Genomic DNA, 72,089 nt, shown 5'->3' with positions numbered 1-72,089 from the left:
AGGGTATCATTGTAAGATAGTCAAAGAGAAAGTCTTGTGTGTGTGCAAAAGTGACCTAAGCTAACAAGTGGATAATAGGCTTACAGAGCATGTCTCCCTAGGGTAGTGCCATGATGCCCCATTCTTACAATATGATTGTAAGTTACAAATAAAAAATCCAAGTTAGGGCAAAATGTAAAGAGGTTAGGGCAATGTCTCCAAGCAAGGGTCTTAAATGAAATCCTCTAAGTCCAAAATTTGGTTACAAATAAATGCATCTTTTTGGTCTTATAATTTTATCATGTTTTTATTGTTTTGATTATGACAATGATAGGTAAAATAACAATGATAAATATGCATGAGAATATATATACAATGATGATATGAGTACTTGAAATTAAATTACAATGCAATAAAGTTGACATAAAAGTAAATCGCAATATGATAAACAAGATCAACAATAACAATGGTTAGTAACGAATAGTTAGTGGTTAGTAGGCGAATGTGCAAGGTAACCATCTAGGGATTATCTATCCATAAGTCAAAGGACTCAAAATATGGTGCATTAAGGGATAACTTATCATTGATGCAAAGTATTGAAGATGATCCATGATCATCTAGAAATAGATTTGAATCAAAGAAAGTTATACAACCCCAAGTCCATCTATCAATGATTTGACAAATGGAAGATTATATCACCCAAATAATTACAAGTTCACAAGTTAAATGATGTACAAATTAAGCATTTACACATAAGTGTTAGAGGGTTAGTGGTCAATGGAAGCAAACACAATCAAAGGATCAACAAGATAGGATCACAAGCAGGGTTTCATCTATGCATTAAATGGTTTAGATATGGTTTAATAAGGACAATCTATCAATATCTCAAAGTATCATGAATGATTAATTGATCATTCATTAATAGGTTTGAAGTATTGAAGATTTTATCCACCCTAAACACCAATGACTTTGATCAATAAATTTCATGAACCAATCAACAACAAAGGTATACAAAAGTCAATAAAAATAGTCAAGATAAAATAAATAATGGGTGAATAAAATATATGGGTGAAAAATATTCAAGGTTTTCACAAAAATATTGGATTAAAAAAAAAGTGAAATAAAATATGAAATGAAAATGAAAAGAAAATAAAAATGAAGAAAATATGAAAATAAAAGGAAAAAAGAAAGAAAAGAAAAACATATGGGGGTGCTGGGGGTTGAACCCCTGACCATGGGGTCATGGGTCAACCCCTATTTCACTGGGCCAAGCACCTCTTGGGGAAAGTCAATGCACTTCAGAGAAATAAATAAAATAAATCAATCAATAATAACACACGCGCAAAAGCCCATCCATTAGATCAATTCATTTAATGAAAGTATGCAGGATTGATGGTCAAATTAAAAGGGAACACCAAAGCGCACGTTGACCAAAAAGAATCCAAACACTCAGATGCCATATCACATGCACCCACCAATCAGAACATGAGAACCACATTTTTTGAATTAAAACAAAATTAAAACGTGCGAAGCAACTGAAACATGGTCGTCTTCAACCTTGGAAACTCGAGCTTTTTGAAGGAATCAACCATAGATTCTTCTTCCATTCATGTCATCCTTGCCTTCTTCATACTCATGAGTCATTGATTGTCTCTGAGTGTGGGGTATCTCACATGAACTCACATGACAACAAAACCCTAAAAATAAAATTAAATGCTGGATATTGAGCAATCGAGGCTTAAACCATAAGGCTTAGCATCAGAGAGTGAAACTGAGTAAGTTGGTAACTTGTTTGAATAAAAATGATGAAGCTAACTACCTTATCAAAATCGGTTTCTGATGAAGATTTTGACGGGTTCAGGTAGCTCAGGTGAGGTGTTTTCAAGTGGTTTTCAAGTTTTAGAAAGTTTGAAGGATGTTATATGAAGTTTTTTGGATGCTTAAGTGGTTTTTGGAAATGCTTAGAACTCAAAAACTAAAACTCTATTTTGGAGGGTGAAAGTTGAGTTTGAAGCAGGTGTTCTTTGGCTCCTTTAGCTTGGTGAACAAGTGGAACACTATCCCATATTTATAGGGAAGGTGATGGAATGGTTAGGAGGGAGAAATGAGGGGGTTTCATCAAAAACGGGTGAGGCTCGAAAAATGACAAAACTGAAGCTTGTTTAACAAGTGTGGTTGAGATTTTTCCTGAAAATCCTCTCCATTCAGTTTGTTTTGCAACTTGCATCCATTTGGTGAGACCAAGGTGGTCTCAAAACATGTTGATGTGGTTTTGGTTTTTATCCATTTTGGGAATTTTGCACCTTTTGACTTTAGCTCGGTTTGGATTCATGTGACCTCTTTTCCATCTCAATTGGCTTGAATTTTGTGTCTTGTAATGTTTGTAACATGTTTGGGATCATAAGGAATCAAAATAAAAGGGTTTTAAGACTTAATGCATGAATATGCAAAATCTGACTAAGACTGATCTGATATGTGCAGCATGGTGAATCACCAAGTTTGAACTTAGGCCAGATAAAATCGGCTCATGCATTTTACATGAAACTTAGGCCATTTGATCCTTGCCATACTCTTAAAAATTTGCAAAAAGAACCAGATCAAAAGGATTTTTGGTGTGAAAATGAAATTGAGGTAAAGTGGAGGTCATGGACATTTTTATAGGCATGACTAGGCATCTTGACCAGTTAGGCCAATCCAAAATTTGTGGTCCTTACTCAATGAATCAGGTCTCGGGCCTTGAAACAAAGTTGAATAGGGATTCAGTTAGGACATTTGTATCAAGGAAGATCTTCAAAAGGTTGAAACGTGAAAAAGTTATGGGGTTTGGACCAAATGATAGGCCAAACTTGCCAAAACAAGACAAACCATTATTCTCTAAAAATGCCATTTTGAGTTTCCTTGCATTCCAAGGCACCATAATGCATGCTTGAAGCTCAAATGATCATATCTTGATGGGAAACAAGGTTTGATGCTTGGTGGGATGATTATAGGTCAAGTTTATGGGTGAAACTAATGCATTGAAGTTGATGATTCAAAGCCAAACCAAGACTTGTACCATGGATGAAATGTATGTTTGCTTGATGGATGATGGTTGAAAATGGATTTAACTTAAGGTGAATGGGTTGATGAACGATAAGGTGATCAAGTGAGGTAAGGCATAGAAGCAAATGAGTGTACCAATTAGGGTTTCTTGGCTCACGAGTTTCATCAAAGACCATAGTCAGATAAATTAGGGTTTGGGGTACAAAAGGTGTCTTGAAGGGATTCACAAGACTGAGGAATGAATAAAGTTTGGATATTAGGGTTCCTCAAAGTTAAGGCCAAGGCACAAAGTGGATCATGACTTGTACAAGCCACTAAAGATCAATAACTAAGGTTAAGGTCCATGGATGACCAAAATAAATATTTAAAGTCTTCAATGAGGGCTCACCGTCCAATTAGGGTTTTGGAGAGTGAGTGGGATGACTTGTGTAGTCCTCCAAGGTCAAAGGATGATTGAGGATGAAAATTAGGGTTTAGGGTGGCCTGGGCACGCCCCAACATGATCAAAGGATCTTGATGCTTCTCAGATGAACCCCATGCCTTGAGTTTGAGTACCATGTTCTCTTGTTATGGAGGTAAAATGCACATGAATGATAGAATGATGAAGATATGCTTATGCATTATGATTATGAAGGTGATATGAAGGTATGATAGTTTCAACCCAATCTGAGTTAATAGTGAGAAGGTGTCAGGCTCTCATGGAAATCTTGCATGATGAACCTATTAATGTGGGGATGTTAATTTCTAGGAACATCAAATTTATGGTTGATTCCCCTCAAATAACTAGGGGGAGATTTTGTGTTATTAACAAATTGTGCAAGTTGGCGGGTGCTAGACACACTCATAAGATGTGATGATCAACCTTATTCTTCCAATCACAAAAAGTTCCATTTGTAACGGCTTCCATCCACCTCATCCATTCAGAGGCCAATAGGAGTAGAGAGATGATGATGTCTATCGTCTTGAGATACAACAACCACTTGAAGGAGTCCAACATTATCAACAACAGCCTAAGCAAATGCAACAGGGGAAAGAGTTTGCCTTGGGCATGATTGTAACACATTAAACCCCAACTCTTAATTTAAAAGAATAAATCAACAATTTAGGATGCTACTCAAATATAACATGAAAACTTTACAAATCTTTTCAAAACTCACAGCGGAACTCAAAATGATTATCATAAACTTCTAATATATCTTCAATGAAGTACTTAAAGAAATTAACAAAATTCAAACATTAACTCAAACCAATAAAACACCTCATTCTCGATGTTACAAATCAGAGCATTAAACCAACTAAATAGCAACAAAAGATAAAATAAACAAAGGAATCTCCAAGGTCATCTTCCAACTCACAACAACATTTACTCCTTCTAAGTATATGTACGATAATGTATAGAGCAACATAAAACAAACAAGAAATGAGTGAGAATACACTCAAATATATTAATGGTGTAAGAGAATGCAAGGGTAGCTTGAATCACACAATCAACAATCCACATTCAATTACACAACAACACAAAAATTCAATTCACAAAACTTTTATGTTTGCAATGCACTACTTGACTCTACTCCAATGCATGTGGTACCAAGTTTGGAAGTTCAAAGTTATGTTACTGAGGTCATCCACTCATCATGTTACATCTCTAAACCTGATTTCACGTCCATATCACAACACTAGGTTAGACATGTCATGATCACAACACTAGATCACGACTCACATATCTCCAATATACATGATGCATGCAATGCAATAACACAGATGCAAAGGTATCACCACCACCCTCAACTTCACAACTCATAACTAGTTACAACACTAAACCAATTACTCGAAATCGGTTAGCAAATCAAACCAAAAAGATAAATATAGTTATTTCCAATATAAGTCCATCACAAATTATAGGTTCCCTGTTTGAACCAACACCATCAATTAAACAACTACATAATAATGCCAATCATACGGATATATCAGTTACAATTTCAAATTAAACACGCAAACATATCAATCATTAGTACACAATCATAATAATTGATCTCTTTATAAATCATCATTAATAATACACACATGAATAAACTCTTAGGGCATCACCAAAGGATATCACTATGTGTTAGCTTTCTAACTTCACACACTCAACACATGGCAACCATTATTTCACGATTACATGATTATTCGATAATCGTCTCGTAAGATTTATCATAAGTAAACATACTCTTAATATTTTCATGCACACATTACATCTCTAATTAACCATAATAATTCGGTATTTCACGTCAGCTACCCAACGCTTCGAATCGCGCCTCAAACGGAGTCACGAAAGTCAAGTTATAACGAAAACAATATTTTGAGCATAATTTGCATTCATGATTCGAATCATGTGTAGTCTGTGATTCGAATCAAATAAGGCAGAGGCCGCCAGGAGGCTATGATTCAAACCAAATTTCACGGTGTAACCCCATGATTCAAATCAAATCAGTTTGCAGCATTTTTCTGCTAATTTTTCACCATTGAAGCTCATTACAAGCTCTATTTTTTACTCTTAACCACCCAAATTGACCATAAATCAATAGTCATATATTGTACAATCATTAAACAACACATATGTATCAATTAACACTCAAAATCATCACTTTTTCATGGATTCGAGGTTATGTTCAAAACACAACAGTGACAACACCAATATCTAGAATTCAAATCAACAAAACATAGCATAAGTTTGTATGTTAAACATGGCAATTAACATGAATTTCACACAATCATAACCAAAAACACATAATACGCAACAAAGGAGAAAACAATCTAGAGGAGGGTGAGGATCCCTCTCTACCCTTCATGTAATAACACATATATTAGAGTATTTTCCCCTTTATATGAATTTCCAGCAATTACTGAAGTTCTAGCTATGGTGATCTTTTTCTTAAATCCCTTATTATTCCTTTTCTCACTTTGCCTCTTGCCTTTTTTTCTCAATGCGACTTCTACGTATAAGTAAGCCCCTTCAACCTCACACTTTTCTTTTTAAATTAAAACATAATTTCACTATTTTGGTTATTCCACTTTTACCCTTCTCATATCCAATTTCCCTTATTTTTCTAAAAACTATATTTTCCATCCAAATATCATTATTTATATTATTTTATTTATTATTCTATATTTTAACTCATTTTAAAATGAATTAAAAATTATAACACCATTCTTCCTAACTCCCACCAACATGCCCACCAATGTCACATACCACATATTCACCAAATAACAATAAAAGTGTATTAATCACTCAAATAATAAAATAAAGTGCAGTTAAATCCAATTAAATAATTGAATTGAATTTTGGGTGGTATAATTCCCCCCCTTTTACAAAAAAATTGCCCTTGAAAATTACCTAAAGAAAAAAATTACGAATAAGACTCTCTCACCTAACTCTCGACCCCCTGCGTCGCACTCCCACAACAGGTCCTTCCCACACGACCTTCACTGAAGCAATCTCATTTCCTATCAAGTGATTCACTTCACAATCCTCAATCCGCGAAGGAATGCCTTAATAGTCAAGTTCTCTCTAACTTGCACATCATCCATCTGGATCACGTGAGACAAATCAAGAATGTACTTCTAAAGTTGCGACACGTGAAAGACATTATGAATATTCGAAAGAGATAGTGGTAATATAACTTTGTAGGCCATTTCTCCTACTTTCTTTAAAATTTGATAAGGACCAATGAAACGCGACTTGAGCTTTCGAGATTTCAAAGCACGACCAACACCTGTCACAAGAGTGACCCTTAAGAACACATGATCTCCCCATCGAAGCTTAAGTGTTTTGTTCCTCTTATCATGATAACTTTTCTATCTTCTATGTGATGCTTTCATCTTTTCCTGAATCATCTCAATCTTCTCAGTAGTCTGCTGAATAATCTTTGGCCCAAGTACAACACTTTCACCAAAATCATACCAACATAAAGGTGTCATACACCTTATTCCATATAAAAACTCACATGGTGTCATTCCAATACTCGAATGAAAACTTTTATTCTGGGTAAACTCAACCAAAGGCCAGTAAGTATCCCAAATACCTCATTCCTCCAACACTCGAGCTCTTAGCAAATACTATATAAATTGGATGGTCTTTTCTATATGACCTTCCGTTTGCGGATGGTAGGCAAAACTCAACCCAACTTAGTTCCCAAAGCTTTCTGCAAACTCTTCCAAAACCTTAATGTGAACCTCAAAACTTTACCTGATATAATGCTTGAATGAATACCATGCAGTTTCACAATCTTACTGATGTAAACCTCTGCTATCTTTTGCAATGCATAATTGAAATTTATCAAAATCAAATGAGTCGATTTAGTCAGTCTATCAACAATAACCCATATTGAATCACTTAACTTCATCATATTCGGTAGACCTATCATAAATTCCATATAAATGTAATCTCATTTCCACTTATGAATACTTAACGGTTGCATCAATCCCGACGACTTCTAATGCTTTATCTTCGAATTCTAATAAGTCAAATAAAAATAAACAAACTCAGCAACATCCTTATTCATACATGACCACCAAAACATCTTCTTTAAATCTTGATACATCTTGGTAGCATCGAGATGAATACTCAAACCACTCCTATGACCTTCCTTAAGAATTCTCGTCTTAAGTTCAAGCAAATCTGTAACACGGACCATGTCTCTTAATATCATAACATCATTACGATCAATTCTGAAATTTACCTCCCTACCTTGATTGATCAACACCAACTGGTCAATCAATCCCAAGTGGAATTTCTGACCCTCTCTGATTTCTTTAACAATACCACTGATCAACTTTAGCATACCCAACTTCACATTGTTATGATTCATCTCACATACAAAACTAAGATCTCAGAATTGTTCAATCAAATCCAATTCTTGAACCATAAGCGTCGACATATGCAAAGACTTCCTATTCAAAGCATATGTTACCATATTAGCTTTACCATGGTGGTAACTCAAATCAAAATCACAATCCTTCAGGAATTCAAGCCACCTCATCTGCCTCATATTCAATTTCTTCTGGTCGAACATATACTTCAAAATCTTGTGATCACTGAACACTTCAAATCTACAACCATACATATAATATCTATGCACTTTGAGAACAAACACCATATTTGCTAACTCCAAATCATGGGTAGGATAATTCCTCTCATGAACCTTCAGTTGTCTCAAAGCATCACCCACAACCTAGCCATTCTTCATAAGCACACCACCTATACATCACAATAAACCACAAATGATTCAATTGGGCCTGGAAAAATCAAAATTGGCATTGACATTAATTTCCTCTTGAGTTCTTGAAAAATCTCTTCACATTGAACATTCTACACATACGATTGACCCTTCCGAGTTAACTGAGTCAAAGGTAAAGCCAACATCGAAAAGCCCTCAATAAACCTTTTTATAATAACCAGCCAAACCTAGATAACTTCTGATCTCTGTAACAGAATTAGGAGTCTCCCGTTGCAACACGAAATCAACCTTCGACATATCAACTGATATACCACCACTAGAAATTATATGACCAAGGAAACTCACTTCACGTAACCAAAACTCACTCATGTACAACTTCATATATATCTTTTTCTCTTGCAAAGTGTGTAACACAACTCTCAGATGTCCCCCATGCTCTTCATATAACTTAGAATACACCAAAATATCATCGATGAACACAACCATAAACTAACCCAACTAAGGACAAAATATTTTATTAATATACTCTTTGAATAATCCTAGCGCTTTAGACACACCAAACCACATTACTGAATACTCGTAGTGACCATACCGAGTTCTAAACACTGACATGAATCTTGAATTCGTACTCTCTTCGGGTTCGAGAAACAACACAACCTTAACAACACCTGGACTCTGAAATCAACAACATGCTAACCTAAGACTCCATACTTAAAATATCTAAGGGAAGCATAAGCTTCTCCCATAATTGTTTCAATCATGCTCCCACTGGCAAGCTATTAGAAAAATAAAGAGGCACCGACAGTGTTTCACACACATGTCACATACCAGGGAATAAACAAAATTACATAACCTGGCTAGATGAATTGACCAACTCTGATACCACTATATAACACGTTAAACCCCAACTCTTAATTTAAAAGAATAAAATTAAAACTTTAGGATGCTACTTAAACATAACATGCACACTTTACAAATATTTTCAAGACACACAGCGTAATTTAAAATAATTATCATAAACTTCTAATGAAGTACTTAAAGAAAATAAAAAAATTCAAACATTAACTCAAAACCAACAAGATGCCTCATTCCCGATGTTACGTATCAGAGCATTAAATAACCTAAATAGTGATAAATGATAAAATAAACGAAGAAAAGCTCCAAGGCCATCTTCCAACTCACAAAAGCACTTACCTCATGAGTATTTGTACGACAATGTACAAAGCAACACAAAACAAACAAGAAAGGGGTGAGAATACACTCAAATATATTAATAGTGTAAGAGAATGCAAGGGTAACTAGAATCGTATAATCAACAACACATGTTCAATTACACAACAACTCAATTGACATATCCTTTATATATGAAATACATTACTCGATTATACTCCAATGCATGTGGTACTAAGTTTTGCGAGTTCAAAGTTATGCTATTGATGTCATCCACTTATTAGGTTACGTCTCTAAACTTGACTACACGTCCATACCACAACACTAGATAAGATACATCATGATTGCAACACTAGCTCATGACTCACATATCTCTAATATACATGATGCATGCAATGCAACAACATACAGATTCACGAAGGTATCACCACCACCCAAACTTCACAACTCATAACTAGTTACAATAATAAACAAGTTACTCGAAATTGGTTACAACACTAAACCAATAACATCAACATCATTATTTCCAATATAAGGCCATCATAAATTATAGGTTCCCTATCTGAACCAACATCATCAATTAAACAACAACATAATAGTTCCACCATAAGGATACATCGATTACAATTTTAAATCGAATACGCGAACATATCAATCATTAGAACACAATCATAATAATTGATCTCTTTTTAAACCATCATTAATCATACACACACGACTAAAATCTTAGGGCATCACCAATGGATAGTATAATTCATCAACTTTCCAACTTCATAAACTTAACACATGGCAAACATAAATTCACAATTACATGATTATTCGATAATCATCTTGTAAGACTTATCACAAGTAAACATACTTTTCATATTTTCATGCACACATTACACTTAGTCTGCAACGTTTTTCTACTAATTTTTCACCATTAGAGCTCATTCCAAGCTCTGATAATAAGGTAGTATTTCACGTCATCTATCCAACGCTTCGAACCACACGTCAAACGGAGTCACGAAACTCAAGTTATGACAAAAATAATATTTTGAACAAAATTCGCCTTCGTGATTTAAATCATGTGTAATATGTGATTCAATTCAAATAAGGCAGAGTCCACCATAAGGTTATGATTTGAATCAAATTTCACAGTGTAACCCCATGATTCAAATCAAATCAGTCTACAACATTTTTCTGCTAATTTTTCACCATTAGAGCTCACTCAAAACTCTGATTTTGACTCCCAACCACCCAAATCGACCAAAAATCAATAGACACATATTATGCAATCATTAAACAACACATACATAGCAATTACACTCAAAATCACCACTTTTTCACCGAGTTGCTATTGAATTTTATTTATTCTAAGAGAAATAGAAAATATCAATAAAACCCAGAGGGAAGAGAAAAAAGGCAAGGACGCTGGTTATACAAGAGAAATGTATTAGCACCACTCACATCTGTTGTACTTAATAGGAACCGTTTTGATTATTCTTTGCACATATGAGTATTATTATCTAAAGGTTACCTGCGATTGATTTTAATTAAGGGAAAATAAGTTTATAATTAATGTGCTCGCCAAGATTTAGAAACCCTGTGCCTACATATTCTCATGGTGCAATGACAAAATAAGAGCTCCGTAGTTCATGGGTAAAAAATGAGTATTTCTTGGTTGACTTTAGAGAACAGTGTTATAATCGTATCCTAGAAGTGTTTTGATGTTAGTTGTTTGATCCTGGTTCAGATGCTTTAAGATGTTAGTCTAACTGCTAAAGAATTAATTATAACAGTTCTTTTATGAAAAGAAATTGTTGTTTGGACAAAGAATTATAAAGGTCGGTGTATAAACCAAGAACATAAATGTAAAAGGTGGTGTCTTAACCAATGACAGAAATTTAAAGTTGTGTCTGAACCAATAATAGGAAAATAAAAATGGTTTCATAACCAAGAACAGAAAAATAAAAGTGGTGTCATAACCAATAATACGAAAGTAAATGTGGTGTCATAAACAAGAATAGGAGAGTAAAGATGGTGTCATAACCAAGAATAGAAGTAAGTGGTGTCATAAGCAATGACATAAATAAAATGGTGTCATAACCAAGAGCAGGAAATAAAAATGGTGTCATGACCAAGAACAAGAAATAGAAGTGGTGTTTAAACCAAAGAGAAAATAAAGATGGTGTTTAAACCAAAGAAGAAATAAATATGATGTTTAAACCAAAGAGAAAATAAATATGATGTTTAAACCAAAGAATACATAAATGTGGTGTTTAAACCAAAGAGAAAATAAATGTGGTGTTTAAATCAAAGAAGAAATAAATGTGGTGTTTAAACCAAAGAGGAAATAAAAATCGTGTTTAAACCAAAGGGGAAATAAAAGTGGTGTTTAAACCAAAGAGAAAATAAATGTGATTTTTAAATTAAAGAGGAAATAAATGTGATGTTTAAACCAAAGCGAAAATAAAGGTGGTGCTTAAACCAAAGAGAAAATAAATGTGGTGTTTAAATCAGAGAGAAAATAAATATGGTGTTTAAACCAAATAGGAAATAAAGACAATGTTTAAACCAAAGAGAAAATAAAAGTGGTGTTTAAACCAAAGAGATGAGTGTTTTAGCCAAGATGATGATAAACCCAAAGAAAAGGGTGTTTTGACCACAAGATGATGACTAATCCAAAGAGATTGAGAGAGGAAGGATATTTAAAAGTCTTTGGTGTTGGTTGTGATTGATTTTAGTACGAAGACGAATATTGCCAATTGTCTTAATTTGAATTACACTAAAGTCTATGAACGGATGTGAATATTTTGAACAACTAGGTCATGCGTCCTATATCCAACGATATACAAAATAATGATAGGAGTTCTCCCTCTTATTCCTTCTCCATTTCTTAAGGCTCATGGCACACAATTCACATCATATTTGTTAAGTGTTTTATGGTTTATACTTGACGTTGAATAAAGTTTATTTGTAAAAATGGTTTTGGTCTTGAATATACAAAGGGGGAAAATATGATTGAAAGAATGAGATACTATACCAAAGATGGGGAATGAAGCTTGATGTTGTCATATATTTAATCAATTAATCAATCAAAAGAATTAATTAATTGACTAAACAAAAATGGGGGAAATAAATCACATAGCAATTGGATTATCTCAAGTTAAAAACTAAAATTAAACTAATTAAAATTAGTTGCCAAAATTAATCGCTTGAAAGTTATCATCTTGATTAGAAAAGTTAATCACATAATATTGCTAATAAAAAAATGATTAAAATGATAAAACTGTTGGAAATCCCCAAAACCTATGGAGAATTTCAACCAATCTTGATGAACAAGATTGTTATTACCCATACAATAGCAATGAAAAGAAAAGAACAATAGAGAAAGAAAGAGTGTAAAGAACGATGAAGGAGAAGAGTAATAGAATTCTGCAGAGTTTCTCTCTGTCCACAAACAGTGGAAAACTTCTTATTCACTTTGCAACTGCAAAATACTGTGAATTACAGGTGTTATGAATACTCTATTCACCTCATTACACTTCATTACAAGAATAAAGGGTTACTCCCTCTATTTATATATTTAGGTAAACTTGGACCTTAAGCCAAAGCCCAAAACTATAAAAGTCCAAAATAGCTAACACTATTAAAATAGGCATAAGTCGAAATCTTGTGTGAAGTAACATGCTTCGACACTTCGACACTAACACAACTCAACACACTAGATGGTTTGACACTTCCTTGCTCTATTGAGAAACCTACTTCGACATAATGAATTACAATTCAACACACTACCTAATTCATTGTGTATAAGCTATCTACATTCATCATGGCTCTTAGTCTTCTGAACACTTCGACATGCACTCCCTTCGCCATGATGTCTGCAATCTAATACTCAATTCTGCAGTGTTCCACATTCATCTTCCCATCTGCTACCTGCTCTAGATGTGATACATTTGGCTTCTGCATGAACCTACTCACCATACCTACACTTTATGCTAAGTCAGACCTTGTGTGACAAAGGTATCGAAGTGACCCAATAAGTCTTTTGTATTGGGTTGGGTCGACATCATCTTCATTTAAATCTTTCAACAGTTGTAATCTGGGCTCAACTGGAGTCGAAGTTGGGTTACAATCTTGCATCTCAAATCTTTTGAGAATTTCGCATGTATACCTTCTTTGATGCATCATCAAACCTCTACCACTCTTGTAGAATTCGATGCCAAGGAAATATGAAATGTCACCCAGATCTGACATTTTGAATTCCTTGTTGAGATCGCCTTTGAAGTCTTCGATCTCCTTCTTGCAACTACGTGTTATCAACAGGTCATCGACATAGAGGCATAGTATAAGCAATTCATTCTTGCTTCTTCTTACATATACTCTATTTTCAGATTTTCACTTCACAAATTCCTTCTCCCTTAGAAAGCCACCTATCTTATTGTTCCAAGCTCTTGGAGCTTGTTTAAGTCTGTACAGGGTTTTATGTAGCTTGTACACCTTTCTTTCTTCGCCTTGTTTCATAAACCCAACTGGTTGTGCAACATAAACTTCTTCTTCTAAGGGGCCATTATGGAATGCACATTTCACATCCATCTGACCCACATCTGCCAGTTGTTCATGTTTGCTAGACCAACAACCAACCTGATTTTTTTGATCCTAGCAACAGGTGCAAAAACTTCATAGAAGTTGATTCCTTCTTTTTGAAGAAATCCTTTCGCCACAAGTCTTGCCTTGTGTCGTGTCAATTCTCCTTTTGGATTCATTTTCACCTTGTATACTCACTTCACATCAATTGCCTTCTTGTTTTAGGGCAATTCGACAAGTGACTAAGTGTTGTTGACTTTGATTGACTTCAGCTCTTCGTCCATTGCTTTCATCCACTTTGAATCTTTCAATGCCTCAACTGCATTGACAGGTTCGACATTTGCGTAGAAAGCACAATGTACCAACTCACCTTCTTTATTGACTACATCATCTGATGTAATCACACATTCTTGCAACCTTGCAGTCACGTGTCTTGTTCTTTGAGGTCTGCTTGGGCCTGCTTCACCTCTAACTTCTTCCTGTCAAACTTCTCTTTCGACTTCATTAGCTGGTTCATCATAAAAGATTCTCACTGAATATTTCTTGACATTCTCATTCCAATCCCACTCCTTAAGCTCATATATAATCACGTCCCTGTTGATCACTACTTGCTTATTTACTGGGTCGAACAACTTGTATCCTCTAGTCGAATAATATCTTATCAGGATCATCTGACTCGACTTGTCATCAAGTTTTCTTCTCAACTAATCTGCCACATGTCTATGTGTTATAGATCCAAACACCTTTGGATGACTCAAGCTAGGCTTGACACCAGACCGACATTCTTCTGGCATGATTCCTTCTAGCTTCTTCGTCGAATATCTGTTCAAGATATATATCGCAGTCGGCACAACTTCTCTCCATAATTCTTTGGGTAGATGCTTGTCTTTCAACATACTTTTAACCATATTCATAATGGTTCTGTTCTTCCTTTCTGCGACTCTATTTTGTTGTGGAGTGTAGGGTGGAACCACCTCATGCACGATCCATTCTTTCACACATAATGTATCAAAATATTTCGACACATATTCTCCACCACCATCGGTCCTCAAAATCTTGATCTTTTGACTGCTCTGTCTTTCGTCCATAAATTTAAACTTGGCAAATACCTCGATCACTTCACTTTTCTTCTTGATCAGGTAAGACCATAGTTTTCGACTGAAATCATCTATGAATGTAACAAAGTATTTGTTACCTCCAATCGAATCCACCTGGAGAGGACCACATACATCAGAGTATATGACTTCAAGAATTGCCTTCGACCCGCTTCTTGCATCCTTACTGAAGTTGTTCTTATGTTGCTTTGCCTGCACACATTCTTCAGACACTTTGTTTGGAATGTCGATTTCTGGTAATCCTGAAACCATATTTCTTCTCTTCAAATCTTTGATGTCTTTGAAATTGAGATGGCCAAGTCTGTACTGCCATATCCATTCATCTTTGCTGGCTGTTGTTGTAAGGCACTTATGCTCCATCACATTTAGTTCAATCTTGAAGGTTCTATTCTGAGACATTGGAGCCTTTAAGATCAACCTTCCATTTGAGTCGAGAACTCTCATCATCTTGTCTTTGATCGACACCTTGCAATTCTTTTCGACTAACTGCCTTATGCTGAGCAAATTACTCTTCATGCCTGGTATGTACAACACATTTGAAATTACTGACCTCTTGCCATCTTTCCTCATAATCAAAACATCACCGACACCTTCAGCTGATAGAGTGTTGTCATTTGAAAATTTTACAATGTTCTTTATTAAGGGTTTTATGTTGACAAACCAATCTTTTCTTCCAGACATGTGTGATGAGCATCCTGAATCCAAGTACCACTAGTCCTTGAATCTCTCTTCATCTCTTGTTGTAACCATCAACAACGTCTCTTCTTCTTCAGGTTTCGCCAGCTTTGCATAAGTTTCTTGATTCTTCTGCTTTTCTGGACAATCACTAGAATAGTGACCATACCTTTGACAATTATAACACTAAATGTGACTCTTGTCTGGATTTTGACCACCACCTCTTCCTCTACCTGCAACACCACCTCTTTGGTTGCCTTGGTTCCAGGGTTTTTTCTTATTCGACCAGTTTCCTTCTTGTTGATTTCAACCAGTCGAATTGTTGTGACCTCCTCTACAAAGCCATATCACTCTTCGACTTTCCTGCAACTCTTTCAGCCATTTTTTGTTCATGATATTCAAGCGTCCCTTAAAGCTCTTCCTTTATCAGTTATGACAAATCCTTCGACTCTTCTATGCCTACTACCACATGGTCGAACTTTGGAGCCAACGACCTCAAGATCTTTCCAATAACAGATCTTGATGTCAACACTTCTCCATATACCTTGATTTGATTCACCAGTTTCGTAACCTTGGTGAAGAAATCAGTTATGCTTTCATTGTCTTCCATCTGAAGCAATTCATACGTTCTTTTGTGAGTTTGTAACCTCACCTCTTTCACCTTCTCCGCGCCTCCAAACGATTTCTCCAAAATTTCCCATGCTTCTTTCGCTGGCTCTGCATCACTAACCTTTTCAAAGCTATTTGCATCAATAGATTGATAGATTATAAAGAGAGCTTTATAATCTTTCTTCTTTAATTCTTTATGTGCAACCTTTTCTTAATCTGTCGCGACTTCTGCAAGCGTTGTTACTCCTTCCTTCACAAGATCTTAAAGATCTTGATAATATAATACAACCTTTATCTGCTTGTACCAATTCTCATAATTGTTATTCTTGAGAATCAGAAGATTTACTGGAAAATGTTTGTTTGGATGATTCATTTCCATTATGATTTTCTTCCCACGAATCGATTAAACTGGAGCTCTTGATACCAGATGTTGGAAATCCTCAAAACCTATGGAGAATTTCAATCAATCTTGATGAACAAGATTGTTATTACCCACACAATAGCAATGAAAAGAAAAGAACAATAGGAAAAGAAAGAGTGTAAAGAACGATGAAGGAGAAAAGTAATAGAATTCTGCAAAGTTTTTCTCTGCCCACAAACTATGAAAAACTTCTTATTCACTTTGCAACTGCAAAATACTGTGAATTACAATTGTTATGAATACTCTATTCACCTCATTACAATTCATTACAAAAATAAGAGTTACTCCCTTTATTTATAGATTTAGGTTAACTTGGACCTCAAGCCAAAGCCTAGAACTATAAAAGCCCAAAATAGCTAACACTACTAAAATAGGCATAGGTCAAAATCCTTTGTGAAGCAATATGCTTCGACACTAACACAACTCAACACGCTAGGTGGTTCGACACTTCCTTACTCTATCGAGCAACCTGCTTCGACACAAGAAATTACAATTCAACAAAAACGAGTCAAACAAAAATATATAGTTATTTCCATCATTTAAACCCATTATCAATTAAACTATGCCATGTAGTAAAATAAAAAAGTTGTTTGTATGTTGATAATTTGTCAAATGCTTAAGTGTTAGTCATATAATTACTATTATAGAGTTACATATGTGTTTATATAGGACTCATGTTATTAGCAACATATATATATATATATATATATATATATATATATATATATATATATATATATATCACTCACATAATAGCAATATAAAATTCAATAGGAATGATTGAAGAAAAATAGGAACAATTATTATGTACACGCGACTCAATTGGGATTTTATGAGTTCAAAATTTTTCTGCGTTTAGTGCATAATTTTTACGCTTGCATTGCAAAATTTCGGTGCAAAATTTTTCACGTGTAATGCAGAATTTTCGGTGCAACATTTTCTGGTTTAGTGCAAAAATTTTCACGTGTAATGCAGAATTTTCGGTGCAACATTTTCTGGTTTAGTGCAAAATTTTCCGTGCGTAGTGCATAATTTTCTGATTTAGTGCATAATTTTCCGCGTGCAATTCACTCCCGGTTTAATGGTTCTCGTTCTTGCATTTTTTTTCCAATTTCGACATAATTACATATTCAAATTACATGCAATTCGGAGCTGATTTTGATGTAAACTTTTATTCAAACACAATAAATAACAAGCATACAACTCTATAATGACAAATAAGATGAGAGTTTGCCGATGGAGTTGAAGAAAATTATTGGTTTCACTATTGCACGCAAGGTGCTCGATAGAACGTTTCAACCAATTCGGAAGCGATAATGTAAAATACGGAAAAAGAGGTGAAATATCTTACCGATAGAGCGGAGGTTTGTCAAGATTAGTGTTGAGAATCACCGACGAATTTACTGAAGAGAAACCTAGAAAACTTCAAAGTAAGCTCCTTTAATCCAATTAATTTTCAAGCTCTTGATGGATATATGACTGTGGATGATAATGATTATTCTTGAATGAAAAAAGTCTTGGTAAATTATTGTTGAATATTGATGATGCTTGAAACTTTGTTGAATTAAACTTTAGATGATGAATATATTGATGAATTTTTTGTTGATAAATATAGGATAGAAATGTTGATCCAAACCCTTGAAATTCTTGATAGAAGTAATGCTGAATTTTGTGAATGGTGATGGAAATATTGCATTTTGGATGAGTTTAGAATGAAGATGGTTATGGAAAAATCGTAGGGGTTTATACTGAATTGAATGAAGTTTCAAGTGATGAAATTTCATCAACTTGGTTTACGAGCTTGTAGGTGATGGTGAGAAATTTTGACATAATAGTTTTACTATGAGTTCATGGTTTTTATGGTTGAAGAATGATGGAAAATAATAGGTTCTTATAGTTTTTCAAAGGGAGAGGGTGATTATGGATGAAATGATTCTAGCCCTAGGATATTGATCTTAGGGAGAATCTTATCAATGGTTGAGAATGCTCCCCAAAATGATAGTTATGATTTGTGTTAGTTTGGAAGTTAGTAGTTGGTTAAACTTTAGTTTAAGGGTAGTGAAGTAATTGAGAGTTTTGTGAGGAATGAGGACTCTTGGATTGTGATCCAAGTAAGAGATTTATCTATGGTTGGAAATTAATTTAAGCTTTAGTTGTGGATCACTATTTTCAATCATTGGATTGATTTTTATGAAAGACTAGGATTAATCCATAATTTTTATGAAAGTGCACTTAAAGTCATAATTTGAATGGTGCAAACTTATGGATCAAATTATGACTTTTTGGGCATGGATCAATGTTGGAAAATGTTGAAAAACCAAGTATTGAATTTAAGGAATAATGCATAATTTTTGTGTAGTGCAAGATTTTGTGAAGTAGTGCATAATGTTTTATGACTTTTCCACAATATTTTGATGATTTTAATCTAAGATGTTAATGTCTAACTTGATGTACCTTCTTCCTTGTAGAAAAATAAGCATTATGGTGAAATAATGAGCTTTAGGGGACACCGAAGAATGAAGAAAAAACTATGAGAATGAAGCTCGATGGAAGATGAAATCCTGAGTTGTTGGAAATTAACATTTGTAATATAATAATGAAATGATTAATTTTTGATGAATAATGATGAGTCCATTGGTCAAATATTTATAAATAGATATTGGAAAATTCAGGAGTCAAAATCGAGTAAATGGTCAACAATTAACCAAAAGTCAATCGTTGACTAAAAGTTAACTATACCAAAATTTACAGTTTTTTTCTTGTAATTGATCTCTTTCCTTGTAATAGAGTGTGCGATGCTTGTAACATATTCCAATTACTCATGAATGAAGATATTCCATTTCTTTCTAAAAAGTCAACAAAAGCTAAAGCATGGTCAAAGAGAAAATAATAAGGAAATAATCAACAATGATTAATGTTCATAACGATACAAAGTCAATAACATCCAATCAATGACGAAAAATCAATAATAATTAAAATTCAATGGTAATGATAAAGTCAACAATTATGATAAAATTCAACGCATTACAAAAGTCAACAATAATGGTAAAAGTCAATATTGGACGGAGCATGATTAACAATATTGAAATGATCAAAGTCAATCAATAGTCAATTATAAGTCACAAGCCAACAAAATATAAAGATTAACCGAGAATTTTTGAACCATTAAGTAAAAATGAAATGTAAGGTGGACCAGATGAAATTTTCTATGATATATCAGATGAATTTAGCCCGAGCAAGAAAAGAAAAGAAAGAAAATGGAAAAAGAGTGAGACAAAATTGGGGTATGGCACTAATATTTCAATATTCTTTTAGATTCCGACACTAGTTTTCAAACACGACATACTTGTTAGATAATTTTTTTTTGAAAATAGTGCCAATAGTCTTAACATTATTAGAGAAATAATTTTGATATCTCTGACTCTTGACCTAATGTGTTCATCTTATCCCTCTCGATCTCAGTAAGATTTTCATAGATTATCTTGAGGGTGTCTTACATTTCCTTAGCATCGGTACACTCAAATACATAATTTTACTCTTTAATGCTTAATGCACTGAATATTAAGAATTTGGCTTTTGAAATGTGTTGCATTTTTTGTTTTTCCTCTAAGGTCCATACGCTTTTTTGGTTTAGTAACTAATTTATCATTTATAGAATGAGTAGAAATAAAAGGATAATACTTAATAACATCTCAAACGTCAAAATCAAAGTTTATAGACAAAAAAAATCTTGCTTTCCATATGGAATGGTGAAGGTTTTATCGTGGGAAGACTTATATTTTAAGAAGTGTTTGAAGTCATCATTCTATTTCCTGAGACGTTTAGCCTTATGACAAAAGTTAGGTTTTGAAGTCACTATTAACTAAGTCACTTCAAACACACTAGTGTGGGTGAATTATGTTATTTTATTTTTGAAAAGGTTTTCGCAAATAATTGATTTCAAGAAATGAGAAGAATAATAAGTGATTAAGTAGTGGAAAGCAGAAAGGTGGAAAATATAGATAGAAAGATCACACAATGATATATATTGGTTTGAGCTTAAAAGAAGCGACCTAATTCAATTCACATGAGTGTTTCCTTCATATTTACACTAAACAACTTGAGATTTTACATCAGAACCATCCCTACAACCTTCCTTATATCAAGCTTTTTCACATGTTTAACTTGCAACTTTAATGTCAATTACAAAGATGCAATAGAACTATTCTCATGTTTTACAATCATAGATAATATGATTAAACGACATAAATATATATAACTCTGAGTATAAATTTTTTATTCTCTTAGCACTCAAGCAGTATACAGTGAATAAAACTAATTTATGGGAAGAGAGTGAGAGAAGAAAAGTGTGAACTCCATAAATTTGTGCATTGGAAGAGTGCACAAGTATCTTTTATATAAGAGAAAATGTGTGGCTTAAAAATTAAATGATATACGAGTTATGTCCGCTTACTAATCTATTTGCCTGTAGTAATAATTGATTAGTCTACGGTGATAGTCGACTAAACATAATGAATAAGGAAATACTTATGCCATTTTCACATCATAGTCGACTAAAAAGGTTCCTAGTCGATTCACTACTACAGAAAATACATATCACAACGGTTGGAAATGGTAAACCACCACGCTGGTCCAACCGTTGTAAGGTAAGGTGTGATTGTATGTATGATGTTTTCCACCACGAATGTGAGACCGTGATTGTATCCACGTAATGCACTACCTGAAGGAGAATTGCCATCCAAGGCGCAGCGGAATATAAAAATTTCTCCTTTAATGATCCTTACGAATGAGCATGATCAGTGATAGAATCGTTACCTCTTGTGGAGATTCAAACCTTTGGTGCAGATCTCTGACAATGATCAACCTTTGATACAGATCCACGGGGCGATCACGAACGTTGAACGATGACAACGTCTCTACTCAGTCCACACGAACGGATTCCTTCAATCGCAGTGCTAGCTGTTTGTGAGTGAAGGCTTTGAGTGAGAGAGAGAGATACGAAATTCCAACTCTTCAGTTGTGTTGTCTGGAGTGTGAATGCTTCTACCCAAGGGGTTCTATTTATAGAACCACTTGTGTGGGCTTCAAGCCAAAAAGCCCACTTAAGTGCATTTTGGCCCATATCTCAGAATATGCCAAAATCACTTAAGTATTTGGTACTTTACCATATTTCGTATTCTTCTTAAGTACACCGTACCTTACGATGTTCCTTAATTATTCTATCTCTCATCAATCCGTCCTTTGTGTGTGACCCTATAGGTTTTCGCGGCGTTGGCAATTATATTAAATCATGCATTTAACATAATAAACAGTGAGCGGTATCTAGCAACACATCACTGCTACCCAAGTCACGAAAATGTCATGTGATCTGACAAAACCTCCTGTGATAATAATTATGTGTATAATTACCCCTTTGCCCTTATGTCTATATTGAACACAAGGTATAGACCATGTCACCCTTGTCCAGTTCAATATTGGGCCCATAGACATTTATCCTGTTAAGCAGGATTGGCAAATTCCATCTAGGACACTCATGTCCCTCAGCATGCTTCGTGGAGTACCTATCAACTGCCTTTATGGTTATCCAGTTACGGACAACGTTGGATCAGCAATAAAGCACTCGACTCTACATCTAGGATCCATAGTGGTTTCAGGTCGAAGAGTGGTATACACTATTATCACCATGAGAATAACTTATGACACTTTGCATAACTTTCTATATAGTATTCTCATAGCGGGTCAATCCAGTATGAATATTACTCTTAATATTCATACCTATGTTTAAGACTTGATAACTCTTTATCCATGATCCATGAGACGTGATCATCAGTCTACAAACATAATAGTCTCCATGCTTTAATGTTATCCCATTTCATAATAAAGCTTGACTACGGACATTTTAAGAATAGTGTCCTTATGTTTAATGTGATCTCATGATTAAGTCATACTTGATACATTAAATGGACTATCTATTCCAGGGACTTTATTAAACAAACATAATAAAGAAAAATGCCTTTTTATTATTAATAAATAATTCGATACAAGTACCAAAAGTATTGGCCTCTAGGGCTTACACCAACAATCTCCCACTAGCACTAGAGCCAATTAGACATATCCCTAATGCCCATAGATCTAGTATGGCCATCATGCTTCTGCTGCGCAAGAGGCTTTGTCAGTGGGTCAGCAATATTGTCGAGTGTAGGTACTCTACATATTTTCACATCTCCTCTATCTATTATCTCTCGAATGAGGTGATAACGCCTAAGTATGTGTTTGGATCGTTGGTGAGATCTAGGCTCCTTAGCTTGTGCGATAGCACCATTGTTATCACAATAGAGACCAATGGGATCCACAATGCTAGGAACTATGTCAAGTTCACTAACGAACTTTTTGATCCAAACAGCTTCCTTTGCTGCACTTGAGGCAGCAATATACTCGGCCTCGGTTGTAGAATCAGCAACTGTATCTTGCTTTGAACTTTTCCAGCTCACAGCGCCACCGTTTAAGCAAAACACATAACCAGATTGCGATCTAAAGTCATCCTTATCTGTCTGGAAGCTAGCATCAGTGTAACCAATTACAGCCAACTCTTCCTGACCTCCATATATCAAGAATGATTCCTTAGTCCTTCTCAAGTACTTAAGGATATTCTTAACAGCTACCCAATGGGCATCACCAGGATCAGATTGGTACCTACTCGTTGTACTTAAAGCATACGAGACATCTGGTCGAGTACATAACATGGCATACATGATAGATACTATTGCAGATGCATATGGAATCTTATTCATGTGTTCCCTTTCTTCCTTAGTTGAAGGGGATTGTGTTTTTGATAGACACAGGCCATGTTGCATAGGTATGAATCCTTTCTTGGAATCATGCATATTAAAGCGTCTCAGCACTTTGTCTATGTATGTACTCTGACTTAGGCCAAGCAGTTTTTGTGATCTATCTCTATAGATTCTGATTCCTAATATATAGGCTGCTTCACCTAGGTCCTTCATAGAAAAGCATTTCCCCAACCAAGTCTTTACTTGTTGCAGGGTAGGGACATCGTTTCCAATGAGTAATATGTCATCTACATATAATACCAGGAACACGATCATGCTCCCACTAACCTTCTTGTAGACACAAGGCTCATCTTCGTTCTTAATGAATCCATATTGTTTTACCGTTTCATCAAAACGAAGATTCCAGCTTCTGGAAGCTTGCTTCAATCCATAGATTGATCTTTGTAGCTTACATATCTTATGGGCTTCTTCTGGTATGTCAAATCCTTCAGGTTGTGTCATGTACACATCCTCAAGAAGATTCCCATTAAGGAAAGCAGTCTTGACATCCATTTGCCATATTTCATAATCATGATATGCAGCGATAGCAAGTAAAATTCGAATAGATTTAAGCATTGCAACTGGTGAAAAGGTTTCATCATAGTCAACGCCATGAATTTGTTTATATCCTTTTGCAACCAGTCTTGCCTTATAGGTATGTACCTTGCCATCCATGTCAGTCTTCTTTTTGAAGACCCACTTGCATCCTATAGGATTAACTCCTACAGGAGGTTCTACCAAGTTCCAAACTTGGTTCGTGTACATGGAATCTATTTCGGATTTCATGGCCTCTAGCCACTTCTCAGACTCGGGACCAGTTATGGCCTCTTGGTAGGTCACAGGCTCATCTTGATCCATGAGTAATACATCACCTTGATCTGTTATGAGATATCCATATCTTTCAGGTAGGTGACGTATCCTGCTTGACCTACGCTGGTCTTGTTCTACTTGAGCAGGTTGTTCTTCCACAACTACTTGTGTTTCCTGCTCTAATTCCTCCATAGGTGTATCAATGCTTTGCGATTCTTGAATTTCTTCAAGCTCTACTTTCCTCCCACTGGTTCCTTTGGAAATAAATTCCTTTTCTAGGAAAACTCCAGTTCGAGCGACAAACACTTTGCCCTCAGAAGGATTGTAGAAGTAATATCCTCTTGTTTCTTTAGGATACCCCACAAATAAGCATTGGTCAGATTTGGGCTCAAGCTTAGTTGAAATTTGTCGTTTCACATAAACTTCGCAACCCCAAATCTTCATGTAAGACATATGTGGTCTCTTACCACTCCATATCTCATATGGTGTTTTATCAACCTTTTTGGATGGAACACGGTTAAGTGTGTAAGCTGCTGTCAATAGCGCATGTCCCCAAAAGGAGTTTGGAAGATCGGCGTGACTCATCATGGATCGGACCATGTCCAACAGGGTTCGATTTCTTCTCTCAGATACACCATTCCATTGGGGTGTTCCAGGAGGAGTAAGTTGGGATAGTATCCCACACTCTTTTAGATGGTCATCAAACTCTAGGCTTAAATACTCACCACCTCGATCTGATCGAAGAGTTTTAATATTCTTACCTAGTTGGTTTTGTACTTCATTCTTGAATTCCTTGAACTTTTCAAAGGACTCTGATTTGTGTTTCATTAAATACACATAACCATATCTACTGAAATCATCAGTAAATGTGATGAAGTATTGAAAACCTCCTCTGGCTGGTATGTTCAGTGGTCCGCATACATCAGTATGTATGAGGGCCAAAAGATCATTAGCCCTTTCACCTTTTCCTGTGAATGGGGACTTTGTCATCTTTCCAATTAAACAAGATCTGCATGTCTCATATGATTCATAATCAAAAGAGTCCAAGAGTCCATCTTTATGGAGTTTGGAAATGCGTTTCTCATTTATGTGGCCTAACCGACAATGCCAAAGGTAAGTTGGATTTAACTCATTTGGTTTCATCCTTTTAGTATTAATGTTATAAATAGGCATTTCAAGATCAAGGACATATAGTCCATTGTTCATTTGTGCAGTAGCATAGAATATATCATTCAAATAAATTGAGCAACAATTGTTCTTTATTATAAATGAAAAACCAAACTTGTCCAAACAAGAAACGGAAATAATATTCCTGCTAATTGCAGGTACATAATAACAGTTCTCTAACTGAATTATTAAACCACTAGGTAAAGTCAATCCATAAGTTCCTACGGCTAAAGCAGCAACCTTTGCTCCATTTCCAACTCGTAGGTCGACTTCACCTTTTGCCAATTTTCTACTCCTTTTTAGTCCCTGCACATTTGTACAAATGTGAGAACCACATCCAGTATCTAATACCCATGTCACAGAAGTAGATAAATTAATTTCAATAACAAAAATACCTGAAGTTGAAGTCTCTACTCCATTCTTCTTATCTTCCAGGTACTTTGGGCAGTTTCTCTTCCAGTGTCCGGTTTTACCGCAATGGAAGCAGGTGCCTGCTTTTGCTATGCCTCCACTAGGCTTCAAAGCAGCAACGGTGGGTTTGGGTTTGACAACTTCCTTGCCTTTCCCTTTATCACCCTGCTTGATGGGCCTTTTGTTCTGTCTCTTTCCATTTCCGATCATCAGAATGGACTTCCCTTTTGACTTCAGATTCTGCTCAGCCGTTCTTAACATGGCTAGCAGCTCAGGAAGCGATTTGTCCATATCATTCATATTGAAATTTAGGACAAACTGACTGAATCTATCTGGCAACGATTGCAAGATCAAGTCAGTCGCAAGTTCCTTTCCGAGGGGAAAACCCAGTCTGTCAAGGTTTTCCACATACCCAATCATCTTGAGTACATGGGGACCTACAGAGGCTCCCTCAGCTAACTTGCCTTGAAAAAGGGCTTTTGAAATTTCAAACCTCTCATGCCTTGCTTGCTCTTGATAGAGCAGCTTCAGGTGTTCGATCATATCGAATGCCGACATGTTCTCATGTTGCTTTTGCAATTCTGAGTTCATGGTAGCTAGCATGAGACAGGCAGTTTCATTGGCATCATCGACATGCTTCTTATAAGCATCTCTTTCTGCCTTAGGTGCAGAACTAGGAGGTTCCTCTTCAGGAACAGGTGTCTCCAAGACATACAGCTTTTTATCATGTTTGAGGACAATCCTCAGGTTTCGGTGCCAATCCAGAAAATTTGTCCCAGACAATTTTTCCTTGTCAAGGATCGATCGCAAAATGTTGTTAGAGGTGTTTGTTGTCATGGTAATCTACATAAGAAATAATGAAAATATAAGTATCATTGACATATTTAATTAGGCCTTTAATTAAACATGCTCCCACTATTTTACTCAAAACAAATGACCCTCATCATCTGATTCGGAAAATCCCGTTGGAAGATTTTCTAGTGGGTCGAGATCCATATTTCACTTCGTTCTAAGTCCGCGTAGGCGGATTACACAAAACTAGGTTATTTAGGTAGGAACTCCTTCCAATTGTATCTCATACAACTCTCGAAAATTTCAATTGGGTGAATAACTCCTTATTTTAATCCATCATATGGATTATTCCCAACTCTTGCTTCTAAACATATATAATCTTATTATAATTTGTTTAGTTAAGTTTGACCCATTGTTTTAACAGTTGGATATTACAATTATCCCATCGCACCTTACTAATATATAGATCATGCACCTCGCGTAGGCGAAACCTACAATTTCAATTACTAGTCTTGATGAGTGTTAAAACTTGGAAAGCTTAAAACTTAATATTTAGTTTTGAGGGAATTGCAATTTTACTGATCTCACCGGCTTGTTTATCATATAAACCGTCTCTCACATGCATCAACATACATACACATGCATCAACATACATATAAACAAAATGAAACAGTTATGGCCCCTAGCGCAATTGTTCTCCCAAGCCAATGAGAGAACCTAAGCTAACCTATAACGATCTAAGCTTCTCCAAGCAAGATCTTCAAGGTTGTCTTCCTTTGGCACTGACTTCTTTGCTTTCTTCATATCATTACATTACATGAAAGAAACTCGTTTTACATACGAGGGAGTGAGATGAGAAAAGAAGTTACATTTGGGAGATTAAGAGAGAGGCACGACACGCAGGTCGTATTTTAAAATCCAAAATAAAACAAAGGAAAACTAAGGCCATAACCGATCACCACAATAATAAAAATTTATTATTATTATTAATTCCTTTAATTAATCAAATTAAATTTCGACAACCGATCACACTACGCAGAGTTAGCCGGGGGTCCGCTGCCCGGACAGCGGGAACGGGTGTTCCGCTGCCCGGTCAGCGAGCGGACAGGGGTCAAGGGGGCAGCGCCCCTTGCGGGGTCTAAGGGGCAGCGCCCCGCTCGAAAATTTTAATGAACAATTCATTTAAAATTGACGTCGTTTTTCGTATCAACACTTGATACTTCAAAGCACTTTTTCTAGCCGAACCGGTGAATTTTTCCTTGCGTTAACCGGTTAACCATATGCGTTAACCGGTTAACACTGTTTGAAAACATTTAGAAAACTCTTTTCTGCCTTGCGTTAACCGGTTAACCAAATGCGTTAACCGGTTAACACTGTTTGAAAATCCCAAAAATTTTATTTCGCATTCCGTTAACCGGTTAACCATATGCGTTAACCGGTTAACACTGTTCCAAAAATTAAAAAAATTATTTCGTATTACGTTAACCGGTTAACCATACGCGTTAACCGGTTAACACTGTTCGGAAAAGTGTTTAGGACGCACAACTCTTGTGCAATCAAACCCCAATCGCATAACTCTCTAACAACACAACCCTTGTGTCGTCACTAACCCTGATGCACCAATTTCAGACCGTCAAATACGTCTCGATTGTTAATTCAGTATGATTGATCAACACGTCATTGCTTCACCATACTAATGTCGGATCAAGAAGCAAACGACCATTGATCGCTCAAAGGAAAACAATCATCGAGGTTTTTGAATGAATGAAACAAGAACACTATATCATATATAATGTATTTTGCATCAGGGTTACATATATCACATATATGTAACTTGATCGATCTCAATTTAACCTTTGATTCATTCTGTTTTAATCATATTATTACAGAACAAAAACAGTTATCAGATTCATGGTTTCGTAAGTGGCTCTGATACCACTGAAGGAGAATTGCCATCCAAGGCGCAGCGGAATATAAAAATTTCTCCTTTAATGATCCTTACGAATGAGCATGATCAGTGATAGAATCGTTACCTCTTGTGGAGATTCAAACCTTTGGTGCAGATCTCTGACAATGATCAACCTTTGATACAGATCCACGGGGCGATCACGAACGTTGAACGATGACAACGTCTCTACTCAGTCCACACGAACGGATTCCTTCAATCGCAGTGCTAGCTGTTTGTGAGTGAAGGCTTTGAGTGAGAGAGAGAGATACGAAATTCCAACTCTTCAGTTGTGTTGTCTGGAGTGTGAATGCTTCTACCCAAGGGGTTCTATTTATAGAACCACTTGTGTGGGCTTCAAGCCAAAAAGCCCACTTAAGTGCATTTTGGCCCATATCTCAGAATATGCCAAAATCACTTAAGTATTTGGTACTTTACCATATTTCGTATTCTTCTTAAGTACACCGTACCTTACGATGTTCCTTAATTATTCTATCTCTCATCAATCCGTCCTTTGTGTGTGACCCTATAGGTTTTCGCGGCGTTGGCAATTATATTAAATCATGCATTTAACATAATAAACAGTGAGCGGTATCTAGCAACACATCACTGCTACCCAAGTCACGAAAATGTCATGTGATCTGACAAAACCTCCTGTGATAATAATTATGTGTATAATTACCCCTTTGCCCTTATGTCTATATTGAACACAAGGTATAGACCATGTCACCCTTGTCCAGTTCAATATTGGGCCCATAGACATTTATCCTGTTAAGCAGGATTGGCAAATTCCATCTAGGACACTCATGTCCCTCAGCATGCTTCGTGGAGTACCTATCAACTGCCTTTATGGTTATCCAGTTACGGACAACGTTGGATCAGCAATAAAGCACTCGACTCTACATCTAGGATCCATAGTGGTTTCAGGTCGAAGAGTGGTATACACTATTATCACCATGAGAATAACTTATGACACTTTGCATAACTTTCTATATAGTATTCTCATAGCGGGTCAATCCAGTATGAATATTACTCTTAATATTCATACCTATGTTTAAGACTTGATAACTCTTTATCCATGATCCATGAGACGTGATCATCAGTCTACAAACATAATAGTCTCCATGCTTTAATGTTATCCCATTTCATAATAAAGCTTGACTACGGACATTTTAAGAATAGTGTCCTTATGTTTAATGTGATCTCATGATTAAGTCATACTTGATACATTAAATGGACTATCTATTCCAGGGACTTTATTAAACAAACATAATAAAGAAAAATGTCTTTTTATTATTAATAAATAATTCGATACAAGTACCAAAAGTATTGGCCTCTAGGGCTTACACCAACACTACCTACTACAATAATTACTTCAAACAACTGTTATGATATCCTTTAATGCAACATATTTAACAACATTTGTACTAAACAACCATTGTGATATATAGACCTAACTTTATTATAAATTATATGGAATGCTTATTTCGCCAATGCTCACTAAACATATAAACTTTCAATCTGCACTAAAACATTATAATATAATAAGTTAAGTTATGTTAGAAAAACATGTTCACGTTCAATGCTAGACAAGAGTTCTTCAACACCTTATCCATATTTTGTTCTTTGACAGAAAGAACTTGGTTTAATGATCCTAGTTCTTTAACCTCTCATGCCTTCACCTCTAGGTCTTTTTGCAAAATATTATCTATTTTGCAAACAATCATAGAGGTGGAGAGAGAGGCGGTTGAAAACCTAAAATCATTAAACCAAGTTCTAACGGTCAAAGAACAACATGAAGTTAACAACGTGAAGAATTATTGTCAATAATTGAACGTGTACTTATTATCTAATACAACTTTATTTATCATATCATAATTTGCTATTGCAATTTGGAAAATTATATATTCGGTAAAGGGATTGGAGAAACATTCAAACCACATAATATATAATAAAATAATCTTTTAAGCAAACATTAACAACAACATTCATCAACAATAAACAACAAACAACAAATACAACATATCATGTCATTGAATGCTTCGGAAACGTATCATACATATTCCATAATGGCGTGTCCACAACAAAATAAAGATAAAGCTAAAGTTAGAGCAACAAACTTAACATAACTATCTACAAGTTTGCAACAATAAATTTAGCTTCATTCTCTTTATTGAAACAAGCATGCTTACCTACAAGTCAAAACAAGAAGAAAATCCATACATCATAAAACAAGCTATTGAAATAGATTTTGAAAATATATATATATATATATATATATATATATATATATATATATATATATATATATATATATATATATATATATATATATATATATATATATATATATATATATATATATATATATATATATATATATATATATATATAAACAAAACCCGTAAATATCCATTGGTTAAGATTTAAGATTATAGTTTCGTTTGGGGGTTTCCATACGAGAGAGACGAGTGACAAAGTTGTTAGGGTTTCATTTGGAGAGAGACGAGTGAAATAGTTGTCAGGGTTTTGTTTTGAGAGAGACGATTGTTATGTACTGAAACGAGAGATAATTTTGTTTATATATAAATAAGTATCACCTTTTATCAAGATTGGTAATAAAAAACCGTGGTGATATACATTGTCAATCACATTTTTATCACGATAAATGACTAATTATTGGTGTTGGGATTTAGCCATTTCACTCAGTGTACCTTTCACTACGGTTGCTTCATTTGACCGTTGTGACATGTCCTTTAGTAAATACCAAAAAAAAGTGTCCATAAATAATCTATTACCACGGATAACACTATGACCATTGTAAAATTGGTGTTACGAAAAAGCTATTTTGTAGTAGTGATTAGGCGATGAGCTTCATCCATAATTGATTAGATACATGTTTTAATCAATTAGACATTAAGACTTTGCTTTCCTAATTAGGCAAAATGTTTCCTAATAGACTATGTAAAGGTTATAAGCAATTTTTCAATATATTTTAAAATATACAAAGACTTATAAATACTTTTTCGAATAGATTCCCATTAGGTTCTAAATTGCATTTGTGAACATATTTTGTCATGTCAAAATCATTACAGGTTCTTATTTGTATTTGTGAACAATTTAATGCCAAATTCATTTCGCAAATAAATAGTTATAAACATCCATTTCAATAATATCAATGACATTTCAAAAACTAATTCATTACACAATATGAATTTACTACACATTAAAATCACAGAAAATAACTCATAAATATTATATTACTTCAATACATATGTTATAACTAATGCAAACACAAGTAACAATATAAATAATACCAATGAAAATCCTATAAAATAACCCATAAATTTATTATTCATCTTCAAAAATTATTCCCTTTTCTTTGTGTTGCTCATTATCTCCATAAGCTCATCATTTATGTCTTTCAACTACCTAATCACCTCCTTTGCACGATTCTTCATTTCTCCACCAAACCTTTCAAAATAATTACAACTTTTTTCCCTTATCACCTTAAAAAGACCACAACCATAAAAACTTCTTACATGATTCTCATAGGTCCATGATTTCATCAATGGTGACTCAATGTCACACCAATATCTACTGTTTCTTATTCTTAAATCGAACTGATTAGTTGAAGCAAATGAAAACCTTGAATCAAACATAAGGAGCTTATGCCAGAGAAGGAGTATTCACAAATATGAGAAGAAAAATAGAAAATAAGGAGTTTGGAGAGAGTGATTATATGAAGAGGCGAAGGCCAGAGAATGATGAAAGTATAATGGGAAAGAAGAAGTGATTGAGGTTATGGTTAATGTTTTTTCTTTCTTACAAAAACACTATTTTCATATACACAATTTATAACGACTTATTTCAATTTTAATATTATTGAGTTAAATTTATGATATTATTATATATTTAATATAATTAACATGATTCAAAATTCAAAAAAATATGACCTGTAATAAAATGACATACATTTGGCAACGACGTCACCATACCACTGCCATGTCATTAAAAGTTAGTCTCAGATATGAAGGGATACTAAAATCATAAAAATAAAATAATAAAGGGACCACATAAATTGATTTTTAAAATGGGGAAACAAAAAAAAATATAATAGGGGGCAAAGTTGTAATTAAGCATTTATTCTTTGTGGTCCTCTGGTCCATTGTATGGGTCACTGGCCTTCAGTTTTTGAATCAATTGATGGGTCATGTTCATGTTGCTTCAGGACTTGCTCATCACCTTCCAAGCTTTAAATTTGTTCATCTCATGTGCGATATTGGCATCTAATGTGTCTATTAAACTCAATGGTCCCGAATGGGCGACATAAAATGACACAAAAGTTTAATCGTTACTAGGTCTGATCAGGAAGACTTATTGTCATCCTCAAGCATCACTAGGAGTCGTCCCCTACCAAAGGTAAGGTTCTTATATATGCCCCTATGTTTATCCTTGTTTTGGGTGGACGTCTCTGGGCTCCATCACCTATGCTCTTGGAGTGACTAGTTCTTAAGAGATGCATATGCCAATTATGCTTGAAGCATGGTCACCAAGTTCAAATTCTATCTTCAAATTCTCTCTCGGGGTCCCATATACATACCTTTATTCGAGGGGCGATGTATGGTGGTTGATGTTTTCGTACCTACCTTGCATGCCTTTGATTGTAGAGGCTTGCTCGCCTCTGGGTAATCACCCTTGACTGTCTGTTATGAATAATTTATAAGTTATTTATCCCTTTTGCTTCTTTACTTTAGGGTTGACGTTTGCCTCTAATGATCCTTCTAATGTTCAGTTAATGGTGTGTTTGAAAAGGATATCAAAGACTACCTTCACGATTCTAATTGGACTAGCCATGACTTGACTTACTTTGAAATATTTGTTGGATAAGTGATTATATTTATCAAAGACGACTTCTTCAATATTTCCTTTTCCAGTCAACATGGATTGTACCTAGTCTTTTCGTCTTGCTACAGTATGTCCAAGCGAATAGGAAAAACTTGGGCATTTGACTCGCTGGGATGGGCCTAATGAGGGCATATTTGATGGTTCCCCCGCGTGAAATTACATAAGAGACGAGGATAACACTTTTTCACCCGTTTTTTTCCATTGAAGATTTTAGATTTGTTCTTTGGCGTAGGAAAGTCATCCGATCATCAAAGGCTAATGGATATCTGCCATTGTCTGAATTCAGGTATATATACGAAGAATTAATTGTTCGATCAAGTTGTATTGGAAGTCGTTATGGGAATTCTGCTATTTATGATGGATCTCAAATGTACTCTACAAGCGACGACAATGAGGATAACTATGGGCGACCCTACATTTGAGGTTTCACCTGTGGAAACATGTTTTATATGGTATTCAATAAAAGTGATCAAAGCCAGAGATTGTCCTTATCAATTTGGTTTTGATGATGACAACTTGACGATGACAACTTAAAGGGATTTTGTAGAAGAATTTTGATACAACCTTAATGCAACCTTTGTGTCAAGCAAATATGACAAAGCGATTAAAGATGCAAGCTGACAAGTTAGGATTTAATCCTCTGATGATGACACACAACTGAAATAAATCTCAAGCCTTATCTCCAAGAAGATCCAAGCAAGTGTCCACATGATTGCCTTAATTGATACGTCTTAAAGATTGAGCTAAGTAAAAAAGGAGTAAAGAAAGGCTCTATGTTGGCAATTTTCCTTTGATGATGCGATATGACGAGCTTTCACACTTCCCCTATCGGCTTGATAATAGTTCTACCATTCGTCTACATGTTCGACGCGCTCATCAGGATCTCTAGTTTGGTTATAACTCTGAAGCTTCAAAGGCTTCTCTAGTGAATTATGAATTTTTTTCCAAGATTTGAGCGGGAAGGGGTTTTTCTTCCAGTGGTTGGACGAGAGTATCTTCTTCATACCTTTCCCTCCTCCTAGGACGATAAACTTCATAAGGAGTGTGGTTACCCCTCCCTTCTTTAGGATCAGGGGAAGGAGTATGCAACCTCTATCATTTGCGACTTGGAGACTTATGAACCTCTTATAGATCCTTTCTCGTCTTAGAGATGGTGGTTTTATGTGAAGCTGCCTTTTGTATTATGTTGTTCCTCAGATTGACATTGTGTAAACTTTCTCACTACACAATAGAACTTTTTCGAAAACACTACAACTAAAAATATGTGAGATATTTGAAATTTTGTTAGAGAAAGAAAGTGAGGAGTGAGATAGTGAACTCACATTTATGGATGTGAAAATGAGAAAAGAAGAAACTCTATTTATAGGCTAGAGCTAAGCACAAAAAAGGAATATTTCTCGGGCCAACGCTAATGAGTAAATGGATTCGCACTTTATTCTAATCGATTGGATGACTTAAAAATAATCTATTAAAAAGTTAAAAAGGAAAGAAATGGTCCAGAAATATTGGCATTCATTAAGACACTATCCCAAATGATTAAGGACAACTTTTGCACTAACCCAATCAATTAGGTATAAGTGTCAATCTATTGAACAATACAACTTTTGCCAAAATCATTGAGACCGTTCCTAATTCAACTAGCACACCTCTAAAATATTTCCAGGGATATTTTCTTAATAAATAGAGGCTTAAAAACTTGTTTTAGTGTGTGTGTGATTTTTAGTTGTATAACGTTACGGAAAAGTTCTTTGTGTTTTTACTAAAAACGGTTCATTTATATATATATATATATATATATATATATATATATATATATATATATATATATATATATATATATATATTGATTTGTAAAGTAACATCCATAGAAAATAAATGTTAGGGAAAGAGATTATGATCCAAAAAGCCAAACTATATTGTCCACTCAATCAATTTGTACACGAAATTGATTCTAGCGAGTAAGTGCACCTACCCATGCACACACCACAAAAAAACCAACCTAAAATAAAACAAAAACAAAAACATAAACTTGTGAAATTACAAACAAGATGCTTAGGAGCAGCACTATAGCAGTTACAACTAGTGTTGGTGTTTCTCACACTCAAAGATTATGCTCACATTCACTTCCCATAAACTATAGATCATCTTTCTCTCCTCGTAACCCTTTACTCTCGAACTCGGCGTTTCTCAAATGGAAAAGAAACATTGCTAGTTCCAATAACAATCGATTCAGAATGGCAACGAAAGCATTGGCCCAACCGCTTCAGAATGCCGACGAGCTCATTGACTCCGTTGAGACTTTTATTTTCGACTGTGACGGTATGTTATGATATCTGTTATTGGATCTGAAAGGAGAAAAATATATGGTGATTTTAGTTTTTGATAGGACTGTAACAAAATGTTAGTAAATTGGTGGTTAATTATGCTGGTTTTCATAGTTCTATATTGATGTGATGCTACCTTTCCTTCTTTGCAACTTATTTTGCAGGAGTCATATGGAAAGGTGACAGCTTAATAGAAGGAGTGCCTGAAACGCTGGACATGCTTCGGGCAAAGGTATGAATATGAGCTAGACCTTTACCGGCATGTGTGTATGTTAACTATTGTATTCAATATTTTTTAGCTCAAGCTCTGAGATTGGATCTCTTGACAAACTTGTTTAGGGAAAAAGATTGGTTTTTGTCACCAACAACTCAACTAAGTCTAGGAAACAATATGGAAAGAAGTTTGAAACACTTGGCCTGAATGTCAACGAGGTTAGTTCACTTTTCTTGCTTTTTCCTTCCTCTGTTGGCTCAGAATTTGTTTTTTCAATACTCATAACTTCAAAATATTTAACTACTCAGTTATTTTAGGAGGAGATTTTTGCATCGTCTTTTGCAGTTCCTGCGTATTTGAAATCCATTGATTTCCCAAAAGATAAAAAGGTAACATATATTATCTTTTCATTTATAGTATGATTGAAATAAATATTTAGTACTCCTATTTACTCACCAAGCTAGGAGTTCTTTTAACCTAAGGTGAATCACTGGTTAGGACAATCCTCCTGGTGAACTGACCGTGCCCCAAACCAACACAGATGAGCAAGTAGAGTATACTAGTGCGCTTGAGAGAATCATGTCAAAGAAACTCGAAAAATTAGAACACTATAGGGTCCAAAAATTAGAACCTTGTTTTTAAAGCCAACCGAGGGATAAATGAAGTTAACACCATTTATTTGTAAATTCTCTTATAATAATGGTGATGCTAAACTTGATGGTTACATTGTTTATGTTAAGCATTTACTGCTTGAGAAATAATATTGAACGCTATCATCTTATTTCTGTTATGGTATGGTTGAATACAAGATCTTGTACAAACCACTGTGTGAAGTTAGTACAGTACTGATCCATTAACACGATTTAGGTTTATGTCATTGGAGAAGATGGCATCTTGAAAGAGCTTGAGCTTGCTGGATATAAGTATGTTGGTGGTCCGGTAAGTATTGAGCTTGAATATGTAAAAGCTTTACTGCCTGTTCTTTTGCATGTTTTGAAATTTGATCACTTGGTAATGTGCAATACCATTTCATCATTATTTTAATCAGTTTTACGAATAAGCATATACTCCGATTTTCAATGATAATGCATGGCATATAACAATCTCACAATCTGATGCATGAGCAGATAAATTTCAGGTTAAGAGAAGCAAGGTTACTTTTAAGTCATATGGGACTAGTGTGCAATAAGATTTATATAAAATTTTGTTTTTTTTACGGAAAAGAGAAATCTAATAACTAGTATAATCCTATTATGATGATGAAATGTAGAGAAGATTTATCCAGAGAGTTCCACTTTGGTTTATATCATGATATGCAATAATGATATGGATTGTTAAATTTAGTATTTGACCCCTCTAGGGACTGAGTGTATATTAGATGATGATAAAGTGAAGAGTTTTGTAACCACTGTTTAAAAATCAACGGTTTTAAATTTACCCTTTACCCTACTTTCAAACATTTCTTAATCTCTTTAGTAAAGAAGGCCTAATCGCAATGAGTTTTTGATACACTGATTTGAAGTTTGAACATATTGCAATGGAATTATTCTCATGTTTGATTCTCTTTCCTCTTATTTGTGCATGATATTCTTTCAGGAAGATGGTGGGAAAAAGATCGAGCTTAAGCCAGGGTTCTTGATGGAGCATGATGAAGATGTATGTACTTCTCGCCTTTTTTGATAATTAGCAACATTTAATAATATTTCTAGTTCCTGTTATAAGGGTTTGTTTTTTATTAGGTTGGAGCAGTTGTTGTGGGGTTTGATCGCTATTTCAACTACTATAAAATCCAGTAAGATTTCAAACACCAACACGAAAACATTACAATTACATATTGCGTGATGCACTCAATTTAGAGACAAACTCAATTCTGAAAACTAAGAATTCTCGTTGGCATAGATACTTTTTTCATGACTTTTCTCCATATATTGATGACTTTTTCCTTCGAAATGACAGGTATGGAACTCTATGTATACGTGAAAACCCTGGATGTCTTTTTATTGCTACAAATAGAGATGCTGTTACTCATCTCACAGATGCTCAAGAATGGGCAGGTTTGTTCTTACTCCCTCCTTCTCGCTATCATTGATTCTATTTCATGACATTATATGCGTAATAATAATCAAGTGACTTTTCAAAATTCTTCTGATCATTCTGCAATTAGAGTTTGATTACATAAAGAGACAAGCAAGTTAGCTGTTTCTATAGCAGATATATTTCAAACATATACTGGTTTAATCAATACAATCATTACAGAGGCAGTATGATATTCTTAAGAAATTTGGATCTGGTAGTTGAATCTGCTACAATACGTGTTTAAATTTCAGGTGGGGGCTCTATGGTTGGTGCTCTCGTTGGATCCACTCAACGCGAACCACTAGTTGTTGGAAAACCCTCAACTTTCATGATGGACTACGTAGCAAACAAGTATACTTCTATTACCTTGTTTTATATTCTTCATGCATGATACTGATAATTATCGATGGCATTATTTGATGTAAATGGATGCTAATCGTGATTCGTGACATACATAGTTAATCTTATTTTCTGTACTAATTGTTCTAAAACTAGGAGAAACACCTAAACAATTTTCTCATCTACTATGAAATGCATGATTGTAGAGTAGTTTTCAATTGCATTCGAACATTTATTACACAAGTTTGCTTACAGAATAATTTTCTTTTAACTGTGTTGTAATTTATTGAACAGATTTGGCATTTCAAAGTCACAAATATGCATGGTTGGGGACAGATTAGACACCGACATATTATTTGGACAAAATGGCGGCTGCAAAACTCTTCTTGTCCTCTCAGGAGTCACCACAACAGCTATGCTTCAGAGTCCAAACAACTCCATACAACCAGACTTCTATACCAACAAAATTTCAGATTTTCTTTCCCTAAAAGCTACAGCTGTATGATTACTATTACATATTAGAGGACACAAATATGTATGATGACTATTACACAATAGTTACAATGATTACAATTTATTAATAAAAATGATGAACAAAACTTCTGTTTTATGAGGTTTCATCATTCTGTTCTAGCCCCAAATTAGTCATCATTACATATTTTCGAGTTCTTGAACATGTAAATTTCAGTTAAGTCCGAATACCAAACTTCTGTTCTAATAGATTTTTGGGGGATTGTGATCCCTGATACCATACTTGAACATGTAATAAAAATGATAATAATAACTAGAAAAATAAATAGAACAAAATTGGCAAATTAGCACTGAATTCTCATTACCAATAGCAACAAACCAAGTACATTATAGGTGATATAGAAATAGTAATTACAATACAAAACGGACACCCATTTTGAAATGCAACATCTATCACAAAAGAAAAAAGAAAGTAATCCCCAAATGAATCAAAAAATATACTACTAAACAGAGAATTTCTGTAACACACACAAGTGTAGTTTCTTCTTTTGTCCCCCCCAAAAACAACTCAACCATTCTTTCAAATCACTCTTGAAACTCAAACCTGGAAAGGCCATGGCCAATCCTTCAAATCCTCATCTTGTTGAACCTTGGCACTTCCTAAAACAATAGCCCTAGAATTATTACCCCCTTCCACAGAAGCATAATACTTCAAGAAAAACGCCAGAGTCAAAACAACCCACTCCAAGAAAAAGATCAAAATAGCAAGTCCACCAGCCAGCTTCAAAATCACAGAACCATCTTCTTCTCTAACATAAGACTTCAACTGACCAAGAAAATCACCCGTCCTCGTAAAAACAAGAACCGAAACCGAACCCTGAAAAATAGCAGTCAAAACAGTCGCCACCATATGAGCAGAATACCAACGGTTAGCACCAACAGCCGCACAGCCTGAAACAGCACCAGCAATGGTGAAGATATGTAGAACAATCAAGAAGAAGCCACAGACGGAAGGGATTAAGCGGAGTGAGAGTGTGAGGAAGATGCAGCTTGAAGCAGCACCCAATAGGACGTAGTTGCAGAAAAGGAAAAGCTTGTGGATGTTGTAGTGTCGTGGTGTTATTGTGGCTGGATGATTGTTGATTGAGAGACCCATTTGGGTTTGGAACGAAAAAACTGAAGCTTTGATGGATGAAGAAGATTTGAGATTGAGATAGAAAGTGTGAAGTGTGTTTGAATTTGGAAATGAAGATGTGTGGTATTATAGTGGTTTTTTTTAGATGAGTAGCCGAACGGTCATATTTTGTTTCAATATTTGGGTCAAATGTGACCGTTGAGATGCAACACAGCTCATTCATGTTTCATGTAACGGTTAGTTTCTAACATTTTTTTCTTTGTTTTCTTTTACTTTCTGAGTTGGCATTTTCTTTTTTTGAAAATCTTTAGTATGAAAAAAAAAACATTTTTTGTCCGAAACATGCGGTTTTTTAGAGATGACATTTTTTATTGAAAGTTGTTTCTTTTTTGGGTAGAAGATTGAAATTTGTCTAGTCGAAGAAGGAAAAAAAAACAAAAACCAAAGCTCTACATAATCAAATAAGCAGTTGTTTTTTTCTAGAGTTTTTGAATCTAGAATTTAACTTTAGAAATATTGTTTAGATAAAACTCTTCTAAAACTATTACGTCTCCCGTAGGTTTTTGCTAACCTATATGTTTTCTTTTATAAATCTTATAAATAAAAATAAAATATTAAATACAAATATGTTTGTCTTTAATGAATTAAACTCACACGAATTAATCATAACCCCTAAAAATTTTAATCAAAATATACTCGTCATTATTATAAATAATAAAAAGGTTTTAAATTTATTAAATAATTAATATATCTGATATATAATAATGATCAGATATATTATTTATTCAGTAAATTCAAAATTTAATAATGCTCGAAAGGTGTAGCATTTATAAATAGTTGTAATAGATGGACCATAAAAAATTGTTTACACTAAAAAAATACATAATGATTTTTTTTTATAAGTAAAATAATGATGAAATTCAAGTCTATTAATTAAAATTATAATTCATGTCACAGATTTGAACTCCCGCCCCCTACATCTCTGATATACATACACACCTCACAGTTACTAACTGAGTTAGCTTAAAAGAATTTTAAAATTATACTGTAGTTTGTAAGCAGGTTGAGGCAACAAAGAGAAACCACGTTCTCTAAATGTTTAGAAATTATAAACTACCTAAGTGCTTTTGGTGTATTATGTATTTACGCAGCTCTCTTTTCATTTGGTTGAAGAATCAGTTTGAGACATCAAAATGGAAATCTGGTTTTGAGAACTGTTGGTTGATTCGTGATTATGATGTCAAAAACTCGTGAACAATAAAAATTCAGTGCCATTACATGTTGAATATACATTGACTTCAACAGACAGACAAGCTTCAGTTCCATTAGATATCTTATTTCAATTGAGTTTTGGCACGAGAAGACAACCGAGTAACATATACCTAAAAAGAAAATCACTTGTCCGATGGAGCATACTACATTAGTATATTCACAAACAAATGTATCATGTTATCTTATATAATAAAGGAAGGAATTTCGCAGACAATGGCAAAATGCCTAAACAATTGAGGGCAACACAATACTACGTTAATTGCCTTTATAAAGTATACAGAGTATAATAACAAACTACACGGTTATACTATACAAATACATGGGTAAGACATGATGATCCGTATCCACCAACTGGTATATAAGGTACAACGCACTTTCAGTAAAAGAAACTAGAAGCCTAGATAAAACTGAATTCTTGCATGGAGGGATGTGTTTTTAAACACATTACATATTAGCACCAGTAAGCTACAAATGGTGATATATTTTTACAATAATATACATTAAAACCTAGAATAATCAATAGGATGAAATGATACATGAGACACTTCAACCCCCAACCATTCAAGAGGTAAAATTAATCGGCTAAATTCTATCCCCAAAAAAATATATTTTAATGAAAAACCATAACTAAAATAGGGGAGTGATGTTGAAAAGATTATCCCAACCCTGCAGATTCAATCCAAGCTATCACCGCGTGGATCTTTACCTCTATATCAGCCACTCCTAGGTGAGGTTTCAGAAATCTGTCTTCATAAGCTTCCCTCGAGGTTGTAAGTTAATATTGGCAAAGGGTTTTGTCTGTTCTACATCAATATAATCCCTTGTCTTGAGAACCTGCCATCATGGTCGAAATTAGACTTCAATAAAAGCACATATGGCATCCCAGAAGACTGGATGCTTTGAAGAATTCAAACAGAGCATAGTAAATAACACACTGTGTTATAGGTTTAGCAGAAAAATCTCACTCCATAGATGTTAAGCAACTACCCTTCAAAGCACATACTCAATGTACAAACTACAACAAATTCTACATAGTATTTATAAATGACACATACAGAATATAGTTGTATATTTACACAATATCATGAAAGATAGTGTTTTCAGCTCTCTTAGAGTTCAGCAGTTATTTTAGTATTATTTCAATTGCTAATTTACAAAGGAAGTGTGTACCCCTGCTGCACTATTAGTGTTTTGGGTGCTTTTAGTCTTGGCTCGTTGTTATTAGTTTCTCTCTCACTTCTCCAATAGAATTCATTAAATAGAGAAAGAGGGGAATCGATATTTCAGTTATTACTGTCCCAAACCTTGAAAATATGTCAAATCAATGCTAAAGTTCATTAAACAGTACATATGCTAGCCAAAATAATCATTAAGAGCATACCAGTGTTTCAAAAAACATCCTTGATGCTTCTTTCCGTGTTTTACCCACCAATATTTTGTCAAGATGCAGGCTCTGCCTTCCATGTAGATCCTCCTTATCAAACAAGGTCTGAAGATACTTCGCAACAGCCCTGTGGATAAATGCATTAGTTAGGTATTCACAAAAGGAATCTAGCTACAAGAGCATAAACAATTCAGATAGAACAGATTCAGATTTTTTTTCAAGCTTTACGTAAACTGACCTGGTTCGAGAAGACCATCCACTATTTTCTAGCTGTGTTCCTTCAGCACCCGGTGCAAAACCATCAGCATCGTCATCATCGTCATCAATTATCTCATCATCTCCAACATTCAAAAATCCTGAAAATTGAAGGATAAATAAAATGAAAATGGGTTTGATGATTGATAAAAAACAACTGATACAGAATGTGAAAGAGAGAAAATTCCTTTTGAATACAGAATAATGTTGCAGAACGAGGGTCTATACTTCCCCTATTGCCAAATTGGCGCTTTTCCTTGTCAAATTCCACTGTAAACTACTCTTCCCTATCTTTCCCTATTTATTCTAAACATAAACACAGTATTACTTCCCCTATTTATTCTAAACATAAAGGACCTAGAAGCATAAGATTCATTGGCTATTTTACTTCCTATCACTCTAGCTCTAGCTTCACTCAGAAAGGACTAGAAAATATTTAAAAATTCAAGATCAGGATCTTGCATAAGATCGAGAGGGGACAGTAAAATCGTTAAACATAAGATCGTAACTAAGATCGGAAGAGCAAACCCAATTATTTTTGTAAGATCGTAACAAAAATCATAAGATATTACCAAAACAAAATATTATACTATATACTTGAAGTTCTTTTACATGATATTTTGATAGGCAAGTGTATTTCGTGGGAAAATGGCATCTGCCGAACCGTAATTGTTGGGCCTCAGCATCTTGTCAACCAATTCGGCTTGTAATGGTGGTAGCCGGAAAACAATTGATTGTGGCCGGAACTGGCCAAGATCGCACAAAATAAATGGTTTTACAATTCTTTTCACAAGTTGGCTACCACATGCAATTCTACTTAAGATCGGGATCATTGGGGGTGAGTTAGATCACAAAATCGTAAGATTTTAAAATCTAGATCGAGATCTTGACAACAATAATGACTACCTAGTAGTAGACGAAGGATCATCACTTTCCATTTTCCTATTTTCTCTTGTTGTCTTTACATTGCATACATTAGGTTAGAAGTTCCTTGGAACCAACCACTCCCGTATAGTATGGTCCAATTGACCAAATCCCATAATAATGAATCTAGGTTAGGATCCCAACATACCACTTATCAAATCAAACCAGAAAACTACCAATAGATCCATTCCATAAAGTCGTAAATATATTGACAAATTAAGCATTTGTATAAATGAACAATGAAACAAATTAAGAAGAAAACCTGTATCATTGTCGACCATATCGTCTTCCTGCACCATGTAACCAAGCAAACATGATTAGGCATGTATAGAACAGTGAATATATACACACACAGATTTCTACCAATAACTTCTCATGTTGTATGAACAAACGAAACTTTTACTATTTTATTAGGTATATCAGATATGTTAAATGTGTCTCAACAGAATAGAGATGAATCTAAAAAATGATACTAAATAATGCATTTAGCATTTTAAGGCTAATTTTAGAACTTACATCATTCTGATCCACAGAAGGACTCCTAATAGCTGAGACATCAGGATACATTGTATTTTGTAATGCAGCTTCTTGAAAGACTGAGTTTTCCTCATCATTAGAACCTTCTTTTACATCCTCAGGTGCTACAGAATGTAAACAATCTACTTCAATATTTTCACTAAATAAGCCGCCAGCCTTTGCATCCTTGTCATCACATCCCAAGCCAGAAGAAACAACTAGATCCTCATTTAAGCCTTCTAGCATGTTGTTCCCATTTTCCTCCATAGGTAGGTCTCCATGGAAGGATACCTGGTTGTCAGTATATTCACTAGCTTCCTTAGAGCCAAGAACCAAGGATGCATGTAAATTATCAGCTTCCAAGCCATCTGTTTCAACTCGTGTTCCAATTTCCATGTCATGCTCTGCAATTTCAATAGCATCTGCATTGTTTCTATCATGTTGATCATCCACAAACTCATTTTCTAGAATAGTAGATGTATTCATTTTCTCGGAAGTTGGAATCTCCAGCACATTTGTTTGGATAGAACCAGCACCATCATCCGTTTTATCCATGAGAGGCTGCGATGCATCAAAATCTTTTGGCATACATAGCTCATTTTCAAAAACTTCAGTTAGTGATAAAGTTTCATGCCCAGGGACAACAGAGTAATTCTCTGATTCAAAAGTCTCAAAATTTCCACCAGAATTGCTCATTTCAGCATTTTGAGAACTACCAAGCTCATTTCCGTCTGATATAATATTTGAATGAACAATAGAGTAATTTTCTGCTTCAGAAGTCTCGAAATTTCGTCCAGCATTGTTCATTTCAGCATTTTGAGAACCACCAAGCTCATTTACATCTGATATAATATTTGAATGCACAATAGAGTAATTTTCTGCTTCAGAAGTCTCGAAAATTCGTCCAGCATTGTTCATTTCAGCATTTTGAGAACTACCAAGCTCATTTACATCTGATATAATATTTGTAGGCCCAACAGAGTAATTCTCTGTTTCAGAAATCTCAAAAATCCCCCCAGCATTGTTCATTTCAGCATTTTGAGAACCGCTAAGCTCCTTCATGTTTGATATAATATTTGCACGCCCATGAGCGTCAATATCATGAGATCCAAAGTCAACTCCAGACTGATCACTCTCCAACTGAAGAGGTATCTCAGAAGGTTGGGCTTCAGCAGTTATTTGGGGTTGGACTTCCATAGTTTCATTGTGTGATTCCCTCTCAGACGGAACAGGCATCTCAGAAGGTTGGGCTTCAGCAGTTATTTGGGGTTGGACTTCCATAGTTTCATTGTGTGATTCCCTCTCAGACGGAACAGGCATCTCAGAAGGTTGGGCTTCAGCAGTTATTTTGGGTTGGACTTCCATAGTTTCATTGTGTGATTCCCTCTCAGACGGAACAGGCATCTCAGAAGGTCGGGCTTCAGCAGTTATTTGGGGTTGGACTTCCATAGTTTCATTGTGTGGTTCCCTCTCAGACGGAACAGGCATCTCAGAAGGCTGGGCTTCAGCAGTTATTTGGGGTTGGACTTCCATAGTTTCATTGTGTGATTCCCTCTCAGACGGAACAGGCATCTCAGAAGGTTGGGCTTCAGCATTATTTTGGAGCTGGACTTCCATAGGCTCATTATGTGATTCCACCTCATGAATCCCAACATTCGTTTTAGAATAAGACTCTTCAGCCTCCTCTTGGGGTTGGACTGCCATAGGCTCATTATGTGCTTGCCCCACATGAATCTCAGCATTTGATTTAGAATAGGACTGTTGATTGTTTACTTTTTCCACGGAAAAACCATCTAAGCCATAATCATAAACCTTGATTCCACTCAGATCAAATGCCCCGTTTTGCAGAATAGTCAAATCAGCAGACAAATCTGGAAGAAATGAAAAAATTAACTCAGGTATGTTGAAGGTAAAATTCATAAATGAACCCAAATACAAGTTGTTTTTTCATCAAAACTCAACCAAACGTGATTTTATATCAGGTTGCTGGTGGCATATCAGGAGTTTTAACTAGTTTATGAAGGGATGACAGGCTCCAAATGATCAATGCTACAATATGTTAGCACAAAATTCACCTGTAAATATTGGTTTATGGAAAATTTTATCCTCCAAAACCTGTCTCTGAATCATTAAAATCTCATCGCTTGTGCAAGGAGCTTTTTTCCGTACACGCCGAATATCTTCAGTACTTATCAATTGGTGGCGTATTGTACTTCAAACAGAAAAAGGAAAAAAAAAACATTAATATTTTAGTGCACAGGGGGAAAACTGACAAGTCTGATAATAAATGCAAGCATACTAATATACGACAAAATAATGGGTATATTACAACTGTCACCAGAGAATTCATGCATAATCAGTTACCAAAACGGTAAAAAGAATAATAGATCTGAGAAAGACTATAAATCAGGGCACGTAAAATAATGGGTATTTTACGTTGACTTGATTTCACTCAAGTGCAATCAAGTCAACGTAAAATAAAGGGAGAGCTATGTACAAATCAATAAATGGATAATTATAAAAACTTACTCGCCGTGCAAGACCATCGTATCATCCACAAGCACCTTCCTCTTTAAGGTACTAGTTCGTGGTGTAGAACGAAACCGCTTTGCTGTTGGTACTTCAGCGGTTGCTGGACTTGGTTTAACTTTTAAAGCTGAAGATTTTCTGCCAGCTGGAGCAGCAACAAGTTATTTTCGGTCACAATAATCATGTTCTCAAGAAAAACTAACTATAAATATAAAGCACAATGCATAATGAATCAATATATACCTAATATTGAAGACAATAGATCATTATCATCCGGAATGGATCCGGTAGTTCTTCTGGACTGAGCCCCACCATATGATTCAACTAAACCCATGCTCTGCAATGTAAGAGTACTTTCTGTGTAGCTGCGCTTTTGACCAGATATTGATGTTACTGCTGCAACATCTCTATGACCTCCAGATATAACCTGATTGCCAGGAGTAGACTCCAGCAGCAAATGATTCATCTCACCAAAATGTGGATAAGCCAAAGAGAGCATTTTCTCAGGCTCAGGTATGTTAGAAGCAGTAAATGTGTTTACACTTCCCATTTTATTACCTATCATCTGACTCCCATATTGCATGTCTGATTGACCCAAGGAGAGCATTTTTTCAGGCGCAGGTATGTCAGAGGCAGTAAATGCGTTTACACTTCCCATTTTATTACCTATCATCTGACTCCCATATTGCATGTCTGATTGACCCAAGGAGAGCATTTTTTCAGGCACAGGTATCTCAGAGGCAGTAAATGTGTTTACACTTCCCATTTTGTTACTTATCATCTGATTCCCAAATTGCATGCTTGATTGCCCCAAGGAGAGCATTTTCTCAGGCTCAGGTATGTTAGAAGCAGTAAATGTGTTTACACTTCCCATTTTATTACTTATCATCTGATTCCCAAATTGCATGCTTGATTGCCCCAAGGAGAGCATTTTTTCAGGTGCAGGTATGTCAGAAGCAGTAAATGGGTTTGCACTTCCCATTTTATTACTTATCATCTGACTCCCAAATTGCATGCCTGATTGCCCCAAGGAGAGCATTTTTTCAGGCGCAGGTATGTCAGTAGCAGTAAATGTGTTTATACTTCCCATTTTATGACTTATCATCTGATTCCCAAATTGCATGCCTGATTGCCCCAAGGAGAGCATTTTTTCAGGCTCAGGTATGTCAGTAGCAGTAAATGTGTTCACACTTCCCATTTTATTACTTATCATCTGATTCCCAAATTGCATGCCTGATTGCCCCAAGGAGAGCATTTTTTCAGGCTCAGGTATGTCAGTAGCAGTAAATGTGTTTACACTTCCCATTTTATTACTTATCATCTGATTCCCAATTTGCATGCCTGATTGTCCCAAGGAGAGCATTTTTTCAGGCTCAGGTATGTCAGTAGCAGTAAATGTGTTTACACTTCCCATTTTATTACTTATCATCTGATTCCCAAATTGCATGCCTGATTGCCCCAAGGAGAGCATTTTTTCAGGCTCAGGTATATCAGAAGCAGTAAATGTGTTTACACTTCCCATTTTATTACTTATAATCTGACTCCCAAATTGCATGCCTGATTGCCCCAAGGAGAGCATGCTTTCAGGCTCAGGTATGTCAGAAGCAGTAAATGTGTTTACACTTCCCATTTTATTACTTATTATCTGACTCCCAAATTGCATGCCTGATTGCCCCAAGTCCAACTTTCCTTCACAAGCAGATGGCTCTACAGTTCCATGATAACCCAAAGCAGGATCTGAAACATCAGTTTCATGACATTTTTCACCTGCAAAAATAAAACAATCAACTTATTAGCAATAAAATGGAATTTACATGTTCAAATGTCTATCAAGCAGATAAGTAAATTATATGGATAAAAGTGACTAGTTATAAGAAAGAAGGATACTGTTACTATAAATTAATTAATTGTCCGTACATAAAAGAGAAAAAAAATTCAATTAGATTCATAGGGAAAAAATTTAATTATGATAGGAAATCTGCAGGTTAGCAAGTAGAAGTCAACACAATATTAGAGGTGAAATGCCTATCAATAATCCAAAATCACAAACAATAGGAAACATGCAATAAGAAACAGAATTCTTGAAATGTATGCATTTCACTCCAATTGAAAAGAGGGGGGGAAATAGGTAAAAATGAATAACTGCATTAATATCATATTATACTAAATGAATTGTTGTTTAATACCTTCAATAGATAACAGAGAAGGATTGTTTACACGGGAAGTGCATGGCCGAAGGTGCGACTGGGTGGGCTGCTCAGCTTCATGAGATACAAAGTTTAAAATACCTGCTTCCTTCAGTTCCTGAGATGCACGAGCTTCCACATCAACAACTTCAGGTCTACCAGATGACTCTAGAGGACTTACAATATTGGATACTTGAGCCTCATAAGCCACGCTGGGTTGCTGCTCATTCTTGGAAACTTCACTATTATTTGAAACGCCGTGCTTTAACAATGTGGTAACATCTGCCAAATGACCACCAAATTCAGAACCACGAGATTCATCCATGTTAGACAACAGTTTACATGAGAGGCCCTCTTGATCAGATGTAACATGAGAACAGCTAGGAGACACACCAGAATCATTGATGTTGACGCCTCCAGAAACAACATTAACAGTTTCATTCAAATTGGCCATAACTGATTCAGTATTCATCAGAACTCCATCATGCAACCTTTCCACCTTTTCAAGTATACCAGAAGTATCAACATATCCACCTGCACATTCTGGTAACACGGTGGTCGTGTGGTCTTCATTGGAGGAGTCCATCAAGGGTACTGATGCCAAGCAATTATTATTAGGTATCAAATTTCCTTGATCCTTCATCACAACTGTACGAGTGAAATGTTCTTGTTCCTCTCTTTTGTTATTCACATCAGCCAGAACACAGTCACTAGCCTCATGATGCAAATCTACACCAACATGCTTCCCATTATTTTGCAAGGAGCAACCAATTACATTGTTCTCAGTTTGATGAGCACGGGATTCATTTTGCGTTGAATACATTGATAATAAATCTGCTGAATTATGAAAATCAGCTTCATTAATGACCTGATCCGACTGAGTACCAAATAAGTTTGGCTCTTGGAGTCCTGGAGTAGATGGACCTTGAGCATATTCATGAAATTCAGGAGACACGGATGGATCTTGAGCACAGTTATGAAATTCCGGAGAAGTGGATGGATCTTGAGCATAGTCATGAAATTCAGGAGAAGTAGATAAACCTTGAGCATATTCATGAAATTCAGGAGATGTCGGAAAACCATCACTCTGTTCAAACAGGCAAATTCATTGATTAAAACTAGTACTAATTTCAATCTCTAGCCATTGTAATCACTTTCACCTATTTGTAACCACCACTCTCCAAAATAGAAAAGCAAAAACAAGGAATCAAATAAAATATTGACAGGCACGCAAATATTTTAAAATACCAAATCAATTTTGCTTCCACTGTCTTCTACTTGCATTCTATTTGAAGTTCCAATCACATCCTCTTTCTTTTCATCTTTGTGATGAGAAATTTGAGAATTAGCACCTAAGTCATCAGGTTCCAAATTGGCATCTTGGTCTATTAACATGACCTAAATTTACCATATCACATTGCAAATATCCAAAAGTTATATCAGAAGAATGTATCTATGTAGTTCTCTGTAAATATACACATCAAGTTTATTTAAAATATCAAATCAACCTTGCTTCCACTGTCTTCTACTAGCATTTTATCAGAAGTTGTAACCACATCCTCTTTCTTTTCATCTTCTTGACGAGACACTTGAGGATTAGCACTGAAGTCATTGTGCTCCAAAGTGGAATCTTTGTCTATTAACATAACCTGAAATTACCAAATCACATTACAAATATCCAAAATTATAATCAGAAATACATAGCACATTGTTCTCCATTAATATACACATCAAGATGTTTGATTTCACAACCATGTCAATTAAAATAAGTCACGACAGTGCTCCAACCACTAATGTACCGATACTGATATATAAAATAGTAGGCAGTAATCAACAAAGCATAGAATCTATTCAGGACAGAGATAATACAGTGCTGATCTAAAAAAGCAATATTGATAATGAAAGAATTGAACATAATAGGAGGGAAAAAAGAACAACCTCCTTTATAATATTATCTGAGATACAAATTATGTGTGTTCTATACAATAAAATTAAATTATTATCAAATGATCAATTCAATTGAAGATGTGCAAAAGGTAAAGGACAAGATAAGCAAATGAAAAACAAGATTTATATCAGGCCACAAGCCTAGCAAAGGCTTGCATATTTTGGACGTATATATATGACCCTGGTGTATACCACCAACATGATATATCTATGCTGCTTCTATTCATAACTCGTAACATCCAAATCAATATGTTGAGGCCTTACAACAAAAGTTGTATTTCAGCAATCCACACTATGTAGAGTGCCAAAGAGGAAAAACAAATACTAATTACCTCATCAAGGTCTAAACCAATTTGAGAGGCATCACCATCTCCAAAGCGCTCTGCAAGATGTGATTAACATCAATCATTACTTATAAGCATAGATCTCGTTATTGTACATCTAAAGTTCACTATCAAATGACCAGTACAAAAATAAAAAGAGGTAAAGTAGAATACTAACCATCCAATCCAAACTGTGTTGTTTTGTAAGCCATGCCGTCTAAAGTATCTTGCAGTGTAATCTGCTCCCTAGTACTGACATGGCGATCAACATAGTTGCTGCAAGTTCACACATGTATAATCTTCTGTTAATAAACTAATATGAACCATCTTATATGAACCATGTCAAATTGGGAAAAACACAAGAAAATACAAGGTCTGCAACTAAAATTTGTTTGTGTCAATCATTTGAAAATACCCAGGAAAAAAGCTGGTAGATAAGAGCATGTCCAATTACCCACAATCTTTCAATTGAAATAAAATAATTCAGATAAATATCAGCTCAATTACGTAAAAAATGTTGCTGCAGTAACCAACAACTGCTGGAGCTACAAGTGGTCATATAATCAAGTACTATGGAACTAACCCTTGAAAAATGTCATTATCTGGTAGTTCAAAATCATCAAGATCAAAAGTCTCAGGTAAAGTGATGGAATGGTAAGGTGCAGTGGACTCTTCTGGTGGCAAATCAACTGCCGTGGAGCGGAAAGCTTGTTTTACCTTAAGCAAGGCTTCACTGCAATCATCGAAAAGGTAATTCACCTTTCTGGAATATATCCTTACCACACCAAGCAGAAGATGACTGGATAAACGGAGTGCAATTGGTACTTCAGGAAAAAGAATGGAATCTGTTCATTCATAAAAGTGGCAACATGAATAATGAATAATCTTAAACAATTAAACATGATAAAATTAGACGATAATAAGTGCAGCACATGCTTGTATAGTGTACTAAGGAATACCAATTTCCCTCAACATTGGAATTAATCTCCTCCAGACTGCAGAGGGCTTATAACAAAACTTCAGCATCAATAAATATTTAATGTAAGCATTAGCTAACAGCTAGTCCTTAATTCTTCACTGCATACAGAAACATGAATAATTGTCGGCTTGCATTTTGCATGGAGTAAATGCACTGAGAATAATTATCACAACCAAGGTAAGTCTTTCATTTGAACGGTAGGCTTTAGTTGAGAAAGAGTTGCTCATATTTTTTATACTATCCTACAACTAGATCAATCTGGAATAGACCAATCTAGCATTGCCGTTGCCTTTACATTCCATTTCCGCCTTTACAAAAAAGATATGGAATAAACTAGTTTAAGTGTTTGTTGTCAGCTGGGTAAGCCCTCTTAATCTAAAATAACTTCTTCAAATAAGCTTTAGGGGTTTCATACTACTACGGAAGGAGACCATTGGCCGTCAGCAATTACACTCTTCATTGGGGCATTTTCCTTGAGGGAAATTTGTGCATATTTAATTCCTCGCCAATAAATCTGTTGTGCAATATGATGTTCTTTATTTACCTCTCTTTGTGCACAGCTCGTGATATCTTTAAGGGGTGCCCATCAAAGACATACAAGTAGATTGGAAAGCTTAACTGTTGAGAATGTTTGTCCTTCTGTTCATTCATTCACATTTGAGATCTCATTTTACAACATTTATTTCCATGTCATTCCTTTCAACAATTTTACCCTAACCTTCTATTGTATATTTCTCTACCTGGAGGACAATAAAAATAATCCAAAGCTAGAATAAGAGAATCCATTATCTAAAACTTCAATTGAGTAAGGTGCAATATCCTTCATTTTAGGTGAATAACCAGCTATCAGACCTCAAACCACTCAAGCTGGGTTTACATCAGAAAATTAGTTTCCCACTTCCACATAATAATATAACATTATCAACAAAGGTTATATAAATTTGTTTGAATTAACAGTGTCATTCTATACAAAGATAAAATACAATTTATGAATTAAATACAGAGAGAAAAAAACTAAATACAAGAATTGTTAAGAGTCCCACATCGGATAATATATCGCCTGATCATGTGTTTATAAGTGGAGGCACTCCTCACTCTACCAACCGGTTTTGTAGGATTGAGTTAGGCTCAACCACATTTCTTAACATGGTATCAAAGCCCGGTTTAAGATCCGGTGGGCCACCTACTATGGTTTCCGCTATCGGGCCACCCACCATTTATTTCCACGCTTCAGTTGTCTAGTCCTGAGCATGAGTATGTGTGTTAAGAGTCCCACATCGGATAATATATGGCATGAACATGACTTAATAAGTAGGGGCAGTCCTCACTCTACCAACCGGTTTTGTAGGGTTGAGTTAGGTCCAACCACATTTCTAAACATGGTATCAGAGTCTCGTTTAAGATCAGGTGGACCGCCTATTATGGTTTCCGCTATCGGATCACCCACCATTTATTTCCACGCTCCAGTTGTCTAGTCCTAAGCGTGAGGGTGTGTGTTAGAGTCCCACATCGGATAATATATGGCCTGAACAAGTGTTTATAAGTGGGGGTACTCCTCACTCTACCAACCGGTTTTGTAGGGTTGGGTTAGGTCGAACCATATTTCTTAACAAAAACAAAGAAGGATAACATATTCAATATCCATTATCCTTACAGAAATTAAATTATTTATGATCTGTAATGTTATAAATACCCATAAAACCCAAGAGCAAAATTTAGAAGTCCATATGTGATACAGAGATATTAACTACCACAGAATCTTTGTTGCTAGGAAAGAATTCCTTAGAAATTTAAATAATGGTTTGCAAGGAAAACGTATTATTGGAATCCTGTTCATATTCCAAACATCTGGCAAAAACTAAAGTCATAGCTATATCATGATGGTCAGTAAATGACATTCAAGTCATTACAAAATTTAAACAGTCCTCCAGCTAGGCTGGTTGAGAGAGTGAAGCTAATCTTGTCTCAAAACCTCTAGTTTTTGTTCCCTCTGGAACACGGATATTGTAACATCATAACCTACTTAATAATCTCTTTTTTCTATGAAATACATGATCAAAACCTCATTTCCTTAATTACTTTGTCCCCTCAAAAGAAGATAATGTGTCCTTTAAACATATGTACAACAAAGAAAACATACAATAAACAGATGAGCTCTTTAGTTCATCTGCAAGAAAATAAGGATGCTGACCACAAGTGTAACCATTAGCAAAGCACCACAACTAAACAAGGATATAAGAGGAAATCTACCAACAAATGACATAGGAAAAACTGAAAAAACTTGCCCGTGAAATCATTGAAAAATACTTCAACAATTAAACTACATAGCTAGACAAACCACGCTAACGTAATGTTAATTCCTTCTCCTTACCATTTTGCAAATTCCATGAAGCTATTACCCTAACCACAATGCTAATCTAGGAAGTACCTCTGATTTGGGATGGGGCAGATTGGATTGGTCAACTGATTGGTCTAATAGAGCAATCCTAAAAATGGTATGATGTGTAAGTGGTAACCAACTATCACAAGATTAAATATATGACAGGCATGACCATTTGTGTTAGACTTAATTTTGAATAATCTTGATTTTACAATATTTATTTTAGCCAACATTAAGTTTGAAGACAGATAATTTATGTTAAGAAACTTTTCCACTAAAAGTAATTCCATAATAAAATCCGGTTCAAAGCTCTTAATTCAAGTCAAAAGAAGCATTTTGCCAACTTCTACTCAAACATGGTTTTGACACCAAATAAAAGTTCAAACATCAAAACATGTTTTTTACACACAAGACCATGTTTAGTAATACCAATCCAAAAATTCAATAAAACCACAAGGAGTTCAAATTTGACCTACAAGGCAAGTGGATCAGGAAGCAACAAAGTATCACACCAACGTAAAAACTAGGGTTTTCTAATTTTAACTAAGATCATAAACACATACTACCTTAACCTCATTCATAGTGCAAAAATCATTGTGCATTAAAAAAAAATTATAAAAATTCAATAGATAAACAAACTAACGAACTTACCTACAGAGACGCCAATATCAGTATCCGCCACCTGATTCTTCCGGAGCTTCCTCTCTAAATGTGCAGCTATCCATATTGTCCCAAGTGGACCTTTCTTCGCCAAAATAAACTGAGAGTAAAACATATTCACTTCACCTCAAAAAATTCCCTATCTCCAAAATCAACACCAATTTCAGCTAAAACTTCAATCCCCATCCACAAGCACGCCTAAAACTACACAAATCATAGCTAATTCGTAAAACCCCTCTTTACAAACCCTAATTTCACCTTCTCCGAAACCAACCAAATCGAGCACCAAAGAGCTCGAGAACCGTGGGAAAAACGAAACCTCACGGAAAATCAGAAATTCAACAGAACAGACTAGTTAGTAACCGGTTAATTGGTAGATCGAAGAAAAACAAAACGAGAGTGTGAAGGAGTGTAACTTCGAAGCGGAAAGTAGAAAAACCCTAACTACAAGCTGGCGTGAGGATTGAGGAAGAATCGTAGAGAAGAAAACGAAGAATTGGAAGAAAAAATTGAGGGAAAATCGATGGAATTAAAATTTGAGTTGAAATTTGAAACGAAACTAAGAGTGATTTGTGTGAAGAGTGCGATCGAGATTTGGTTCGGTTTTAATTTTATATATTCGAAAAAAATGGTAAAATAATAAAATAATAATTACAATAAATATGTGAAAGCGTGAAGCATTTTAGTCTTTGAGATGTAAGCGTGTCAGTAGCTGATTGGCTAAACATTGAGACTGAGACAAAGCTGCACGTTTTCTTCTTGTTGCTTAATAATTCTATCTTTTACGACTTAACTTTCGTCATTTTTTTCCCTCTTTTTACTTTCTTGTACACACTTGATGAAATTCTATTGGTTTTCAAGTCACTCTTTGAAATTGATTACTCCCTCCATTTTTGTGATTTTATGATCACCATCGTTTAGATTTTTTTCATACATGTCATTCACCAAAAATAATAAATAAGTCAGTTGAATTAAATAGGTTAGAACTAAATCTAAGTTGGTTTTATGATCGGTGTGTTTTAATTTTATAATTAATTTTGATAGGTTTGATTACCTGATTTTTATACTAAAATTTATCATTCAACTCATTTTAATAAAAAAACAATTATAATTTATTTTATTTTTAACTCATTTTTTATTATAATTAATTTTTTTAATCGAATAATCAAACACACATTAAAATCATTCTAGCAAATGGGTCATTATAAATTATATTATGAAGATGTTCTAGAGTCCCTCACATATCAGCTTAGAGATTTAGAGATACAATCAAGGTAGTCTGATAGTCATTTAATATTTGCGAATAGTTGTATGTTAAATAAATAATATTGTTTAAATTCATAAAATCTTAGAATTCAATTTAAGAATACTAACTTATGATTTGGGTTAAACTAAGTGTTTTCTAACTAGTAAAATTTCATATTTTCAGTCAATTATTAATTTGATCATTAAAATATTTTGAAGGTATATCACTCCACTTTAAAGAATTATCATTGTCTTTAGCTACATCACCATCTTCAGGTTATCGACTAAAATATATTCCAAATAATTAATATCGTTTGTTGGAATCAACTAAACGATTTTACCATTATCTCGTTATTTATTGTCTAATGGCTTTAAAATGAGTTGTCAAAAGGCATATTTAGGCACCATTGTAGGCTCTCAATCATTATTCGTTGATGGGACAATAACCTCCTCGCCATTCTCATTTAATGTTTCGTCCTTGAAATCACGAAACAAATTATGTATTATGTGACTTAATAGTAATGGCATACTAGCTATCTCAAATCACCACTCAATAAGATAAACATCTTATTCAAGTCAATAATAGGTAGAATGAGAAACATTTCAAACACCAAATGAACACCCAAGTCGAGGAAACAATTTTATTTATCCTCTATTATTTAGAAGTTTCACATTCATAATATTTTCGTCACTGTTGTTTTCCAAAAACTTATATTTACGAGGCACGAAGGTAAGGACATTTGTCAATCCTTATCAAAAAATAGAAGATTTATGATCATATATGTAAAAAAAAATCATTTTAATGGCGCAATGTGGGGATGAAGTTGACTTTCATCAACCATGAAAAATAAAAACATGGATTACTATACCAATTTGTAGTCACATAAGTTCTATCAAAATTACAAGGCATCATTTTCAGGATGACTTAAGTTTTGTTGGTTTTATTATAGCAGAGAGATTGAGAAAGTGGGAATTTCGATACTTTTATTCATAACAGTCAAAATACTTATAGTGTTTACAAAAGTAAAACAAACCACCACCACATTAGGAACATGGGGGTAACTGACTAAACTTGCTCCTAAAGTTTTGGATCCACTAATTGACTAAAACAAAACTGAAACAATAATGAAAAAAAAACTCAATGCAATCCAAAAGCAAATAATTAACACTCTTCCTTGCTTTAGGATCTACAAACTCCAATTTTCTGCCTCAATAGCTCAAACTTGCTGACTGGAAGAGGCTTTGTAAACAAATATGCTAATTGATCTTCTGACCTGCAATAAACCAAAGTCACTTCTCCATTTTGTTGCATCTCTCTTAAGAAGTAGAGCTTGATGTTAAAATGTTTAGTCTTGCCATGACACACTGGATCCTTTGAAATTGCAATTGTTGTTTGGTTGTCGATAAACACTTTTGTCTTATGATTCTGTTGGAGATGTAAGTCACATAAGATATTTTTCAGCCACAAAACTTGATTTACGGCTGCTGTTGCTGCTATGAATTCAGATTCTGCAGTGGATTGTGCTACTATCTTCTGCTTCTTTGTGCACCATGAAAAAACTCCTGAGCCTAGACTGAAACAATATCCTGAAGTGCTCTTCATGTCATCAATGGATCCAACCTTGTCACTATCAGAGAATCCACATAACTTGAAATTTTGACAACTCTCAAACTTGACACCATAATCAATAGTACCTTTAATATATCTCAATACCCTTCTTGCTATCTTTAAATGCATTTCACTAGCATAATGCATAAATCGAGAGAGAAGACTTACAGCAAACAGAATGTCCGACCTTGTTGCTGTGAGATACATTAAACATCCAATCAAGCTCCTGTAATAGCCTTCATCAACTTTGTCAACACCATCTTCCTTGCTCAGCTTCTCCTTTTGGTTCATTGGTGTGCTAACCGCTTTGCACTCCTCCATTCGAATTTTTTTTAAGATTTCCTTAGCATTTTTTTTTTGACATATGAACACATCATCCTCATTTTGTTTGATCTCAATTCCAAGAAAATAAGACATAAGACCAAGATCTGTCATTTCAAAAACTTGCATCATTTCTTGTTTGAATTCTTCAACCAACCTTATATCATCTCCAGTCACTAAAAGATCATCAACATAGAGGGAAACTATGAGAAAAAAAAATTCCTTATGTTTTACATAAAGAGTGGCCTTAGATAAGCTTTTCACAAAGCCTATGCTCAATAGGTGTTCATTTATCCTGCTGTACCAAGCTCTTGGTGCTTGTTTTAATCCATAAAGGGCTTTTTTGAGTAGATAGACTTTATCTTCTTCACCATGCATAACAAATCCCCCTGGCTGCTCCACATATATCTCTTCTTGTAAAACTCCATTTAAAAAAGTTGATTTGACATCTAACTGGAATACTTTCCAGCCTTGTTGAGCAGCAACTGCTAACACCAATCTAATTGTATCTAATATGGACACTGGTGCAAAAGTGTCAGAATAATCAACACCCAAAATTTGTGCATACCCTTTTACTACAAGTCTGGCCTTGTATTTATTGATAGAGTAATCCACATTAAGCTTTGTTCTAAAAACCCATTTAACTCCAATAACTTTTCTATCTTGAGGCTTGTTAACCAGCTCCCATGTGTTGTTGTTTTTTAATCATCAAAATCTCATATTCCATTGCCTTTTGCCATTTTGGATCCTTGAGTGTTTCCTCATAGCAACTAGGTTCGCATACTGCTACATTACATCTTTGATATATGTCTGACAGCAGCCTCGTGCCTCTAATAGGAGGGTCATCTTCTAATTCATTCTGACACAACTCTGTTGTTTGGTTTCCGCCATAATCATCTTCAATATTGTTAAAAAATCCAATTGTTTTTTTTTTGTTCTTCCAATCCCATTGTTGATCTTCATTGAAATGCACATCCCTAAAAACAGTCAACTTTCCAGTTTGAGGATGATATACTTTGTAGGCTTTTGAAACAGAACTATAACCCACAAAAATACCCGAAATTGCTTTCTTGTCAAGCTTGTCGCGCTTAACTTGTGGAACATGTGTAAAACAAACACAACCAAACACCTTGAGAAAGGTTAGTGAAGGCTTATATCCATACCAAGCCTCAAAAGAAGTTTTGTCTTTCAAAGCCTTGGATGGAAGTCGATTTTGAAGAAAAACGCTTGTGTTTGTCGCTTCGGCCCAAAATTCTTTAGGCAATTCCTTCTCATGCAGCATGCATCTGGCCATCTCCATTACTGGTCTATTTCTCATTTCACTAACTCCATTTTGTTATGGAGTGTATGGGGTTGTGAGTTGATGTACAATACCAGCTTCTTCACAAAATAGATTAAATTGTGTTGAGGTGTACTCCTTCCCATTATCTGATCTTAGAAATTGTATCTTGCAACCACTTTGAGTTTCCACCATATTCTTGAACTTTACAAAGACTCCAGCCACTTCATGCTTGAAGTTCAAGAAAAAAATCCAACACATTCTTGTAAAATCATATATGAAAAGAATAAAGTATAGACTACCTTGTAACGATGGAGTTCTTTGAGGTCCTGCCACATCAGTGTGAATGAGTTTCAGCTTTTGAGAGGCTCTCCAAACTGTTTTGGGAAATGACACTCTGTTTTGTTTACCAAATTGACAAGCATTACAATTTGGCAAATGATCAGAAAGTACTGGTAGACCTTCAATCATGTCTTTCCTCTTCATGTTCAGCATCCTTTGAATATGACAGTGACCAAGTCGCTTATGCCAGAGTTCAGTGGGGCTGACTTAAGTGATGTTAGTTGTCTGCTCCTCCATAATTGGATCAAATGATAAGCTTTTATCTCTCATTTTAACCCTTAAAATCTCCCGACCGGTAGTGTCAAAGATAAGATAATGTTGATTTTCTAAAAGAACTTTAAATCCCTTTTCTAACAATTGACCCACACTAAGCAGATTTTGGTCAATGTCAGGCACATACAGAACATCTGAGATTGTTTTCATACCTGAGCTAGTTGAAATTACAATGGTTCCTTTTCCTTTTGCAGAAATATAGTCACCATTCCCAATTATGACTTTTTGAGAATTTTACAGGCTTCAAATCCTTGAAAAGAGTTTTATCATATGTCATGTGGTTTGTACAACCACTATCAATCATCCAGCATTCAGAACTACTCCTTGCTGAGAAGCATGTTGCCACAAAAATTTGATCTTCTTCATCTTGCTCTACAACCTTGGCATTGGCTTCATGTTGTTGAAATTTGCCTTTGCAAATTACAGCTTCATGTCCAAGCTGATTGCACTTGTTGCACTTTGCGTCTGGTATTCTCCAACATCTGAGCGGTGGGTGACCCATTTTGCCACAATGCTCACAAGGTGGGTAATTTTTCTTTTTACCTTTGTCTTTGCTTTGGCTGCTTTGACTACTTCTAACTTCATGATGCTTGGCTAGTAAAGCACCTTCAACCACGTGATCTTGTCTCATAAGCCTTCGCTGCTCTTGGGCTTGCAAGGCATGTAACACTCCTGCTAAGGTGATTTTGGACAGATCCTTCCTATTCTCCAAAGTAGTTATTAATGCTTCGTATCTCTCTGGCACTGTAACCATAATTTTTTCCACAATTCTGGAATAAGTGAATTCAGTGCCGAGTAATCTAACTTTGTTTACAATGGAAAGCAACCTGTCAGAGTATTCTTTTATTGTCTCAGAATCTTTCATTCTCTGCATCTCGAATTCCCTCATCAAGTTAAGCACTTGCATACCTCGAATCCTCTCATCCCCTGTGTATTCTTCCTTTAAGTAGTCCCAAATTGCTTTTGGTGTTTTGAGAGTCATGATTCTGGTGAAGATTATTGATGAAACACCAGTAAATAGACATGATCTTGCCTTTGCCTTCTTGGTTTTTTTCTCCTTGTGCAATTTTAATTGAGCCATGGTAGGATTGTTCGGCAGCGGAGGAATTTCGTAATCCTCTTCCACGACTTCCTAAAGGTCCAACGCCTCCAAATAAGACTCCATTTTAACTGCCCAAAGGTCATAGTTGTCTCCATCAAAGGTGAGCGGAGCAATTTGTGAGAAACTTGCTTCACCTTCCATTTTTACAGGCCCCATAAGAAGAAAGCTCTGATACCAGTTGTTGGTTTTATTATAGCAGAGAGATTGAGAAAGTGGAAATTTCGATACTTTTATTCATAACAGCCAAAATACTTATAGTGTTTACAAAAGTAAAACAAACCACCACCACATTAGGAACGTGGGGGTAACTGACTAAACTTGCTCCTAAAGTTTAGGATCCACTAATTGACTAAAACAAAACTGAAACAATAATGAAAAAAAAACTTAATGCAGTCCAAAAGCAAATAATTAACAAGTTCAAATAGAAACACATCCCTTGAGGCTAATTTCTTTCACATATATAATTATTGATTATTTGGTCTCAAATTCCCTTCATAATACCCGACCATTAGATTCCTATAATGGAATTATAGATCTTGATGAGCATGTCAAAACAATGGACACCATTTTGATCTTTTGAGTTGTTAGGGGTCTCATGAAACACAAGTTGTTCATCCTCATTTTGAATAAATAAGATATGTCATGGCTTAAGGGTTTGAAACACTGTTCTAGAGTCCATTTGACTAAACTCGTCGATAATTCACATTTTACTCCATTATGTCGTGAAAACATATGAAATTAATGGAAACCATGTGAGATATAAGGTAGAAGAATAAGAAGAAAGAATTGTATGAAGATGTTCAATAAGCATCTAATACTTGTGAAACATGTGAACAAGTGGATGAATAAGTACACAATCAAACACATGGAAAATCAAGAAACACAAAAGCATCGATAATTTCCTATAGTGACCAAAGGTGTATGTACAATATGATAAGAAGCTTAAAGAAAACAAAGGTATCTCCAATGCATGTGAGAAGGTTAGGGGTAGACAAACATCAAGATGGAAAGTAGAACAATGAAGGTGAGCCCTTCGAGACACCTTACAAGAACCTCAAGTACACCTCTCTTAACGTGTCCCCAAAAAGGGAAAAGGGTTATGAATTGAGGTTTAATTTACCTTATCCTTGTAGAAGGACAAGGGTTAAGACTGTTGTGAAGATTCTAACAATAATAGTAAATTTGTTGATAGATTCAAACATATTAAGTATGCGTTGAATTTAATCTTAATACTACTTGTGTTCCTTTATATAAAAGACAACTTACTTTTTGGGTTCATTGAATAATCAATGTATCTAGTCTATAAATCGACTAAATACATTGATTATCCAATGAACCTAAAAAATGAATTATCTCTTATACAAAGGAACAAAGGTAGTATTAAATTCTGCAAGAGTAAATGTGTGTATGACAAAGAACAATGAGTATCTAAATAAATAGATTTGAGCAACTAACATTACCTACGATCATTGTATGGAAATCCACAGCAAGAAAAAAAAAAGATAAAAGACAACAACACAAAGTGACATGTTTATTCTGTTTAATCTAGATAATAAGACAATACTTTCAATAATTGTTGCAAGAGATTACAAAAGAGTTACAATAAAATAATATCATAATTTTCCCAGAACAACTTATATTATTAATCTAAAGTGTTTCTCAATCTCTCAAACTCTCTCTATATAAATCACACATGTCCAAGATATCTAAAATGTTTCTTAACTCCATTAGGCGCCTCCAAAGGTTCCTCAAACTCCAATAATACAATCATAAAAATTTATACCATTATATTTCTATGTTTATCATAGGATTGTCATATAATTAATTTTTATATTATATTAATTAAATATGTTATTTTATATTTTCTTTGATTGTTGTTTCTATTTTCTTACTTATATAATTTTTGCATGTATTATAACCATTAATTTTTTGTCCCTTAATTTTACTATTGATATGATCAAAATATTATCAATGAATAGTTTTATTAACTGAATTCCCTCTAATATATTATATCAATTAAGTAGTATAAATATAGTATATAAATAAAACACAAAGACATCAATTTTTATTAAATTATTAAAAAAATTCTATCACTTTTACCGTTAGAAAAGGAGGAAATACACAAACACATACAATATATTATATTTTTATTCATTTTATTATTATTTATTTCTATTTTATTGCTTGTATTCTAATTTTATTTAATTATTTCTTCATTTTTTAGTTTTTCCGAAAGTACTTCATGAATAGAGAAGTGTTTAATTGTGAATAATTTAAAAATTTAATTATAATTCCTTTAATTATAACTCGTATAATAAAAATCACCTATTATACTTCTACTAAATAAAAAATTAATTGAAAATATTTCTCTCTAAAAACCACCTATTGTAATTATACTAAATAAAAAAACTAATTAAAAAGATTTCTCTCTCCACTAATCCCATTAACTTAACTCATAAAATAAAAGCACCTATTATAATTCTACTTAATAAAAAATTAATTAAAAATATTCCTCTCTCCACTAATCTCATTAACTTAACTCATAAAATAAAAACCAACTATTATATTTGTTTTACTATATAATGCACAACTATGCCTCATTAAGGCAATTAATATAATTGATTCTAATAAAAAAATATTTTTTCAATAAAAATCATTCATAATTAATAACTTCTCTTTTTCACAATAGGTGTTTTTTTTCTTATTTTTATTTGTCTCAAATTATTTATCGCTTTAAAATATTAATGTGATATTTGTTATTATTTTTCACTAACTTATCCTTATTTATTGTATTTTAAATCATGTAACTACTTCATTACTTATTATAAATAATGTTATTTTAGTAAATGACACTCGTTTTTAGCATTGAAATCAACATAATTAATTATTATTTTAAAAATGTGAAAATCTCAAAAAAGACACATTATAAAATGGAGAGAGTATAATTTCAATAAATAAATTAAATAAAAATAATAATTCAAAATATTTCTCTCTCCAAACCTCGTTAACTATAACTGTTAAAATAAAAAACTTAATATACTTATCTACTTAATATAAATAAATCCAAGATTGTCATGATGAGAAGCATTTTCGCATATCATCTTGATAGCAACTTTAGAGACAAATCTTAATTCTATTTTTTTTTATTAATTTGACCTTATTAAGAATAAATAATAATAATAATAATAATAATAATAATAATAATAATTAGTTACCATTATTACAAATAATAATAAAAATAATAGTAATAATGTTATTTTAGCGTGTTAGTAAAAGATATTATAAAATTAATATAAATTTATAAAATAAATCAAAACAAAAATATCTTTTTAATTAATTATTTATTATCGATTAGGATGAAAATAAAAGTGATGTCAAATTAAATTTAATATTATATTAATAAAATGACAATATACTTAATAAAATTGTAAGTTTAGACTATATTAATTAATTATTTTGTATATGAACTTCAACACAGATAAGGGGTGGAGTAGAAAGAGAACTTCCTATCTCTTTGAAGGAGTAAATAAGGGGAATATTTGTCATCTTCTGACTCCAAAAATGATGCTTAATCGGACGAAGAGTCTCGAAGGGCAAAAATTGTTTCTTCACCAGCAAAGCTTTGTTCAGAATATAAGGATTATAAATCTCCTTCTAGAGGTTGAAAAGAGTTGATCATCTTTGCGGCTTTGTGGGTACTATTAGAACACTCTTTAGAGAAATACGTTTTCCCCATAAATAAAGCATCTTTGATTTTTTCCCTTTCCTCTGAAAGATTTTCTTTAAAGAACTTCATAGTCTTCTTTTTCTTTCCCTTGAAGGACCTATAAGGTTTGGTATATTTTTGATGATGATGTTTCTTTTTTATTGCACAACTACACTTTTTGTCTTTACACTTAATTTCAAGGTAAGGATTCTTACATGCCTTGGTGAATTTTGACTTTTATTCTATAACTTCTAAAAATCGATGATGAAAACTACAAAGCTTTTCAAGTGATTTAACGTCACCTAATGAATCTAGCCAAGACTCATGATTTTAATATCCTTTTGAGTTGCTGCTAACATCCTATGAAATTATGGTTGGAGTTTTTGTGGTAGAGAGGAAACATAGTTATTCTTAAGACTATGGTTATTATATCCATCTAGGAGATAATACCTTTGTGCCATCCTATGAAAGTGTTTGTCGAGGTCATTTGTTTTGAGGGAATAACACTTCATCTCAAAGAATTCTTGTCTGTTTCTTTTATCAAATATCTCCATATCACCGATAAATTCATGGTGAAACACACAAGAATATTACTTGTAGTTTCTAGACGGTGTAACTCATCTTGTTTGAAAGCTCCAAGATTGTGATACCATTATTTCATCGTGTATGTCATTCTATAGCAAAGTTCTTCAATGATCTTATAATTATTTGCACTTGTTTTCATCATCTGAGTGTCAAGCCAAGATCCAAATTCAAGTAGTCTCTTTCTCTAGCGGCTAGGTGGTATATCATCAAAAGTGAACCAAGGACCTCCATTTGGTTTAGTCTGTTCAGGGACTAGAGTTTCTTTAGGGGATTCTACAAAAAAGTATTGTTTCTCTTTTATATTTGGCATGAAGAGTCTTAGGATATAGTTATCTTTAGATTACAATTTTGATGAAAAAGACCTTGGTGTTTCATCAACATATGCTTCTTGATAAGAGTTGTTGTCACCATCTAAGGAAAAATCACCTCCCTTTTGTGTTGATGATTCAGTAAGAGGGTCATTCTTTTAGGGATATTCATAATTTCCAAATATTGGCATGGTTTTGAAACCTTTATCAAGAGTTTTTTTCTTCCTTTTGGAGTTTTGGATAAGGTATTTCAGGAATATCTCGAGACCCCGAGGATGAAGCGCTCAAATAGACAATTTTCCCTTTTGTCTTAGAGGTTGAGGTAGTGGTAGTTTTGGAAGATTTTGGTTTGTAAGGTATATGTGTGTATTTGTCCTGACATGGTGGTGATGAAACATGGGCAGGGTATAAAGGAGAAGGCCTTTCTTGTCATTTCAAATATGTAGGGAAAGCATAAAGGTCAAAGAAAAAGTTTTCAATAAGCTTGGGTTTTCTTTCACGAGAGACTCTTAAGAAATCATCTATCTTTTTTACCTGGCCTTGAAGATTTATGATTTCTCTTTCCTTTTGGTCAAAAGTTTTTCCAAAATTTCTTTCTTCTAACATTTGTCCCAAATAACAATCCAGCTGAGATACTTGAGTTTTTAGGCTTCTGTAATATTTTTGCATTTTTTGGGATAAAACCTTGAGATACTCATTTGTTTCGTCTATTTTCTCAGCAATCTTATCCACCTTTTTGTCAAGATTTTAGAGAATATCATTTTAAGAAACCATTTTTTCTGGTTTCTGATTTATAATTTATTCAACTTGAGTTAAAGGATTAAGTTTTTCATTGGATTGGACTAAAGGTGTGAAAAACACAAGAAATTGGGGTTTGAATTGGGTTTTACAAGCAAAAGTTTTTTCCAAAATAAGAACACCACTAACAAGTTAATAAAACAAAGAGATAAAAACACAAGTATTTTTATCTTTGTTCGCTTGAAGCTCAAAGCTACTCCAGTCCACCCGCCAACGTGATTTTGCCTTATACACAAAGACTTAATCCATTATAATGAGCAGATTACAAAAATCACAAAGAATAACCTTCTTTGTCTTCTTAAGGATCCAATTATACCCTAATCTCCTTAAGGACTCACAAAGAACAACCTTATTTGTCTTCTCAAGGATAACCTCCTTAAGGAATCAAACAAACAGTTTGAATAATATTTTGTGTGTTACAAGATGCTTCTATACAAGAAGATTTTACACAAATGAATAATAAACACTTAAAGAAAAATTATGTACAAACAATTGTTAGCTTTTCACAAAGAAAATAGACTTGTCAAAATATTGTGTCACCGACGTTTTCTTAAAGTCTATAAGTTTCACTTATATAGCATAAGAAGAAGACCGTTGGAGGGCAAAAAGGGAAAAACCTATAGAGTTGTTATCCACTGTTTGATGGGAGAGGAGTGATATTGCATACTGTCATTCACCCACAAAATCAGTGACATGTGTGATGTATGGTACTGTCCTAACTCACGAAATTAGGTAGTGGAAAGGATGTTCGATTTGTACTATGTAATATTTGATCATGTTCCCATTTGACATTATCTTCAAGTTCATTGACTTTTGATGAAAGTTGATGAAGCATGAAATGAAGAAACATAAAGCTGGATTCATAAACTATAGAATCTTTGGTCAGAACTTTGACAGTGTTGGTAGTCTAGCTTGAGATCTTCAGTATCTTCAGAATCTTAAGAGTCTTCAGAATCTCCAGTCAGAACCTTGATAACTTCAATCGTTTGGCTTGAGATCTTCAGAATCTTCAACTACATAACACGACTTCAGAAACTTGTCATTCTTCATAAGTTTGGTGATCAGAGTCATGTCCAGAAGCATGAACTGAGAGAACATTGCAACAACAACATAGTGTATCCTCATAAGCTTCTTAGGAGTGAATCAACATAGAAGTAGAAAGATTATTGCAGCAACAATATTGAATGTCTTTCAGAACTTTTAATAGATGGCGCCTAACCGGATTTGGAACACATTATTCAAAAACTGATGATGTTGTATGTCATATATTCAGAATTAGGACTGGTTGTTAAAGCTACACAATAATAAACCATTAGGGTACCAAAAATACTCTCACACAAATACAATACTGTTATCATCAAAACTCAAAGTATAGATGCAGAATCAAATCTTGTTCTAACAATCTCCTCCTTTTTGATGATGACAAAATATGTATTTTGATAAACAGTTTTGTACAGGGTAATCACTGAAGAATATATCTTATAGAAGCACAAAGCTCCCCCTGAGATGTATAATCCTATAAAGATAAAATTAGAATGAAAGAACACTTTCCTGATTAACCTTTTTGAAGTACTAGAGTAAATTTTTAGTTAAAATCTGGTTTATCTTCAGAAGTTGATTGATGTTGTCCAGACCATTGGTTTGATAACATCAATATTCTGATAAGCTTCACTTCATAAGATTTGTTGGGTTATTTTGAAGAAACTTTAGAGTTGGTTATCTTCTTTAAAAAAGATGGTTATCTTCTTAAAGGAACTTTGATTTTTCAAGTCCGATTATTATAGAGGAAACTCTTATCTATAGTTGGATGCCAAAGCCACAATTTTCATAAAGAACTATTAGAAGTACTTTGATGCTTAGTTCTCAATGTTCTAGGTTCAAAACATGAATATTATCTCCTTTAATCTGATTCTCAATTATCAGCATGAAGGTTGTACAAACTCAGATAAATGACCATTCATCAAAAACTAGTAACTTGTATTCTGATCTTTGAAACTTCATAATAACTTTTGATGTTTGATTATAACCATTCTGATTCTTGAAATATAACATGCAAATCATTTAACAAAATATTCTTCAAAGTAGTTGTTAGCAGAAAACATTATTCCATGTTTGGGTTCTTACTTAAGGAATTTAGGTATCAAAATAAACACGAATCTTCCCTTTAAATACGTTATGTTTTTCCCACTTTATCATCAATCAAAAAGACATAGACAAAATATTAAAATAAATAAAGAGAAATAAAAAGATTTTCATTGATAAGCCAAAAAGGTAGAGAAGATACAACCTAATTAACAATACGGAAATACAAAGAACTATAATATAAATGCAGCAAGTATAAATAAGCATAAAGGACACACACACACACACAGTTGGATAGAAATAAAAAGCATACACGCGTGCGAAGACACTTTTTAGAAAAACTAAGGGTTTTGGGAAGGAGGAGGAGACGACAGAACAACTAGGTAGTCATCCGGAAGATATAAGGGATCTACCTTCATTGATAAGCCAAAAAGGTAGAGAAGATACAACCTAATTAACAATACGGAAATACAAAGAACTATAATATAAATGCAACAAGTATAAACAAACATAAAGGACACACACATACAGTTAGATAGAAATAAAAAGCATACACACATGCGAAGACACTTTTTAGAAAAACTAAGGGTTTTAGGAAGGAAGAGGAGACGACAGAACAACTAGGTAGTCATCCGAAAGATTTAAGGGATATACCAAATGATCAATATTATCTTTAAGAAATATCTCCAAGTTGTATGATAAAACTTCTGGCGGATCAATCTTTGTGAAGATATGATAGTTATCTGACGGAATATTACTATCGTTGATTTCTTCTTTGGATGGAGGAGTGTTTTCACTAGAGACAGATTTAGGCGGAGAGTTAGGCTGAGTTAGTTGCAGTTGTTGAAATTGTTGTTGAGTCTGTTGTTAAATTGGTTATTATTGAGCAGCCATTAAAGAAGACGAATGAGATGAAGAACAATTGTAGAGAGGGTGTTTTAGGTTTGAAAGAAGAAAGTGTGGGAGTATTGTGCGTGTAGTATGAAAATGTGAGTGAAATGGGTTTATATAAAAGAAAATGCAATGATGACAAAATGGAAATACACAGTCATGGGGGGAAGCGTAAGAGTTTAACCTAATTCCAAGAATTGCGAAACCCAATGTGTCACGCTTTTATCATTCATGCTTAGAAAGTGGGGCAAATGTCACCACTTAGAACCACATGAAATCAAATGATATGACAACCATTTAATGGAACGACTGTTCAGAATCAGGAAGACAAATCGATAAGATTACTTCTGATCAGAACCTTTCTGATTCATGAAAACTTTCTTACTTTAGAAAGCTCATGTTTTAGAGTCAACAAAAACATTCTCAGAATCTAATCTAGAGTTATGAAGACTTGAACATTCTGAAATACATCTTTTCATGATGGACATAAATCCATAAATAAGATTTTCATAATGAACACGAATCTATCTTCAGCAAGGAGTTTTGTAAAGATATCAGTCCATTGATGGTTTGTATCAACAAATTTTAAATGAAAAATATCCTTCTAAACATAGTCACATAAAAATTGATGTTTAATTTTAATATGCTTAGCCCTAGAATGCAGGATATGATTCTTATAAATAAATAGCAGAAGTATTATCATAGATAATAGGAATGTTACTCCCAGATATCTGATAATCTTTCAGCTTACTCTTCATCCAGAGTATCTGAGTGCTGCACCCAGAAGCTGCAATATATTCAACTTCGGCTATTGAAAGCACAATTGTCAAATGTCTCTTGCTAGACCATGAGATCAGGTTATCTCCCAGAAATTGGCAACTTCCAAAAGTACTTTTCATTTCTATTTTGTCTCCAACGTAGTTAGCATCACCATAACCTACTAATTTGTATTCACTTGATTTTTTATAAAACAAACCAAGGTTAGTAATACCTTCAAGATACCTAAAGATTCTTTAAACAACAATTAAGTGAGTTTCCCTAAGATCTAATTGGAAGCAAGCACATAAGCAGACACTGAATATGATATCAAGTCTATAAGCGGTCAATACAAAAGAGAGTCGATCATACCTCTGAAAAGCTTCTGATTAAGCTTATTGATTACCTCTTCTTTCTCCTAAATACATGTATGATGCATTAGAGTCTTTGCTTGCTTACATTCTGATAAGTTAAACTTCTTCAGAAGTTCCTTTGTATATTTGCTCTGATGAATGTATGTTCCTTCTGAACATTGATCAATCTGGATTCCCATACAGAACTTGAGTTCTCCCATCAGACTCATTTCAAATTTTGCCTGCATTGACTTAGAAAAATCCTTGCACAACAACACATTAGCAGAACCAAAAATAATATTATCAACATAAATTTGAACAACCAGAATATCATTCTTAAAGATTTTGCAAAAGAGAGTTATGTCCATTTTCCCTATGGTAAAATTATTTTCCAAAAGGAAGTTACTTAGTCTATCATACCAAGCTCTGAGAGCTTGCTTCAGACCATATAACAATTTTTTAAATTTAAAAACAAAGTTAGGATTTTGAGAACTTTCAAAACCAAGAGGTTGATGCACATATACTTCTTCAGAAATATATCCATTTAAGAAGGCACTCTTAACATCCATCTGATAAAGGATGATGTTATGATTGATTGCAAATGAAATTAAGAGGCAAATAGACTCTAACTCGGCAACTGGAGCAAAGGTCTATATATAGTTTATACCTTCTTGTTGACTATAACCTTGTGTTAACAGTCGAGCCTTGTTTCTGACAACTTCGCCTTTCTCATTTAGCTTATTTCTGAAGACCCACCTGGTTCCAATGACATGGGAACCCTTTGGTTTCTGAACAAGATCCCAAACATTGTTTTTGGTGAATTGATTCAGTTCTTCTTGCATAGCCATAATCCATTTATT

General features: G+C 34.4%; 4 protein-coding genes across 35 annotated transcripts; 1 reads left to right on the top strand and 3 right to left on the bottom strand.

The window, feature by feature from the left end:
* The first annotated feature begins 35,537 nt into the window (after positions 1-35,537).
* Positions 35,538-39,251, top strand: LOC127126933 (phosphoglycolate phosphatase 1A, chloroplastic). The gene is made up of 10 exons (XM_051056008.1): positions 35,538-35,984; positions 36,154-36,221; positions 36,329-36,421; positions 36,521-36,592; positions 37,071-37,142; positions 37,800-37,859; positions 37,943-37,995; positions 38,160-38,257; positions 38,531-38,630; positions 38,913-39,251. Exons 1-10 carry the CDS (start codon positions 35,714-35,716, stop codon positions 39,121-39,123), a joined length of 1,098 nt encoding a protein of 365 aa, XP_050911965.1. The 5' UTR covers positions 35,538-35,713; the 3' UTR covers positions 39,124-39,251.
* A 174-nt stretch (positions 39,252-39,425) lies between these two features.
* LOC127126934 (uncharacterized) lies at positions 39,426-40,381 on the bottom strand. The gene has a single exon (XM_051056009.1). It carries the CDS (start codon positions 40,243-40,245, stop codon positions 39,688-39,690), a length of 558 nt encoding a protein of 185 aa, XP_050911966.1. The 5' UTR covers positions 40,246-40,381; the 3' UTR covers positions 39,426-39,687.
* Positions 40,382-41,729: 1,348 nt separating this feature from the next.
* On the bottom strand, positions 41,730-56,208 carry LOC127126930 (sister chromatid cohesion 1 protein 4). 32 transcript variants are annotated; one of them, XM_051056002.1, is made up of 18 exons: positions 55,571-56,207; positions 52,144-52,405; positions 51,739-51,836; positions 51,570-51,619; positions 50,799-50,939; positions 50,539-50,688; positions 49,291-50,377; positions 48,374-48,871; positions 48,173-48,265; positions 47,348-47,734; positions 47,105-47,249; positions 46,651-46,787; positions 45,988-46,446; positions 44,576-45,903; positions 44,322-44,349; positions 43,119-43,236; positions 42,878-43,007; positions 41,730-42,330 (listed from the first exon to the last, which is right to left on the bottom strand). In XM_051056002.1, the coding sequence occupies exons 1-18, from the start codon at positions 55,692-55,694 to the stop codon at positions 42,232-42,234; spliced, it is 5,334 nt and encodes a 1,777-aa protein (XP_050911959.1). In that variant the 5' UTR covers positions 55,695-56,207; the 3' UTR covers positions 41,730-42,231. The 32 variants fall into 32 exon arrangements, with proteins under 32 accessions (XP_050911959.1, XP_050911962.1, XP_050911943.1 ...); XM_051056005.1 differs by having other exon boundaries at positions 48,482-48,871; XM_051055986.1 differs by having other exon boundaries at positions 47,348-47,725; positions 47,834-48,871.
* A 4,642-nt stretch (positions 56,209-60,850) lies between these two features.
* Positions 60,851-61,729, bottom strand: LOC127130806 (uncharacterized). Its single transcript, XM_051059773.1, has one exon. It carries the CDS (start codon positions 61,727-61,729, stop codon positions 60,851-60,853), a length of 879 nt encoding a protein of 292 aa, XP_050915730.1.
* Positions 61,730-72,089: the final 10,360 nt, after the last annotated feature.

This window comes from Lathyrus oleraceus, chromosome 3 (assembly GCF_024323335.1).
Source record: "Lathyrus oleraceus cultivar Zhongwan6 chromosome 3, CAAS_Psat_ZW6_1.0, whole genome shotgun sequence".
Taxonomy (NCBI): Eukaryota; Viridiplantae; Streptophyta; class Magnoliopsida; order Fabales; family Fabaceae; genus Lathyrus; species Lathyrus oleraceus.
The sequence above is the reverse complement of the archived record's forward strand: the minus strand, read 5'-3'. Positions and strand labels throughout refer to the sequence as shown.

Coding starts and splice junctions, on each gene's coding strand:
- LOC127126933 (XM_051056008.1), top strand. CDS start 35,714: ATGCTTAGGAGCAGCACTATAGCAGTTACAACTAGTGTTGGTGTTTCT. Junction 35,985..36,153: donor TTTTATTTTCGACTGTGACG/GTATGTTATGAT, acceptor CTTATTTTGCAG/GAGTCATATGGAAAGGTGAC. Junction 37,996..38,159: donor TTCAACTACTATAAAATCCA/GTAAGATTTCAA, acceptor TCGAAATGACAG/GTATGGAACTCTATGTATAC.
- LOC127126934 (XM_051056009.1), bottom strand. CDS start 40,245: ATGGGTCTCTCAATCAACAATCATCCAGCCACAATAACACCACGACAC.
- LOC127126930 (XM_051055975.1), bottom strand. CDS start 55,694: ATGTTTTACTCTCAGTTTATTTTGGCGAAGAAAGGTCCACTTGGGACA. Junction 50,689..50,798: donor TAGAAGACAGTGGAAGCAAG/GTTGATTTGATA, acceptor TGGTAAATTTAG/GTCATGTTAATAGACCAAGA. Junction 43,008..43,118: donor GGATGGTCTTCTCGAACCAG/GTCAGTTTACGT, acceptor ATTTATCCACAG/GGCTGTTGCGAAGTATCTTC.
- LOC127130806 (XM_051059773.1), bottom strand. CDS start 61,729: ATGGCTCAATTAAAATTGCACAAGGAGAAAAAAACCAAGAAGGCAAAG.